Below are 72,089 nucleotides of genomic sequence, written 5' to 3' on the forward strand. Positions count from 1 at the left end.
TGTCAGAGGAAGTGCTTCTTCTTCTGCTGCTGTCACATCATAAACAGGAAGCATGTCAGAGCGCACCATTACGGCTCCTCTCCTCCTCCTCCTCCTCCTCCTCCTCTTCCTCAGTACCGTACTGTTCCCTCTGTATCCTCCTGCACTGGGCTGTCAGGTTTGTGCTGAGTGAGGAGTTTTGACGCGTTGGTGCTTTCTTATAGAAGTCATTATGAGCAGTTCAGACACACCCGGCTCCGAGAGACAGAAGGAGGCTCAACTTCAACAGAACACAGCTGTAATTGGAAAAATAAGAATGGAAATAAGTCACATAAATGTCAATATGGAGATGCAGTTTAACAGTAAGAGAGCTGTGTCCGTGAAGTGAGATTTAAAAAGGGCTTGAACCCGAGTTATTCCATGTATTTGAACAAAATGCGTCTCAGTACAGATGCATTGTATAAGCAGCTCTTGAGGTCAAAATAAGTTTACTGTGTGCTGGCTGCATCTTTTCTTCGCTCTGGTGTCTAAGAGCTGTGAAAAGCGCTTATAAAATCATCGTGGTGAGTAATTAGGACGCTCTGAATGCTTAAGATAAGTGAGGAATAACATTGGACCTCTGCAAATGGTTTAAAATGCACTAGTTATCTTATCACGTAGCTTATCACGTTTTTAAGACAGCACCGATAAACTATAGACTCCTGAAGATAGATTATGTTTTATTATGTTCTTCTGGGGCTTGTTACGAAATAACCGTTAACCTTTGACCCCTTGTATGAAAAAAATAAAAACGTACTGATTCAGATTCCACAACTATCACATTTCTATTGCACTTTATCATGTAATAAAGGTACACTATGTAACTTGCCACCTGCTTGTCTCCATGGAGATGAGGCGATTAGCAATAAAATAACTGCAATTCAATAGATGCAAGATAAGTTTAATGCCATACTGTGGATAATATCTGGCAAATGTTACTGGTTAAGTTTGATCTCAATCTATCTATCCTGTTTATTATTTTTGTGAATGAATTAATTTAAGGTATAATTTCAATGATTCATAAACTGTCAGGAAATACCCCATCACTCAAACACGTTTAACAGTAAATCTTGTGTAACATCCCTTTAAGACATGACCCCTGATGTTCACATTATAGTTTAGTGATTCTAGTGTCCTGGGAATTATTGGAAAGTCAAATGATAATGAAATGTCCATGTAGCTTATGTCCAGATGGCACCAAGCCAAAGAGCCACGGCCCTGGATCCATTCCCTTCTAACCTCTGGGTCTGGATCTATACCGGTCTAAAATGGGGTCTAATCAAAACACGGTCGATCGCTGCTTAATTACCAACGAGCGCCATGACAATAACAACCTTCAGTCTCACGGTGAAGAAATTAAACCAGGCATAAAATGGTGTACCCAAGAGAGTTTTCCATGAGCAAAGACAAGAGAGGTAAGACCAGGATTAAACCAGGACTAAACCAGTACTGAACCAGGGCTACATCAAGACTAAAATACAGCTGAACCAGGACTAGGTCTGTACCCAAGGACAATGGCAGTAACAAGCACTAAACAAGAAGTGAACCAATTTAGACAAAGTCAGGAACGCCATAAAAAAGCATGATTTAACTGAGTCTAAACTGGAATTAAACAAAGATTAAAAAAGCGAAGCAAAGTAGGACTAAATCAGAACTGAACCAAGATTAACTAAACTAGGACTAAACAAGGACAAAATCAGAACTTTAGGATTTAACATGGACTAAACAAGAACTAAACTAAGACTAAAACAGCACTGGGTTGAGACTATACCAAAACAGATCTGAATTCTGACTCAAAAACAGCCGGAGAGGGATATGAGTTCAGTTACAGGTCGGGTTATAGTGAATTCCAAAAAAGCCAAAAGAAAAATGTACCAATAAACAAGAAACAGCTGTTGCTAACATGCTAGCTTTGTTTTGCTAAGCATTTTGGCTCAACATATAAGTTGTCATCACTGGAAATGTGGTGGTTTATCACCAGCTTGTGTTTTTGAGTATGTGTTCTCTCCTGTTTAGTAATCTTGTCATGCTGTGTAGCTCCTCCTTAGCTAACGGGAGCCAAGACAACCAGACCAATTTAGAAAGCCACTTTGGACAAAGCTGTGGGGTGCGAGGGGGGAGATGGTTAGGGTGTGGAGATGTTCTGAAGCAGACACCATTCCCATACAAGTGCATACAAGAAGTGGCCTCAAACATCTCTCTTCTGCATTCTCAAACCAGAGTGGATAAGTGGATAAACTAATAAAACTATTTGTGCCTGCCCAAATCAGTGGCAAACTGAGGGAAGTTTCTCCACTCTGAGACGCCTCAAAGCTGCTGAAGAGCAGCACGTCTCAGAAAAGACTTACTCTGTCGCTGACGCACATGCACACATCGTTGAACAACTGAATTTACAAGACATGATTCAGACTTGTCCTATAGATATTTAGAGGTTCAACATAACATAACCTTTTTTTTTTTTTTTTACTCCATGTGAACTCAAAGCGCGTTGGTTTCTGTTTTATTTGCATAGTTTTGATGCAGCAGCTGTTTGTGGTTAATGGACATGAAATGGTTAATAACACGGAGACATTTTGCTCTGGGGACTGGGGACTGTTTTGTTAATCCGGTAAATTTCCTGTTTTAGAGCTCGTAATGACTTTAGTTGAAAAAAGCTTGTAGAGCTACCAACTAGAATGGCACATTAACAAACCACTGGTCACTTCTGCTGTTTCATAAAATCAAAAGGAAGTATTAGCTTGGCAGTCGTGTGTTAGTATTATTATTTGGCATCTCTTTCATACATGTTACACACTGTGTCTGAAATATCAACTCAAAATGCAGGTTTTACTTATTGTGTTTTGGCATCATTGTTGAGCATCTTCACCTCCGCACCCCCTAACCAAAATATGATCTCATGGCTTTGACTTCAGACTCCTAAAACAGTCAACGTTCACTTAAGATAGTGGGAATGCTTTTGACCACACCAGTCCACTGCAAAGTGAACCAGTGGAAACAGGGCCTCTGAGAACTACTACTGCTGAACTTAACAATGCAATAAGATTTACAGAGAAAAACACAGTTGACACAACCTCACTCAAACTTTATTGCTCCACAAGAGAAATTACTTATCAGAAATGTTACATAGTTCATCTTTTATTTCTCGACTTTAACAGAATTGCCAAAATGTCATAATTCATACCAGAAATTACAACAGCACAAGCCTGATTTTGTTAATGTAGCTCCAACAGCCATCTTTAAAGCCCCTCTCCTCACGCTGCGTGAAACTCTAAACCTCTAATTCCCCCCAAAAATGTGATTGTCATATAACTTTCCCATTTCCGCTGAATCTTTAGCACTTCCATCCTGATTCTCCCGCTCTGTCGAAAGCACAGGGATTTCCCGAAAACTAGCCCCTCTCGAGCTCCACTTTTGTTCATTTCACACCAATTATCCCGGCTCCCGCTCTCTGCGCTAACTCCGGGAGAGACGTTTGCGCTAATTGGTTTCAAATGGAAATCAAAAATAATCTCATGGACCCTTGGATGGAAAAAGACAGTGTTGCGCTGCCATTGGGACATGAAAATGGAGGTTTGAAAATGTTTAGGTTGTAAGTGATGGAGCATTATACAATGTATATATACAGTGGTTTTTGGTTGAGTTTGTAAAGAGTTTTAAAGTTAGGAGAAATGGTCCGATATTAAAATAGAAGCATCAAAAACACAGAATCATGAGTAAATCAATTAATAATGTGTGTTGCTATGGATACAAGCAGATATTCCACTAGGCCAGTGGTGTCAAACTCATTTTCACCGAGGGCCACATCAGCAAAATGGCTGCCATCAAGGGCCAGGTGTAACTGCAGTGTAAATGTCACTAAATGTAAACGAATGTCGACGTAGACTGTACTGACTCCACCTCATAACACAAAAAACATACAGGTTTTTCTCCTCAAAGCACAAACTTGTATTCACCTTTCTTCTATCCAACTTCCTTCCATGTCAACAGTTTTTCTCTTTGTGAACATTTTGTGATGATTATATGCAAATATTTCTCAGTTCCACTTGCTGGAAAAATCTCATTTATTTATTGCCAGTGCACACATTAAAGCAGTATAGACTTAAAATGACAGTCATGCCTTTTAATTTATCTTCTCGCGGGCCACATGAAATGACATGGCGGGCCGCATTTTGCCCCCGGGCCTTGAGTTTGACACACGTGCACTAGGCAAAGCTACAGGTCAGATCTGTGGAGAGTCATCCCTGCTCAAAGTAAGAATACAAAGTATTTTTTACCAATTAACACAAAATCAATACACCGCAGCTTTAATGCCATACTGTGGGACATTCCAGGCAAAGCAGTAATATAAATGCAACCCACTAGCAACCCAAATGAGGGGATTCATGTGAGGCTCATTCTGCTTTCTGGTTGGATAATTGTCTTGAACCAAAACACCAAACTATAACAAACAACTTGCCGATCATGTCCAATTTTTTTGTAACTAAGAGTAAATCAGCATTAGCATTGTTATCAGTTAAAGCTTTATTTTTTATATTTGTTATGAACATATTTGCGTCATATCTGGGAATAGGACGTGTGTATGACAGTAGCACGCTAGCTAGCTCACTGTTCCTCAAAGCCAACAGCCACTTTTAGTAAAGTCGGAAAACAAAGTAAACAACCTAATAAAATAAAAATTACCCAAATATTTTTATACGTTTGTGCTTGTGGTGTTGTTTTAATATTTATTATACCTCTAAATTAGCATTAGAGTTAGCATTGAGACACAAACATGTCTCTTTCTAAACACAGAAGTGTCCTCTGGTGAAGTACTTATTTTATTTGTGTAGTATTTACCATGTTGTCAGTGACATCCACCCGCAGCTCCCTGTCCACTGCCTGATCTTTAAATATTTATTCATTTTAGTGACTCGGCAAAAACCTCATAGAGATCAAATTGGACAGGAAGCAGTGATGCCGGCAGCTGCTGTGCACAGAGTCAATTTGAAATAAAAATTCAGAGATCAATGAGACAGCATGTAGTTGTCTCATTGATCTCAGTAAATATCTCTGGCTGTTTTCTTGCTGTAGCCTTGTGTCACTTTGACATCTCAGCTGCTCCAGTTGTGTATTTTTTGTCGATAATATAGTTTTTGGGTGACATTAAAAACAGTCACTTGCTCTGTACTGTCCAGCTCATCATTAGTCAGATTATCAGCTCTTGTCTCTCTTCTTTAAACAGACCATAGACCGTTTAAAGAAGTGAGTGTGACGTCACCCATAGCGTTCGGCTCTAGTCAAATGAAGCTCACCAAGGCTAGCTGTTATAGGGGCCAAGTTCCATATTTGGAATTTCCACCGCAAGTATCACAGCAACCAAAGAGCCAATCCAGAGCGAGGCTGCTGTTCACACCTGCATCACGAGTTTAGCAGGAAGCAGGCCCTTAGCAACACTTTCAGTCAAACCTGTTGCTAATGCTAACGTGAGCGACCTTGGGAAAAGAAGGCGCCTGATTTACAATAACGACATACCAGGTGTATTAATACGAACATTTTAAGACCAAAATGACAAGCCTGACAGCAGCAGTTACAGAGAGAGAGAGGAGAGAGTTTTTCAATGTAAACTGAACTGAAAGTCAATGGAGCCGGAAGTGCGCCCATGGAACACGACGGCTAGCAGGTTAACTATGTTCATTTATATGTACACAGGCTATGGATCAGACACAAAATCTGCTGAGTTTAAAATAAATTGCATAAATATACACATTTAAAACAAATCATCTGTAATAGTGGCTCTATTTTGACTTTAATTTCCTGTTTTTGACTCTAGGAAGCTCCAGCTGGTTTCGGATTCAGGCACAGAAGGAGCAAAGATGACTGTGAAATTAAAATATAAAATTCTTTTGGACGGAATAATGCTCTGAGAAGGTGTGGAGTCTCTCTCGGCTGAATCAGCACGAGTCACTGTGGCACCGAGCTGTATGCTAATGCTATGCTAATGCTATGCTAATAAACACTAGAGCTAGCAGCTGCAGTTTGTGGTGCTGCTTTGGGAAGTTGTGGAGAAAGATTGCTTACTCTTCTAAACAAGATTTGATTGAAATATGACCTGAGACTGAATTGCAAATATTACAATTATCTAGGGAGATTCCTTTTTTTTAGAGTTTAATCCAAACCCTCCTTACTCAGAAAGATCAGGAGTCTAACCCACAACATGTGTAGACCTACTGGATCGGTACAGTAGGGTGGATGGTGAGAGGCAATCATGTTGTGTTCAAGGACTTTTTGTACATTTGTGAGTCACAGTGAGTGGGGAGGACTGTGGATGGTCTGTATGGAGGTGTGCAGATTTTTAGATACAAAGCTGGAGACCTTTTTATGTTTGTAACTAAGAAGAAAAAAAAAGGGATTTTTCAAGACATGACTGAAGTAGCACAATGTTTTCAAACAGGGGTATTGAGCAAAATCAGCTTTTTAGAGCTCTCACTGTGTTATAACATTGTTCCCTCACCAAAAACATGCCTGAAGAGGTTTGATCAATAATCCATTCATGTTTGATTAAACTAGTGATCTCTCCTACATTACTCAAACCCTCCTTACAGTTAGTAGTACAATCCTATCCAAAACTCAGCCCAGAAGCCATCACATCATCAATGCGGCAATTTTCCATACATATACAAAAACATGATACAAAACAACACACTACAACTTCACAAACCTGATGTGATGTGCAGTCGTTTCATTAGCGGGAGGGATGCTGATCAGTGATGAGAAGAATACTTTGAAAATGTATTTAGTTACAGAATACTGAATACCTGCAATAAAATGTAAGATGGACTAATCAGAGTATTGTTTGGTGACCTATACGTTATGTATTACCAGCTAATGCCCCATTGAGGTGTAAAAGAATGAACGAAACTTTTTGGTGAGGAGCCTGCCACCTTTGACTGAACACAGTGGCATTAAACTTATAGCTAAAATAATACATTAAAAACATTGACCAGAGAAGTGTAATACCATTTTACACTTTTTCTGATCTATGTCATGTTGTTTCCTCATCACAAACCTGGAGTTGTGTTTTGTTTCATTCACACATGTTTAACACAAACCCTGCATATTTTGGCTGAGTTCTTCTCTCAAACAGAAAACACTATTCCACCTTGTGACATCATGGTGGTAATACAGGAAGTGCTCCAATGTGTTTTCAAACTCCATACACCTTCAACTAAAATCAGTTGGATTATTTCCGCCCTGGAATTGTCAAGCTCTACTGAACAAAAGATAACTCGGAAAAGGTTAACTTGAAAATACCGCTTTATGACATCACAAGGTGGAACATTTTTGCATTTTAAGCTTTGGAGATGTAGACAGAATAATAATGCAGGATTACTTAAACATGTGCGAATTAAACAAAACAACTCCAGGCATGTTTTTGAGGAGGTAACAGCATTATAACATGGCTTAAATCTCACAAGTGTCGATTTTGTGTAATATAGGACCTTTAAACACCACCACAATAAACTATTACATTGTAAAAACTCATTTGCCGTCTAGCCATTACAGATATTTAAAAGTAGTTCTCCTCCCAGTTACCATAAATAACATTACGCTTTGACTAAACACCTCTACGGGAGATTTCATTCCCTTTCTCCCATGTTTCTGAGCGTGACTGAGGCTCCACAGACTCTGCATTATCTGAAATGAAGCAGACGCCTTCTTAATCCGAGCTTTAAACGCCGTGAACATATGGAAAAATGTCATGATTGAAGCATTGTGCGAACCATGAAAGCCCGAGAAGCAAATGTTAAAGAATGGTTGGAGGAGAGGGAGATCAGACGAGCCGGACTAATTTCATATCACACCTAAAGACCTGGCATTTAATTAAAGGGCCTTGAAAAATGGCCGCCCGCCTCGCCTGACAACAGTTTCTCTTCTGGAAGCAAATTAAAGTGTAATGGTTTAGTGCAGGCTACAGTTCCAGTGCAGGGAGGAGAGGAGGAGGGGCCAGACGTCAACCAACCTCCGACCGAGAATGCTAAATGTAGCTGGAATTAGGTATTAGCTAACAAAACTGGCAATTTATATAAAAATATGGTAAATGGTCACGCTTTTATAGAGCTTTTTTCCACCTTCAAGGCACTCAGAGCGATTTACATCAAGGACCCACTCACACACACATTCATACACCAATGTACGCAGACACTAAGGGTGAGTGTTAAGTGTTTTGCCCAAGTACACAAAGACAGGATTTATCTTTGGGAGCAGGAATTGCACTGCCAACCTGTCAGTCAGTGGATATAACCACTCGAACAAAGCCGCTTATGTTGAAAATGGGATTTGAACAGCCAACCTCAGTGGACAAACACTTTACCAACTGAGCCACTGTCGCCACAAAATATATCTACTTCATGTCCATGTAGTCTCAGTGTAGATAGACTGATAGCAGCAGCACAGCAGTCTCATTTAGTTGATAAGAGCTGGCTTTACAAATTATAAAGTGTTTTAATCCTCCGCTCCCAGGAAGTGCACTTGTGACAAAGTGGGCCTTTGTCCCGCTAATATCAGCTTCATGTTATTTATATTCACACATTTGTTCATTTCCAATCATTTTTCAATATGCAACTAAACACTAAACTTAACTATCCTGGGTTTGTTTAGTTTAGCTTTTTAGTTAGTCTATCTTTAAGTTAAACACCACACATACATCTGTTACTTAGCTTAAAGAGATTTGATTTGGTTAAATGTATTCACTTCAGTTACAGCACATATGCATCTTTTCTTACCTGAATCTCCAAATGTTCCAGACAAAGAGGGGGCGTGGCCTCTGTCGGCCATTTTAAAGCCTTGGGTGTGGTCGTGGGCCGGACCATGTGGAGGGGAGAACTGGGAGAACTTTTTCTTTTTGTTTGTTTGTTCCAATGTCTTTATGTATTTTGTTTCAATGTTAAAGTTTTTATAGTTTATTTTTAAACACTTTTGAGCTAAAGGGACTTAGGCCCTGAAAAGTGTGCACTTCATGATTAGATCCCCCTAAAACTTATACCTACAGCGCCTGCAAAGTAGATGGTATATTCCTGAGGGAGGAGCTTCCTGTTTAGGAGAGTATTATTTAGTTGTTTGGCAGATTTAAGTTACTCATGTCCTGTTTTCTTAAATTATTTTGGTGTCCAACCGAAGTCATCTTTTGAATACATTTCTGTCTGATAAAAGACATGTCTGATCCTACTTTGACGACATCGAGCCAGCTTCCCCGCAGCGCTGTTAGCATGCTAATAGTTGTTAACTTTACGATCACACAGAAACTTATCTCTAAAAGTTGTGAAAAGTGCTTGTAAACTCATTGTGGTAAATAATCAGAATGCTAGGAACTTTTCTTTAAAAATAATTAGTTCTCTTTTGCATGTTTTAAAGACAATAAAAGTCAGGTGCGATGTCTTTAAGTGATGCTACAAAATCTAAAATCTTACAATGATATAATCTTTAAATTTAACAATATACAGAGTTTGAGATATTGCTTGTTTGGGAATTTTTATTTCTTTGCATGTTATGATGTGATCGTTATAGAAGACAAAAAACAAACCAGGACTATACCAGACGTACACCAAAGTGAAACAGGACTATACCAAGTCTACATCAGAAATAAACTGTCTAAACTATGTTCAAACCAGGACCAGACCAGACCATTTTTGTAAATTATGAAAGCACTTAAGGCTTGGCAGGGCATATCTTGAGAAAAAAAAAAAAACATTAAATAAAATAAACTATGACTTTTACAATGCCATCTTTGAGTCACTAAAGATAATTTTGGGTTATGTTGAACAAAAAACTGATAGGTCTAGTTTAGTACTGAATTGGTCCAGTGTTAAACCATATTATAAGAAACTACTTCACAGACTGCCGCCGTATCTCACCTGCTTGTTAATCATTGATACGGGAACATTTAATACAAGGTCACATGATTGTTTAAGTCTAAGCACTGGCCGCACTAGGACTGACGGGAAAAAGGGCTTTTAGCTGTTCACAAAAATTTGGTATATTTCAAGGACAAGCAAAATTGTCAGGTGCCACAGGTGCAATTTAATAATCTGCACATTTATTCTCACACCTGCACCTGTTTTTAATGTTTTAAATTGACTTATGTACTTTTTTTGTTTCCATTTTTATATATATTAAACAGGGAACTCATGAAAAGTGAGTCTGAGTGCTCTCATTGAGCTCTCTCTGTATAAATACACATAAATCTATTTGTAGTTTTAGTTTAGCCCAGGTTTACGCCAGGTTTACTCTTGTTTTTGTTCAAACGTGAGCAGGAATAACGTCAATTCCCCTGTGTCATGTGATACTGATGAAGACAATGGAGCCAAGCACAATACACAGTGACAATTTGACTTAAATACTAATGAAACGCTTTTTTAATTAAACAGTTCTATGCACAAACACAAATCCCGCCTACCTTTCCCCCACCACCTTCTCCCATTGGTCAGTTTCTGTCACATTCATGCAGTACACATATATTGTATAAGCAGCTCTTGAGGTCAAAATATGTCCGCTGTTTACTGTCTGCATCTAACTATAAAGCACTTTATCGTCCATGTGTCAGGAAGTGTATGTTAGCATGTTAGTTGTGAGCATCACTGTGACACAAGGGAAGTGAGAAGTAAGTTTGGAATACTGCAAACAGTTAAACAAACTTAACTAGCTGCTTGTGATGTTTTTAAGACCATCAACATCAGGTCCATTACCAAACACGGACTAAAAATCCAACCACGGACCTTCTCGATATGAGGTGAGACTTCCAACCACTGCGCCGTTGTATCACAGTTGTGCGCTGATATACTTAAACCTATTTTGTAAACACTGCTCTTCTCTGGCTCCATTCACTGTTTATTTTTTCTTTCCATTGACCTTCTGTGTCTCTCCTGAGTCTATAAATAAAAACCCCCGTTGACGTTGATTTGATAAAACTCAAATTAACATTGTGAGAAGGTGGCGTTGGTTCCAGCGCGCTCCTCATGTATTACGTCTTGTATTAAAATTAAACCTAGTGAAAATGACAGCTCAGATTCACATAAACATTACTCTAGTGTTTGGCACCTAATTATTTCCAGTCCTCTGTATCAGAATGTTCCACATTACTGCGCTGTAACCGTGACGACTAAATAAGCCTGTCATTTCTATCAAATCCATGTGTTTTATATTACAAGCTCCACTGGGTTTGGGCTACACGCTGATTTCAATAGACACTTTTCACTTGATAATGTGTTTGTGAACATTTTAACAACAAAAAGAATTGTTGCATATTGTTAAGCCCTATAAAATGTTTTCGTAGACAGTTTTTAAGCCAGGTGCCCTTCCAGGTACAACTAGCAATACAGCAGCAGACATTTAGATCGAAGTGTCTTGCTCAGGGACATAAACGCAGCATATCTAGGCGACAGTAGCTTCGTTTTGTGAGTTTTTGTCCACTTTTGCAAAGGTTGGCGGTTCGAATCCCGCTCTCGACAAAGATCCGCTGGCCCACAGGTTGCCGGTGCGATTCCAGCTTCCACAGATGACTACGGCCGTTGTGTCATTGGGCAAGACACTTCACCCACGTCAGCCCCAGCATCTGTGTACGCTGGTGTGCGAATGGATAAGTGGTGCCTTGAAGGTGTTAAAGTGCTATACATAAATGCGACGACTGACTACTTACCGAGTCTAAAATGTTAATATGTCTTGTTCCCCTGCCACCGTCTGAATTCACGAGGCCGTTAAAGGTGCACTATGCAACTTTTCTGATGGAGAGCCTTGCATCCAGAGCACACACTTCTTCAATACTTTACAAATATGTGAGTCCGGGTCGCCGTTGAATCTCTCCGAGTTCAGGTGGACGTGACCCTGTATAAAAAACACACAGAGATATCAGCCCGGACTTTTATTGAGATGAAATTGGTCTGCCGAGAATGTGCCACAGTGTGACATTACGCTCGTCTATCTCCATGGAAACAAGCAGGTGACACCATGAGGCCCAAACGCTGAAGGTTAGATCTGTACAGTTGTTTTTAGGGGTATTTTGTGCAATTAAAACATGTGTAATAGAATGCAGTTTAATATCACACTGTGGATCATTGCTATGACGACCAGGAGTCTCCAACAGAAAGGTTACGCAGTGGACCTTTACTCAGTTACATGTCACTTTTTACAGAAATTGTTTACTTTTATTTCTTCTACTTGAGAAATGTTTTTTTTTGACTTAACAGCACTTTCTCAAGTAAATGTTGCAGTTCCCACAACTGATAAAAGCTTTACGTCAACAATATGAAATGATTTTAACATTCAGATATGATTTACTTTCTCATTTTCGTGTCTGTCCTTTGAAAATACCAGATTTTGTGCATTATTTAATATTTGTTCCTTCCAATTATAGTACCTCTAAATTATAAATCAGATGTTACTGTATCGTCCTGTTTGCAGTGAGGTAGAATAAATCTCTCTCCCTCAGTCTCAGTATATTCTGTGCTTTTGTTGTGCCTGTTGTAAGCTGTAAATATTGATGTGAAAAACAGTTAATGCATGAACGCCTTATAACCGCTTCTACATCCACAAGTTGAGCGAGCGGCGGGAAGCTCAGCTGGAGGTCTGATCCTGAATCTGTGATAAAACTGAAACTGTTTTTGTGAATAAAACGTAAACAAACCCAGCGTGGTGTTATCATTTGAAGGAATATGGTCAAAGGAAAGTGTTTGGACACCTTAGCGTTGGTATTTTAAGTTATATCACTTTAAATTATGCATATATAAGAGACAAGCTAAATTATGTGAGCTATGCTATTTGTAAATGCCAGCGGAGAGTACAAGAAGTCCTGCTGTTAGCACACTGAGGAGTTAAGCTAAGTTTGAATCGGGCTAAAACAGTAGCTGATATAGTGAAGTAGCTTAAAGACCTTTTTTCTACGAATATATTGTATAAGCAGGTCTGAGAGAATCAGGAAGTACATGTTAGCATGCCATAGCACCAAAACCCCACTGTGTTCTCTGAGAGTTGTGAAAACAGCTTACTCTTCACAGTGAATAATTTGTGTATTATTATATTTAAAACATTTCAATACTAACTCACTTTGTTTTTTCACAGTTTTAAAACAATACAAACTAGGTAAAGTAACATGTCTGGTCTGCATTTTTGGAGAACCACCTGATGACATCATACGGTAGGGTCCAGTGTTTTCAGCTCACAAGAACGAGACAGACCAAATGCAAATATTACCTAAACCCGCGTGAATGAAACGGAACACAACTTCAGGTATGAAACATGCAGCTTAACGCTTCATCACGTGACCTTTCAGCCAAAATATTTCTATCTTCTTTTTTGTTTGTTGTTTATTGTTACGAAAATGTAGGAAAACCTCTACTGCGAGTGGGCTTAGATTACTTTGGTTGTTTTGGACAGTAAAACAGTAAGTGACAGCAACCACAAGAGGGTGCTAGAGCTAACTGACCTCACTGAAACAGGGTGAGCAGTTTTGAAATGTTTATGTTTGAGGTATCCTGATCTGACCTTCCTCTTATTTTCATTTTTCATTTATCTTTATAAATGAAGTAGTTTTGGGTTAGACTCCCGATCTGTCCATGTCCTCCCTGTATTACTGTGGCAGAGTGGTTATCCTGTCTCCTCCACTGATCTGAAGATTGGCGGTTCGAATCCCGCTCTCGACATAAACATCATCCGTAGATCTGTCAGATTCAATGACTCACAAGTTGGCAGTGTGATTCCAGGTCCCACAGATGAATGCTGACGTTGCATCCTTGGGCAAGACACTTAACCCACCTCGCCCCCAGTGTCTGCGTACACCGGTGTATGAATGTGTGCGTGAATGTGTGAATGTTTCCTTGATATAAAGCTCTTTGACTGCCTTGAAGGTGGAAAAGCGCTATATAAAAACGTGAGTGTGCGACCATGACCATGTGACCTCCTTTCAATAAGGAGGTTGTGGGTTATATTGCCCTTAATGCATTAGAAAATGATGAAATTAGATGACCTGTGATCACAATTACACGGCGGTCTATCACTTCTCCTTACTTTAATGTCATTTCGGAACATGAGCCCGCCTCCCGCCTATGGACTTAACATGACAAAAGCTAATGAATTTAAATGAGTCAAATTGTAGCTTACGAGTGCTATCTCTTATCATTGTCCAGATTAGTCAATTCCCTTGAACCTGCGCCAAGGACACGCTCTCACAAATATGAACAGTGCGATGATAAGATTAGATTTCGACGCCGTGGCCATTTTTACTTTGTCATTTGTCGCCTATTGCTAAAAAAAATCAATTCTGAAGCAAAGATACTATCCCGAGGCCAACATACATTACGGCGGAGTTATTAAAATGAATACATCTATTAGCTTGCGTTTGGTCCCCGGAGAGGCAGATATATTCCTGTTCATTTTGCAGGTGTCAGATCAATCATGAGGCATCCCCACTCAAGGTGAAAGCCATCAAAATGTCATTGGCCCGGTTTTGTGGATGATTCAGCGCAGCAGGGCCAGACGAACGGAGACGGCGACAGAGAAGAGATACGGAGAAAATAAACAACTCACTAAAGCGGCAATGCGACCAGGAACAATGTATTTCCTCAAGTTCATTCCTCCTGTCAACTGTCGGCCAATTGCTGGGGTTCAGATGGCATCGCGACGGTCTATAGGCCAATCATATTTAATACAGATGAGGGCAGCTGAAGTGAATATTGTTAAAATGCAGATGTTTGTTGTAATGCGAGAAGGGCATGGGTCTAGTCACTGATACAAACGATCAGGATTGACATTTGTGCTTTTACCTTTTGGATATTTCATGGCAAAGTAAGATGTTATCAATCAGGGAATCTGGCTCTTGCGCCCCATCTGGGAGGACATCATTACATCCTACTCATACGTCACACTTCCAGATAAGGGGAAAAAGCCAGATATTCCTGGTCATGTGTGAACAGGCCATTTTCCTTTATTTTTGATCTGAGAATTTCCCGGATTTATGCGTGAATAAAGCCAGAAAACTGTCAATTGCTGGGGTTCAGATGGCATCACAACATTCTACAGGCCAATAATATTTAATACAGATGGAGGCAGCTGAAATAAATTTAGTTAAAATGCTGATTTTTATTCTAATGCAAGAAGTTCATGGGTCTAGTTACTAATAGAAATGGTCAGGTTCAACATTTGTGCTTTTACCTTTTGGATATTTCAAAGACTCATTGGTCCATCTGGGAGAATGACATAATCACCTTCTAACTGCAATAATTAATAACACAACGCAACACTTAGTAGTTAGTTTGCGTCTATAATGAGTCATAGAAGTTCATAATTCCACCTTCTACAGCTCGAATCTCATCGCAGTGCAGAAAACTAACCAAATATCTCCCACTACTACTAAGAACAAGTCTCCACAATAAATATTGAACCCCAAAAATGATTATTACCATCCATCTGTTATGTATTGAACGATAAGTTGATATAATATGTATCATGACACGTAGGGAAGGCTTATGTGTGAATAAAGCCAGAAAATTCCCAATGCTGCTGCTTAATTTCCGTGATTACGTTCCATTCTCATTCAGTTTAAATGATCCAGCCGTGCGTTGCTATGGAAAGGAGCATATAGAGCCAAATGCCAGGTTGAGTGTGAATAAAGCAGACTCAGCAATGTTCTGGGACTGCTGCAATTTGAGAATGCGGCTATTTTTAATGTATTTATTTATCTTTTTTTGATTGGAGCTATAGACATCATTATTGTATTTCTATCTCCTGGGGTCACCAAAGTATATCAGTAAAGTATTCATAACATTTTGTCTTTCCCGAATGAAATGTAAGTATTTACTGTTGAGATTAGAGGATTTTTACCACCCCTTATCTGTTTGGTCACTCTAAACAGATAAGATAAACCAGGAAACTTTGCTCTGAGCTTCAGAACGATCGGGCAGTTGAAAGGGAAAGATCTCGGACAGATCAGACTAGAATCTGGTTTTGAAAATGCGTGCTCCTGCCCTTTTGTGTCTCGTCTGGGCCTCTGTAGCTGTGGCGTTGCCGGTGAGCAGGCAAAGGCAGAAGCTGTTGCTGGTTTCGTTCGATGGGTTTCGGTGGGATTACGACCGCGATGTGGACACTCCAAACCTGGATCAGATGGTTAAAGACGGAGTGAAGGCTCAGTACGCGACGCCGCCATACCTCACCATCACCAGCCCCACGCACTTCACTCTGCTCACAGGTACAACTCTGCTCCATCACTGACTGGTTAGCACTCACGCATCACAGCCAGAGGGTTCCATGCTTGACTCCTGAGCCATTCTGTGTAGAGTTTGCATGTTCTCTCTGTCTCTGAGTGGATTTTATCCCATCTTCAACCCAAAACATGCACAATCCTCTAGCGTAGGTAGTCTTGACCAAGCCTAGCTCAAAATCTGGATATTTGTTCTCTGACATGTTGCCTGAAAATTTAAGCCCTGGACAACTAAATAAAAGGTAAAAGCTGCCAACTTGAAAATGACCACTGCATGACATCACAAGGTGGAACAGAGCGTTTTCAGGTTTGGGGATGTAGACAGCTCAATAATTCAGGATTATTCGAACGCGTGAATAAAATAAAACAACTCCAGGTATGTTTTTTTTTTCTTTTTTGTTTTTTATGAGAAAACAACATTCTAATAGCTCACAACAGTCAATTTTGCATAATATCAGATCTTTAATGAAAATATTCCATGTTTTTATATAATGCACTGATGAACTCAGTAAAACTAATTTCATTTCAGCAAAATATAATTCAAGTGAAATTCTGGATGAGCAATTTCAGCAAAATAAAAACACTGACCAAATTCTTCTGTTTTTGAAATCACCAGAGCTGACTCACGGAAATTAAACTGGCTTGAAATTAAATTCCTCTAATCTCCAGAGTTTGGGGTAAAACCTTTTCCAAAATCGTCACACTTTGACTTTTTCAAGTTAATCTAAATTTCACCATGTCTCAGTGGAACAAAAAGGACCAGTTCTGCTGCAAAGGCCAATATGTTCTTTATATAGTCAAATTAGACACAAGATATATATATATATATATATATATATATATATATATATATATATATATATATATATATATATATATATATATATATATATATATATATATATATATATATATATATATTTATATAGGTTCTGGTTTCTTGTTAAATGCAACATTTAGAGGACACTTTTCCACTCAAAAGATATAATTTGTTAAAAGATACTTTGTTACTTTAAATTGTTATCGCTATGGCAACAGTCCTAATTTCTCATTGATCTGAAACCTGTGGGTAGTTATAATCAGGAAAAGATCACAGATATGAGTTTTGTGTTTGCGTGATGACTTAAAGATGCACCACGTAACTTTTTTCTGGTGAAGGGTCTGTCATCTGTGTCTGTCTTCATGGATATGTTATCGATTTGTGTATTATGGTATAAAATGTTAGATCTGTGGAGAAACGACCCCACTCACAGTGAGAATGCATAATTTTCAACATTATTAGATGAGGCAGAGAGGAAAAGACATGTAGAAACGTGCTTACCTTAATGCAAAATGTTATGAACACTTGAAAATTTGATACTTTGAGGTGTCCATGGCCAAACTAATGAAAACAGGGAACATGCATGAATGAACTTTAAAGGGTAGTAACGGGAAAGGCTGAAGACCTGTGGGTTATGACAAACCATGGGTTTCTGTGTGAGTTATGGTTGTTTTAGTCTCAGTCTAGTCCAGGTTTAGTCCTGGTTTAGTCCTAATTTTGAAGTGTTTATGAACTTTCCCCTCTGTTCCTCAGGTCTGTATGTAGAGAACCATGGAGTGGTTCACAACATGTGGTTCAACACCACTACCACACAGAAGCTGCCGTACTATCAGACCCAGTTTAAGAATGACTGGTGGGACAACGGCTCACTGCCCATCTGGATCACTGCACAGAGACAGGTCTGTTGGCTGTATAACAGGATTTATTTTCAAATAAAAAAGCGTTTTGGGTGTGGAAACCATGGATCTCTTAAAATATCTGCATAGAGAATTGCAAACTTAAACCTGTGTGGAACTGAACTCATGGCCAGCCCATTGGTACTGTGAAAAAATCCCCTCCAGCCTTTAGTTTAAAAGTGTCTTTAAGTGTACCGAGCGGCCCCAGGTAAAACCCCCAAAGCAGTCTAGCCTTTTGAGTCCACTTAAGCCAAAAAAGACGGCAAAAAGCAGATATAAACAGAAAATAATCATTTCTCCTCAAAAGCAGATCTGATCTTGTGATAAACCACCGTACCTACCCCAATATCTGACTTCCCTGTGTGATGTTAGCTGGCAAAAAAAAAACAACAATTATTACACCTTATTTCAGCTATAAGAACATAATATATTTACTCAATTTATAAAAAAAAAAAAAAAAAAAATCCTTTTGTTAATCTTTTCCAGGGCCTCAAAGCCGGCTCCCTGCACTTCCCTGGCACCGCGTCCACGTACGATGGAGAGACCGCTTTAGTCCAAGAGGTGGAACCGATCATGTACAACTACAAGAACGAGACCGCCTGGCGCGAGAACACAGACAAGGTCATGAGCTGGTTCAGAGACAAAGATCTGGATTTTGTCTCTATGTATTTTGGAGAACCGGACGGAACAGGACATCGCTACGGCCCAAATTCACCTGAAGTTAAAGAAATGGTGAAGCAAGTCGATCGCACAGTTGGATACATTCGGCAAACGGCTAAAAATTACGGTTTAGAAGATCAGTTAAACATCATAATAACAGCTGATCATGGGATGACCACCGTGTACCGTAATGGACTTGTTGAAGAAATCACGCTCTCCAAAATTCCTGGGTTTTCCTTCAAAGATTTGTCGTTTCATTTGGTGGATTTTGGACCAAGTGGGATGCTCCTGCCCAAACCCGGGATGCTGGATAAGGTTTACAATGCCTTGAAAGGGGCACATCCACATCTGCACGTTTATAAGAAAGAAGAACTCCCTGAACGAATGCACTTCATTAAGAGCGAGCGAATTTTACCCATCATCCTCTGGGCTGACCCTGGATATGTCATCAATGGGGTGAGTGGAACAACCTTTCAGAGAAGTTTTCTTTGTTAAAATATTCAACAATATGATATCGGTGTACTACAGGCATGTGTCCATTGGTTCGCTCTGGAGTGGATTGGAATGGTACAAAACGTTTTCCACTGTCTTAAGTGAACCGTACCAACCTGCATAGTACCATCTTCCAGAGGGTTCCAGCCCAGTATATCTATCACTGTATGATATGCCAAAACAATAATATTGCGATTTTCTTAAAGGTTCTATATTGCACAAAATTGACTCTTGTGAGCATTCAGCCATGTTATAATGCTGTTATCTCCTCAAAAAAACATACCTGAAGTTGTGTTTTTTGGTTTCATTCAAACATGGCTGAGTAACAATGAGTTGAGTAACCCTTTATTATTAGGCTGTCTACATCTCCAAAGCCTAAAATGCTCTGTTCCACCTTGTGATGTCATGAACTGGTAATTTTCAACAGCTACATTTTAGTTTAGTTCAGTAGAGAGCTGAGATTGGATGTTTCCTGTTTATGGAAGCGCTACACTCGTGGCATGATCGAGAATATTATATTTCCGATATATAATGCATCTAACATTAGCCAAACCCAATGCATTTCTCAAGAAAACTTTAAAACACGCCACAGAAGTGAAATAAATCATAGGCTGTTTAAAGAAGTGGACTAGGGGAGTGTGACGACACCCATAGTGTTCAGCTACAGTCAAATGAAGCTTATCGAGGCTAGCAGTTATAGGGGCAAATTTGGAGCCAAGTTCCATATTAGAAATTCTGAAGGTAACGCCCCTTCCCGCCCGCACCACTGGTTTAGCAGGGAGTGGGCACTTAGCAACAATGTCAATCAAACCTGTTGCTAACACTAGCGGGAGATACCTCGGGGAAAGAAGGCACCTGATTTGTCTGTTATTAATGTGTCTTTTTCAGAATGCTGAGATTGGCTTTATGATTTAAAGATACAATTTAGATTTTATTTATTGAGAAAACATTAAGTTATGTTTGGCTTAGGTAACATAATCACATTTCCCGGTTGCAGTGAATTATTAATTGTTATGCTTAAAGTCCAAAGTTGTACTTGTATAACTTATATATATAGACTTATATAACTCTCTGCCCTTGTCTAGTTTAGGGCCTGTCCTTCACCTCTTTATACAGAACACAGACACAGGAATTGGCTCTGTGCCATAGACTGTATAAAGAAATGGACTAAGGGAGTGAGACGTCACCCATAGCATTCAGCTCCAGTCAAATGAAGCTCATGAAGGCCAGGAGTTACAGGGCCGAATTTGAAGCCGAGTCCCGACCACAGGCATCATAGCAACCAAAGAGCTAATCTGGAGCCAGGTTGTTCATCATGTATCATGCCCCTTCCCACTCGCCTGCAACGCTGGTCTAGCAGCACTTAGCAACACTGTCAATTTCTTGATTTAGAGATAAAACAGTAAAATAAAAACACAAGTATCATGTAGAGCGGGTTAATACGAATATTCTAAGACCAAAATGATGCCTGACAGCAGCAGTTACAGAGAGTCAGAATATTTTTATATAAAGTGAATAGGAGCTTGGGTCGATGGAGCCGGAAGCGTGCCCACGCTCACTTCCTATCTGGAACACGGCGGTTAGCAGGTTAGCTATGTCCATCTATATATACATATAGATACATATACATATATAGTGTATGCTCTGTGCATGACAGTAGTTGGCTATGTACCTTTGCAAACACAGAAGTGTTCTCCAGTGAAGTTTTCCCCGCGTTTGTAAAGCGTTAAACATGTCAGTGACATCCACCCACAGCTCCCTACCCACTGCCTGATGTGTCAGGATTTATTGATTTTAGTGCAACTCCGCAAAAACCTCATAGACATAACATTACACTAGAAATGGTTGAGATGACTGTCCCTCTGATTGGAACTAGTCGGCTACCTTTGTGCACAAAGCCAATAAAGCCTGTGAAGATTTAATGCCTGATACAAGAATCTCAATGACAATAATACAACATGAAAATGACCTCTTTAACGTCTCATTATCTAATCAAGCTTTAATCCAGTCAGAGAGATAATTATGTGAGGGCATAAAATGGGATAGTGTTTAGTACTATAAATGGAATCTTTACAACACATGGCACATTTGAGGAAGCATTATTTAAATTAGCTGGTGGAGATGTGGCCCACAAAGCCAAAAGTTGTTGTTTCTCTGTGGAGACATGACCCCACTCACACTAAAAAAAATAGGCCTGTCATGATAATTACTATATCAACTTTTCATTCAGTATATCAAAGCTAGAACAATATTTTTTGGGGTCAATATTTATAATGTGGACTTTTTCTTTGCACTACTGGGAAACTTTTGATTATTTTTTGGCAATACAATAAGATTAAAGTAAGTAAACTAAGAACTTAAGTGGTTCATTCTGCTATTTCTTTATAGCAGCTTGAGTTTTTTTTTAAACAATATTGTAGATTTAGAATAGTTTTGTGGTTTAAATCTGCTCTTGGGTCATTGTGTCAGTGATATAAATTAGTTTCAATGTTATCTTTTATCTTTTAAAACACTTGGAGTTGAGTAAATGTGCGATATATGAGTTCACAGGCAAAGCATTAACATCTACATGGAGACAACCAGATGACAAGCCTCCTATGATAAAAGTTACGTAATGGGCCTTTAACGTTGTATATAATTTTTAAACAAAAGACATTTATCCTCCAAGCTCACCTCCTTTTAGCTTTATTTCAGACTATGTTGGTTGGTTGGGGCCATTCCTGGTTGCTGTTATCCATCTGATAATAATCGTCTTGTTATTGTCCATTATCAAACCTGAGCATCGACCTGTGTGCAGATAAAGAGAGGTGGAATACACAGGTTTGCATGTGAGCCCATAACAGGGATTATGATAAACGATTGTGACATTTCAAAGGTGAGAGAAAGAGCAGTGTTTCCCCGGTGTTAGTTTGTCTGTACGGCGGCCATCTTTGGCGAATAACAGCATCACATTTCAAATTCACATTTCTTTCTTTCTGAACTGGATGGAGATACAGTATACATGCAGACTTCAGCCTCTACTTTGAAACCTTTAGACACGCTCTTTCACTCAGCCCTTTGTTTCATAACAGGTGACATTTAAAACACATCACTGTACTCTCTATGAAAAAGTAGTAGTAGACCATCGATATCTGTCAAAAGAGAACAACACCGTATAAAATATATTTATAAGGGTCTACAACGAATGACTCCCTGAATATCTCACTTGTTGAATTTTGATACAGGAACTTTTAATACAAGATCTCATCTCAGTCTAAAAACTGGCCGCACTAGAATTGAAATGGGAAAAAAAGCTTTTGGCAGTTTTGCTTCTCAAACATTTCAAGGACATGCAAAACCAGATACACTGGTGCCACTAATGCACTTTAATAATCTGATGATAAACATTTATAATCACACCTGCTCCTGTTTTTAATGTTTTAATGGACGCTCATGAAAAGGAGAGTCTGAGTGCTCTTATTGAGCTCTCCCTGTATAAATAAAGATAAATGGGAAAAAGGGAAGAAAAATAAATGAAAACAAAGGCAACTGTATCAAGTAAATGTGAAAAACTGAATTAGTTCATTTTAAACAATTTGCAGTGGTCCAAAGTTATTCCTCCCTTACCTTATGCATTTCAAGCACCCTAATTATTCAGAGTGGAGTTTTGCCATCACCTTAATGCTAACAACAACAACCAGCATGATAACCACACACTTCCTGATTCTTTGACAATAAAATGCTTTATAATATAATGCAGACACCATCACTTATTTTGATCTCAAGAGTTGCTTACACAATATATTTCTGCTGAGGCAAATATATTGAAAAAAAAAATAGGTAGACGGCCTTTAAACATATTTATCTCGCATTTAGTGCATTGTATTTTTATTGCCAAACACATATCTGGAAGAACAACAACAGGGTTATCTCTCCACAGACGTGACCTGTAACTTGCCTTGATGCTCTCACCTCTCTCTTTGTGGAGATATAGATACATTTAATATCATGCTGTGTGGAACATTTGAGGCAAAGCAATAACATCGTCATGGATACAAGCATGCGGCGAATCCTCCACCAGAGAAAAGTTACACAGTTCACCTTTAACCTTTAGCAAGATATCTGATGTTATAGGTTAGGTCGGGGCAGCGCTGTGATATCTTGCCTTTACTTTTAAGGGCCCTCCACGAACACCTTTTGTAAAACTGGATAAGAGCATTACATAACACAGACACATGAAGGTTCCTGTCCCACAAAATCTACATTAACTCGCTAAGATTGTCAAAAGTATCGTAAATCTGTTACTAATCAATATTAAAATTAGTATCAAAACTAGATACCACTGAGGGATTACACAGATATAAGTACTGGTATTTAATGTGGAAAAATCACATTAAATAAGAATCTTTTTAATTATCATTCTGGTACTGGATTTGGTATTGTGTATCAAGTCTATTCTTTAGTATCGAAATCAAGTTTGAAATTTTACTATTATGACAACACTAGACTGTTGTTATTTTGTACCAGTTGAGGTTAGGTTTCTGTCTTTAAAGAAGCACAAACAAAAATGCCTTTGTGACATTGTACAACTGGAAAAGTGGTCTATTCACTGGTCTTTGGCTCCCTCTGCTAGTGGGTTTGGGAGTTTGTTACGCTCCAAAATCAGACTCATTGTATTCAACTAGAAGGATGTCCCCCTATATTTCAATTCTAAGATGGTAGTAGTAGTAGTGGTAGTACTGATGGCAGTAATAGTAATAGTTGCTGCAGTGGTAGTAACAGTAATAGTAGTAGCAGGGAAAAAAGAGTAGTACTACCATTAATAACAGCGGCAACTTTCGATTAAATCTTGGACTTTTCTGTTGCAAAAGTAAATTTGTTTGTTTTAGCTTTTTGTACATTTGTGAAATCTCCTTTTAGATTTTCCTCTTGAAATTCCAACTTTAGTCTCCATCTGAACAGCCTTCCTCTGGGTATTAGAACAGTGCACTCTTTGAATATTTTAAAGTCTTTGCTGCAAAATATTTTTTTATGTTTTAACACAGGCTGAGCGGGACAGTCATATTCTTTTAATGTGCTTTTGGCATGTTTACTTTGTTCAGCACTTTGGGCAGTTATGGTTGTTTAAAATGTGCTTTATAAATAAACATTATGGTGCTATTAGAAGCAGAAAAAGAGTAGTAAAAGTACTACAGTAGTCACAGTAGTAACTGTACTCGTACTTGCTCCCTCCCTGTGTGTCCTCAGTACTTCCCGGTGCAGTTCAACATAGGGGAGCACGGCTATGATAACGCAGAGATGGACATGAAGGTCTTCTTCAGAGCTGTGGGACCAGCCTTCGCCCAGAACCTGCAGGTGGGGCCCTTTGAAACAGTCAACATCTACCCACTCATGTGCCACATCCTGGGGATACAGCCCGAGAAGAACGATGGAAATCTGGAGGTCACCAGACACATGCTGAGGAGTGAGAGACGAGGGAAAGGTGAGGAGCAGATCCAGCTCTGGTTTGACCTGATTTGGACTTGGTTCAAACAGCATTTAAGACAAGACAAATCCAAAAGTAACCTTATTTTAAAATTTCCAACTTAATTCAAAATCACCACTAAGATATTGTATTTTGGGAAAATAATTCAGGTGTCTAGGGCTTAAAGAAATAAATGTACATAAAATATTATTAGCCCTTTTTAGAAGTGATATTTTAGAAATGTGTTTTATCTGTCTCATCAAAAGATACAAAGTCCTGTGGCGCCATCAGGTGGTTCAACACTGAAATTGCTTAGTATTTCAGCTACTATGACTGAGTGTAGTGGCTTGTCAAAGCCTGATGTCAGAAGCTAAGCAGAGCTGGGCCTGGTCATTTGGATAGGAGACCACTCAAAATACCAGGTCCCCAGGTCCTTAGGCAAAACACTTCACATTGTCTAGAATGAATGTGGCGTGTGAGTAAGAGTTGGTGGTTGAAGGGGCTGATGGCGCAGATGGCTGCCTCACTTCTGTCAATCTGTCCCAGGGCAGATGGCACTCCTATAGGAGCTTGGAGCTCCTGAAATGACTGAAATTGTAAAGATTCATTCACCCTTTTCCTCATTGTCTCCTCATTGTGTTACAGCGGTAAACATCTTACCAAATGTGTTCCTGGGTTTGGCAGCTGTGGCTGGGTTTCTAGTCATAGTTTTTATGGTGTTCACAACGAACCTCATTCTGAAGAGGAAAAAGAAGAGGTATGTTTTACACTGCACAAACAGATCAACTGACCACATTTACAATTTAAACTTTCAATAGTAATCTGGTTTTGAATAGTTTTGACTTAGCTTATTTCCACTCTGTCTAAGACTATGGAGCTCAACAGTCCTGCCCGCTGCTCGGGTTTAGGTTCATTTTTCCAATATCATGGCTGTTAAAGTTTCAGGTTTCCTTTATTTTGTCTCCTCATGGAGAAATTTGGCTCGGATCAGGGATCAGCAGCATTCAATTTGTTGTTGCAGGGCAGCATCATAAAAGTCACATCATATAATTAGAAAATATATTTCTGAAACGTCAATGTTAAATTTCATTTTCTTTTTTTTTTTTTTTACTAATGTTAATGGTGTCAGAGGTATCAGTTACCACATAGCTGGTTAGTGTTGGTCTTTCCTTTAGACTCTAAAAAACTGAGATTCATCAAAGAAATAAATGTTAATTATTCAAGCACCTCAAATGAAGTTTAATATCCTGAATTAAAGTCATGTATCTAGGTCTTTCTTTTTTTTTTCCATCAAATCTTGACCAAATGACCTCTGTGTGTTTCAGATCACAAAACAATGGACAGAGAAAAGAAACAGAGGAAAAAGAGGATACCAAACAAACTTCATTTTGAATCTCTGTGTTCATCCCTTGCTTACCTGAAACTATGCCTTCTGTCTAACTGTGGAATAATGTATTTAAAATAAAATTTTACTAAACAAATAACTGCCATGGATGTGTGGTTACTAAGCAAAGGCTTTAGTTTCAGTTATATAAAACAGACAGTTGATATAATTTAGACTCTAAACAATATCACATCTACAGGCGGGTTAAATAAGCGCTAGGTATTGGATCATGTATCTGTTACATCACCCGACATCCCCCCTGTCGCTGTTAATTGGATATAAAGATGTGCTGGCTGGTGTTGGCCTAGAATGTCTCATAATGTTTGTCATATAGAGTGATTCCATAGTTTGAGGATTAATAACACTACACCGTTTGTTTAATGATGTAATTTTCAGTCTTTACAGTGGTATCAGTCACTATTGAAGGTAGTGGCAGGTAACATCGATGTAACAGCATCAGCAATAAGAAAATTACAGACAAATAATATTGTTTAGAAGATTTCCATGTGTATAAACTTTGCAGAACAACATACTCAAACAAGGTTAAAGCTGGAGTACCTGATTTTCAATACGCAGAAGGCGGTATTTAAACAACATTTACACTGCTCGTTAGCTCTCATTAACACTTTACCACATTGTTAATGTTCACATGCATTCATTTTTGGGCATGTGCACAGTTTTAGAACAGATTTTTTTAGACGCTGCTTTTGGCAGTTACTTCTGGCTGAAGAGAAATAAAAGTATGTTATTAGCCGCAGACAGGGTGCAGCTGTTTGTCACAAAGTGTGGCTTTTACAATATGGAGTTAATATGATTGACTGAGATTCAGGAGCAGGACCATGCCTCAACCTCCACCTGCTCCTCTCCAGCCTGTGACGTCACCATCTACAGGGGAATAGGGGTTATGAATCGGCCGGACTAACCGATGGCTGTATTGTATACCATTGTCCAAAAAAAAAGGTTTTAAGGTAGAATTTATCTTCCATGTAAATGTGTCTCTGCATTGGACATTGGTCTGTCTGTACTGAAAATACTACTCAAATGCTCCATCTGGGAATCAAACATGGAAGCTGTTACTGTTAAGAATACTGCACATACAGCCATCATGTCACTTTCAGATAGAAATATTTTCACAGTTTTGAATTGTGTAAAAATTCATATAGATTAACAATTAAAAGCCACGAGATTAGAGTCAAGTTTGTCATAAACACCAGCTGTCCTTCAAGAACTGAGCAGATAAGATAAACCAGGGAAACTCTGCTCCAAGCTTCAGATCAGACAGTCAAAGAGGAACGATTTCAGAAAGAACTTGGACTAGAATCTGGTTTTGAAAATGCGTGCTCCTGCCCTTTTGTGTCTCGTCTGGGCCTCTGTAGCTGTGGCGTTGCCGGTGAGCAGGCAGAGGCAGAAGCTGTTGCTGGTTTCGTTCGATGGGTTTCGGTGGGATTACGACTGTGATGTGGACACTCCAAACCTAGATCAGATGGTTAAAGACGGAGTGAAGGCTCAGTACGTGACGCCTCCGTACCTCACCATCACCAGCCCCACGCACTTCACTCTGCTCACAGGTACAACTACACAAGCCGCCTACAATCTGCTGCATCAGGGACAAAAGCAGATAGGCAGAATGTGGACGGCAGTGGCTCAGTGGCTAGATCATTCATCTGATACACATTTTGTTACATTTAATAGCATTTTAGCTTTATTGATATACTGACTGTATTTTGTTGTACTTATTTTGAAAAGTGTGTTGTTGCCACTTGAACATTTTTAGAGGATTAGATGATAAAAGGGGCCTCTTTGTTTTTGTGGGCCAAAGACGATGACTTCAGTCTTTGAGTTTTTGCCAGTAAGACATAGATCTGAGTGTCATCTGCCTAGTTGTGGTAGGACACATTATTGCTTGTATTAACTGGCCTAAAGGCAGCATGTAGAAATTGAACAAAAGGGGTCCCAGGATTGACCACTGGGGCACCCCACAGGTCAGCCATGTGGTCTGACAGGAGTTAGTACATGTCACACTCCAACCATGACAGAAGTTGAAATTGTCTCAGGGTGTGTTACATACTGCATACTTGTCCTGGTTTAGGATCTGTTTAGTTCTGACTTCCTGTTTCAGTCCCATTCTAGTCCGGATTTAGTTCTGGGTTTGGTAGTCTTCGTGAACATTTCCTCTGTCCCTCAGGTCTGTACGTGGAGAACCACGGAGTGATTCACAACATGTGGTTCAACACCACTACCTCAAAGATGCTGCCGTACTATCAGACCCAGTTCAAGAACGAATGGTGGGACAACGGCTCCCTGCCCATCTGGATCACTGCACAGAGACAGGTCTGTTCAAAACAATGCCATACTGTGGAACATTCGAGACAAAGCCAATTATATTTTCATGAAGTCAAGCAGTTGGCAGATCCTCCACATGAAAAGTTGCAGTGCATTTTATTGAAGAAATTAGTGAGAGGGATGACCGAGGGTAAAATACAAACATAAGGTAGGACAGGCCCTGCTACCACCTCCAGTGTTTGAGTACAAAAGCTTTACTTTGCGTTGCATACTATGCCACTATGTTGTTGTGTTATACATCAATATAAAACTGCAGAGAGTATAGAAAGAAACAGATAAGCTTCTTTTCAGATAAGGTTCAAATCATTTGCTTAGGTTGGAATTACTGCTGTGTTCCCCATTGAACCAGCACAGGGCACCAGATACCATTCGGTACTGATTTATATTGATTGATTGGTTCATACATAAACATTAAATGAACTTTTATGAAAAACAAACCTAACCTGGCAAAAGCAGTTTAATATAACGGTGCAAATAAGGTTAGCTTTGTAATATCAATCTATAATGACACATATAGAAATTGTTTAGGAAGAGGAGGGACTCTCAGCAGAGCTTTAGCCAATCACTGCAGCCTATATTTTTACCATTGCTTCCTTGATAGCAAATAAACTGCTTCACACCAAAAGCAAAAGGCTCAAACAAATCAGCAGGAGACATACCTCACACCTCTTGACAATCTACTTTGCAGCTCAAGTTTAATACCAACCTTGTTATCATTCTAGATGCATTTTAACATTTCTGTTTTTTAATCTTTTCCAGGGCCTCAAAGCCGGCTCCCTGCACTTCCCTGGCACCGCGTCCACGTACGATGGAGAGACCGCTTTAGTCCAAGAGGTGGAACCGATCATGTACAACTACAAGAACGAGACCGCCTGGCGCGAGAACACGGACAAGGTCATGAGCTGGTTCAGAGACAAAGATCTGGATTTTGTCTCTATGTATTTTGGAGAACCAGACAAAACTGGACACCGCTACGGCCCAAATTCGCCTGAAGTTAAAGAAATGGTGAAGCAAGTCGATCGCACGGTTGGATACATTCGGCAAACGACTAAACATTATGGTTTAGAAGATCAGTTAAACATCATAATAACAGCTGATCATGGGATGACCACCGTGTACCGTAATGGACTTGTTGAAGAAATCACGCTCTCCAAAATTCCTGGGTTTTCCTTCAAAGATTTGTCATTTTATTTGTTGGATTATGGACCAAGTGGGATGCTCCTGCCCAAACCCGGGATGCTGGATAAGGTTTACAACGCCTTGAAAGGGGCACATCCACATCTGCACGTTTATAAGAAAGAAGAACTCCCTGAACACATGCACTTCACTAAGAGCGAGCGCATTTTACCCATCATCCTTTGGGCTGACTCCGGATATGTCATCAATGGGGTGAGTGGAACAACCTTTCTGACATCTTGAAAGACAAACCCATTGCTTAAAAAGGGGGTATTATGCAAAATCTGTTTTTTTTTTTTAGCTTTCTACCATGTTATAATGTTTTTCCCTCCTCAAAAACATGCCTGAAGAGGTCTGAGATGTCATCCATGCATGTTTGAGTATTTTTAGCAATCTCTTTTAGCCCTATTCAAACCCTCTTTGGTTATCTGTAAGGTTCGGGGCAATACTCAGCCCACAAGTCTACGTCATTCATGCTCCCACACGGCAATTCTCCAAAAATATACAAAAATATGATACAAAGCAACGTAACAAAGCTGATGTGATGTGCAGTAGCTTCATTACTGGGATGCACGCTGATTGTGATGGGATAGGGCTCTGAAGGGGGGGGGGCTTAATGCAGAGAACAAAGCGAGAGGGTCATAGCGTCAAAAACGAAAGGTAAAACAATAAAAGGTGACATGGTTATCTAAATATATTATGTGTTAGCAGTTAATACCCCATATAAATAAATGATTCTATTAGTCTCACAGTATTTGTGAAACTCACAACAGAATTCAAATTGTCCCGCTCCTGGTTGTGTGATTGGTCTCGGGCCAACGGTGGTCACAGATTGGGCCAATCACAGAGCAGCATTGTGATTGGGACGGGGCCAAAAGTGAAGCTACCAAACGAACCAAAACAAATATGCTGATGTCAACAAATGTACTTCTGCCAATTTGATCCTAAATATAGATATATACAATATTTATTGTGTGAAAAAACATGCATGGGAAGTGCTTTGTGTATTTGTGGAGGGAAAGATGTGCTTTTCAACTGGATTTAACAAAAGTTTAATTTGTCAGCTTGTTCCGCTGTTGTCACGCTTTGACCAATCAGACTGAAATATTCATCTGGATGTCCCGCCTTTTCCTGATCCCTTTCAGTGAAAGCTGTTACAGACTGATAAATGTGTATTAGTCAGTTCAGAGTGTTGCACATATCAGTCTGACGTTAGCCAGGTTAGCTTAATGGTGCAGCCACTGCTGGTCCCCAAGGTTAATCCCATACTGTGAAGCTTTTCTGATTTTCTTCCCTCCAAAAAGAGTCATAGGGCACAGTTAGATCATTTAAAGGATACTTCTAAATAGCTTTTGGGTGACTCTTTGGCAGTGTCGATTGCTTTTGTACAGTGTATTTTGCTCCTCCAAATTAAACTCCTTTCATCTTTTGTTTCTGTTTTTACACTCATACTTGGCCAGTGTTATCCAGCTGATAATATTTGTCTTGTTATTGTCCATTATCAAACCTGAGCATCGACCTGTGTGCAGATAAACAGAGGTGGAATACACAGGTTTGCATGTGAGGCTGTTACAGGGATTATGATAAACGATTGTGACATTTCAAAGGTGAGAGAAAGAGCAATGTTTCCCTAGTGTTAGTTTGTCTGTATGGCGGCCATCTTGGACAAATAACAGCATCACATTTCAAAACAAAGGCAACTGTATCAGGTATCACAGCCAAAGGTAAACTTCACAGTGGTATTGTGTGCTGGGATGTCACATGAACACATTTTTGTTGCGAAGTTAAATTAGCAGGTTATACATCCGAGTTGTTTTAGGTCTTTCCTCTTGTAAATACAATACAGTGGATTCATGAATTCTAATTCCCGCCCCCATCTGAATCAGCAGGATCTGTTCTAGTGAATGAAGCATTAGTCATAGTAGTCATATTAGTCGTAGGATACATTGATACCAATACCAATATCGATATTGGTGCCAATACTGAAACTGCTAAGGATTGTGTAACGATTTCAGATCTTCCGATACTCCAATCAGCCATATTGAGGACAGAAACAATTTTTACCAATTTTAAATGAATGAATGAATGAATGAATATGAACAAGCCATGCACCATTTTAAATGTCAGATCCTGCAGAAAGTTCATATATTATCAGCCTATTTTTAACTTTTTAAGGAAGTCATGTGGTAACAAGTGCTATCAGGCACTGGTAGATACTCAAAGCTCAAATATTGATACATCACTATCAGAGCAAAAAAGTAGTTGTAGTCACCTCCTGTCTGTGTCCTCAGTACTTCCTTGTCTCCATCTGCAGTACTTCCCGGTGCAGTTCAACAAAGGGGAGCACGGCTTTGATAACACAGAGATGGATATGAAGGCCTTCTTCAGAGCTGTGGGACCAGCCTTCGCTGAGAACCTGCAGGTGGGGCCCTTTGAAACAGTCAACATCTACCCACTCATGTGCCACATCCTGGGGATACAGCCCGAGAAGAACGATGGAGCTCTGGAGGTCACCAGACACATGCTGAGGAGTGAGAGAGGAGGGAAAGGTGAGGGGAGAGGTGCTTCAGTCTGGTTTGATTGATTATGTATAATCAATCAAATCTATTAACAATGAAGAAAGTACTGTAATCTGATAAAACACACAGTTTCAATGGCTCAGCAGCTATCATCTTGACAACTTGATAAATGATCATTCCCCCTCCAACAAGTGCATGTGTTGACATTTGTGACATTGTCTTATGTCTCTGCTAAAGCTTTTTTTTTTTTTTTTTTTTTTTTTGAGCAATAAAAACATTTGTAATTGAATAAATGCAAGGCAGTTTAATGCCATACTGATTTAATGGCAGACCCCTAGTGGCAGACAGTGCCTTTATTAACAAAAAATATGCACTGGTCTTTAAGTAAAATATGATAAAGAGCATTTTGAAATATGGGTTTAAAGCATGTAACACAGGAATTGGCAACTTTTAGAACTACTATTTTAGAATGTTTTAAATATATTTCTCATCAAACTAATTCATATGGTGCCATCATTAGATTCTTCACTGAAATTACTAAAAGTGAAATAATCTGCTCTTGAAACATAATTGGAGTTCATTAATTCACAGCTTTTCCCCTGCTTGTGTCACAGGGATAAATGTCTTACCAAACGTGTTTACGGGTTTGGCGGCTGTAGCTGGTTTTCTGGTGGTGGTTTTTGTGGTGTTCACGACCTGCATGGTTCTGAAGAGGAAAAAGAAGAGGTAAAAATATGCACTAAGTTGAGTCTCACCACTGTGTGTAAGTTAACAAGTGACAAAGGTTTTATATTGATTATATGAAATCATTTTACCCTTTGTGTTTCTAGCACCATCCCTTCAGATATGATTTATTTTGAGGTTTATCCCTTGAAAATACCAGATGTGTTGTCCTTCTCTTACTCTTACAGTTACACTTACTTGAATAATTTCTTGGACCACTACTTTGTACTTCTTCTTGAGTACCATAATGTTATTTGAAATCAAAATACTCTACCGTACAGTTTAATATTAACATTGAATTTAAGTAATTTTAACTATACTCTCTTAAATTGTATCGTTGAACAAAGAGGTTGTTTCACGTTTTAAATCGATCTTGACTAAATGACATTCTGTGTGTTTCAGATCACAAAGAATTGAAGGGAAAAAAGAAGAGGAAGGGGACGTCAGACAAACTGCATTTTGAATCTCTGTGTTCATCCCTCGCTCACCTGAAGCTATGCCTCCAGTCTAACTACGCAATAATGTTAATGTTATGTATTTAAATAAACCTTAAAGATGGGGTCTTATGCAAAATCTACTTATTGGAGCTTTCTATGGTATATTTAGTGTTCCCTCATCAAAAACATGCCTAAAGTGTTTTTATATGTCATCCATGCATGTCTGAGTAATCTAGTGATCTCTCCCGGGCATTATGCAAACCCTCCTTAGAGTTAGCAGTGCAATCTCGTACAACCCTCAGCCCACAAGCCTGTACTTCACCCATGCTCCCACGCGGCAATTTTCCATAACTATACAAAATGCAAAACACCCTACAACTTCACAAGCCTGATGCGATGTGCAGTAGCTTCATTAGTGGGTTGCAGCTCATAGTGATATGATAACGCTCTAAAGGGGGAGTGACTTAACGCAGAGAGCAAGGGGAGGTAACACGGTTATCTAAATATGTTATGGGTTATAACTGATATGTATAATAACCCCTAATTAATAAAACTATGGGTGTGGTTACTAAAGTGTGGGCTTTACAGATCCATGGATGTTTACATATTTGTATAAGAAATATACTTTTTCTTTCTTTGCCGCTAAATAAGCTATATGCATGCTTTCATGAAAATTGGAAAACATAAAATGAGCAACCTATTAAAATGCAAAATAATAAAAATAAAGACTAGCCAATTATTTTTATATGTAGAATATTTCAGTTTGCCAAAATTTTTGAGACACAAACATCTCTCTGAACAAATAAGTGTCCTTCAGCAAAGTATTAATTATATTTGTGTAGTGTTTAACAAAGGGCTGGGCGATTTTGCCTCAAAATAAAATGTTTTGGGGTTTTTTCCTTTAGTAACAATGAGTGGACTTTAACTCAAATCAAGACAGCTATAAGCTAACAATAGCTCGTAGCTCCATGGGCTAAACTTACAACATGCGCCATTGAGCATGGCCCATTGACTTCAGTGGGCGGCCATGTTTAGAACCTGGGGCTTGGAATTAGCCCGGTTGGAGGATTTATGTTTATGAGCACTGTCTTATGTGTGTTGAAGATAGAGGATAAGAGAAAAAAGTGAATAAACTCTGCTTCAAAACTCAAGGCGAATCCACGCGCTCCTTCAGTAAGGACTATGACAGACAGAAGTTCTGAAGCCTCATCTCCTGTTGTCCTCGCTCCTCTTCACTGTTATTTAAACTCACAGAGGAATGTAACACTAAGAGATATTTCATGCTGCTGGATTTATTTTCTCCACTTTGTTGCTCTATTCAGTTGTGCAGGTGTGAGCGTGGGCCATAGAACACTCTGAACGTGGGGGTTGGGGATTGAATTTTCTTCCAAATTACAAATTATTTTGAATTTAAAATTAAATTAATCAATTTAACTGATTTTTTTGCCCAGCACTAGCACATTTTAATGAAGCAGTTTCTAAAGTAGTTGAAATTTTAAATATTTAATGTAGTAACATAGTAATAAGCTTTTTAAATAGGGAAGTACACGCAATTAATCAGAGTATAACTGAGATTCAGTCAATTCTAATGGTCAGTGATCAACTTGGGTCTTTTTAATGAAGAGGTCCACAGCCAATCCTCTGTCAGTAAAAAAATGTGGTCTGGAGCAGAGTTCAGGCTGCACCATCCATAACTCATTCACATCACAATACACTGTCACAGACAAAGATGGTGGATTCAAACCGTCAACCTTCCTGCTATGAGGCTCTACACCAGTCTGCACTATTTCCTCATCATTGAATCCAATTCATATAGTAGCATTTTATCACTAAGGACAACTCTGTAATATGAGTGAAGTGTCTTGCCCATGGACAATAAACTTCTGTAATAAAATCAGTGTACATGAAATACTATGCCCTTATGCTTTACATTTCCTGACCTACTTTGAGGCCTCTTGTCCAAACAGCTCATTATGCAACTTCCAGACCAGTTACATAAACACAGACCTACTTATTGTTACCAAATCTACTACTACATTTACAACTAGCCTACAGCACAGACATTTGAGAAAAACAAAAATCATAATGGGGTTTTTATGTTTTTGATTGAAAACTACACAGTATAATTAAGGGCACAAGTCTTTCATTGAGAAAAATAAAACGTGTATGGTGGCCTTGAATGGACAATTGTGCAATTTTCTCAGTTACCCGCCTCTCTCTGGGCTTTTGTCAAGTTAAATAAGAAACACATGTACTTCCTGTCTGAACTTTCAAAATAAAAGCTGGTTTAACACCGTAAATTAAGACAAAAAAATCAAACATTGGGAATATAGTGTTCAGATAAAAGATATTGCCCCGAAGGTTTTTAAATTTTAAGTATTAGGGAAACACACATAGGCTACTCCTTGAGGTGGAACATAGACTGAATATCTAAATGACACAGCTAATGCACTTGCCGCTACGCTCCAAATAGGAAGCGTGCATGGATGCACTTCATGCTCCATCGACTCCAATTAAATTTCTATTGAAAAACTGTGGCCCCTCTGTCCGTAACTGCTGCTGTCAGGCTCATAATTTTAGTCTTAAATGTTCATATTAACCCGGTCTACATGATCATTGTGTTCATATTTCACTATTGTGTCTGTAAATCAAAATTTGAACATTAATAACAGACAAATCCTTCTTTCCCTGAGGCCGCTACCGCTCACATTAGCAACAGGTTTGATTGACAGCATTGCTAAGCACCCACTCCCTGCTAAACCAGCGATGCAGGCAGGAAGGAGCATTATCTTCAACAGCTTCGCTCCAAATTGGCTCTTTGGTTGCTATAATACTCATGGTCGTAATTCCAAATATGGAACTTGGCTCTAAATTCATCCCTATAATTGCTAGCCTTGATGAGCTTCATTTGACTGGAGTTGAACACTATGGGTGATGTCACACTCCCTTGTCTACTTCTTCATACAGTCTAAAAAGTTGGAAAGGCTGCAATTTTTAAATCTAATTACAATTGCAGTGCTTCTCAGAAAAAAAAAAACAACAAAAAAACAAAAACACAATTTGATATATTTCCTAAATCGTGCATCCCTAATCTTTGGAGAACAATCTATCCGCAGTGCTGAGTTAAACCTGTCAGGTAAATACAGGTACAGAGTACCAAGCTGAAGAATTTAACATGTGCATTTATTGTATTTTATTTTGTTTATTTTATTTTATCTATTTTTTGCATTTGTTTGCTTGTTTCTTCATTCAATATTTTACCAGGTAGTCCAGTTGAGAACACATTCTTGTTTACAATGACAGCCTGAAAACCAAGAACCAGCACAAAAACAACATAAGAATACACTCAAACACTCTAAACACTGTAATTCTACAGTAAAACATTTGGTATGGTATGGTATGCTTTTATTTGAAACAGGGACAGTGCACGACATTACATTGACCTTAAAAACAGGAAAGATGTCTGGTGCCAGGTTATAGCATAAATACTAATTTCCACCTGTAGTCCCTGGACAGGCTGATGTTTAATAAAAATATTTGTGGCAGAGAGATAAAAGTGTTGTAAACTTCAAGATGGATTCTAGATGGTGAATATTTACAAAAGTGTTTTTTAATTTTAATTTTTTTTTTTTTTTTTTTTTTACATTTTGATTTAATAATGCTGCTCCCTTTGTTATAAAAAAAGAAAATCTGTACACTTTTAAGAGTGCAGATATGATTACAATGGAAATTATTTTTTAATCATCCTGTGCATGCTTTAAAAGTGTAATTTAAAGATAGATAGATAAATTAAGAAATAAAAAGATATACATATTATTATTATTATTATTATTATTATTGACTAGTTGACTCTTATATGGTTAATGTAATTTAAATAGTTGGCCTACATGTAAGTGTTTTTGTTTGTTGTTTTTTTTGCAAATCTTATAAAGTACAGACTTATATTGCACGCTACAAATCGATATAAATTTGTATCGTTATTTTAATACATCCATACATCGTAAAAATCAAAACATACCTTACCTACTAAACTTACTTACCTAACTTTTAATGTGAAACCCCGCGGTCCCACATCCGGTCTCCCCTCCCCTCCGGTCCTTTCTCCACCTCTCCGGCTCTTCCTCCTCCTCCTGCCCGCGCTCCCCCTCACTCTGCTCGGCCTCCTCTCCGCTCCGTCCCCGCTGAGCACACGGAGCCAAAGCGCGGCCATGGAGGAGCTGAGCGCGGTGGGAGAGCAGGTTTTTGACGCCGAGTGCATCCTTAACAAACGACTCCGAAAAGTACGCAGATTTAACACACAATTGCGGAGATTTTTAGCGCTTTTTCCTGACTAATCGCGCTTTTGTGTGTGTTTTCAGGGGAAGTTGGAGTTCCTGGTGAAGTGGCGAGGATGGTCGGCCAAGTGAGTACAGAACAATGAAAACAACAACAACGTGACGCTTGTTGCTTTTGCCTTTGCGAAATTTGGACTTAATTTGACCTATGAACTCAGCTACGTCTTAAAATATAAACTTAACTATGTATTTGTGCGTAGTTTTTGACAGATATTGCGTAATTTTACCAATTAGACGCACCTTTTGTTCATTTCAAACCTTATCTTTCAAGTTAGCTAGCACAGTTACAGTTACTGCACGTAGGCGACGCAGCTTACGTCTTTTTAACGTTTTTGCTTTGTTTTTTTTTACGTTTTTTAAATTATTATATAGTTTACAATTTAATTTTTACTGAAGGCAAAAATAGGTTATTATCATTGTGTGTCAGATCTACTAGCTAATTGAATTAAATAAATGAATTTATCTTTATTTTTAATTTATTTTATGTTTACACTGGGAGAGCCCATTGAGAGTACTCAGACTCTTGTTTTCATAGGTGCCCTGTTTAAAATAGGCCTAAAGAAGAAAAAAACAAAAAACAAAACAGCAAATAGCTACGTAGGTCAATTTAAAACATTGAAAATAGGAGCAGGTGTCATTATAAATGTTTATCACCATATTATTAAAGTGCATTTGTGGCACCAGTGTGTCTAGTTTGGCATGTCCTTGAAATATATTCCAATTATAGTAATCAAAAGCTTTTTTTTCCCATTTCAGTTTTAGTGTGGCCAGTTTTTAGATATTTTTAGACAATCATGAGTTCTTCTACGTCCATTAAAAGGTCCCGTGTTAAATTTCAACAAATAAGTGAGATATTCATGCAGTCTTTAGTAGTAATCCTTTATAAACACGTTTTATATAGTGTTGTTCTCTTCTGACAGGTAGAAATTGACAACCTAGTTTTTCATAGAGTGTACAGTGACTATTTTAATATAGTGTACAGTGACGTTTTTAATATATCACGTTACTCTACAAATTTAAGTTGTAGTTGCCTTATAAAAACCTTGTACATGTCTGAATGAAATGTTTAATGTAAAGAATCCAGTCTTTATACTTGTTTTGGCTACATAAACAGTAGTCTGCTGCATATGCTGTTGCTGGAGCTAGTTTGTCACCATATGTCACGCTTGGAAGTAAATTGGATTAGCAACATCTGCTTATATGGTAATTACAATTGACATTAACTTGGCATACACATAAACCATGGTCCCTGTCCCTAAACAAGTGAATAGCACCTTTTTGTATTTGGCTATTTGTTCTTTATAAAGTTGTAGTATTTGGAGCTGTCAGGAAAATGTGTGGTACAAGTCATTGCAGTTTTTGTACTTATCCGCGCTACAGATAGGACTCGTGATGTTTGGGTTTGGATTGTTGAAAACTTGTTGGCTATCTTTTAGTGATTCTATAATACATAAATATAAGTACGCCAATCTGAACTATTAAAAAGTACCAAATTATTTAAGTGTCTTGGTGCCAGTTTTTTCAACTTGAAGGCACAAAAATCTTACGGATTTTCTTATAGTTTTTAGATTTCTTTATGATTTGAGATACATTTGGCCATATTATGTTGACAAAAACTGACAAAACCAACAAAATACTACTCTTTTTTAAATACGGTTTCTGTCCAGTTTCTGTTCTGTTGAGTTTGAGTTGTTTTGACCCTTTGAGGCTGCTGTAGTTTGGGACCATATGTCGTTCTTGGAGGTAAATTGGATTAGCGACATCTGCTTATGGTAATTGCTATTCACATTATTAGCCCTTGTATTCTCTATAAGCAGGTGCTCTGGTCATATGAAAAGTACTTTAAAAAAAGGGACGTTTTAAAGAAGGTTGAGTAAAGTCAGAAGTTTTTTTTTTTTTTTTTTTAAGAAAGCCTCATATCTTGGTTTGATATCTACAGAATCCTACTTTTTAAACATATCACAAATCTAAATCACAATATTTTTTTTACAAGATGTTGTTGCTTTGCCAGGAAAGTTCCACAGTATCGCATTAAACATGTCTCTCCTGTATTTTTACTTAGTTTTTTCATTAAGTAGTTATTTTGCTCAAAATTACTATTGAAAACACACATCCTTACTGTGATTAGGGTCACCTCTCCTCAGATCTGACCTGTAACTTTGAAGCGCCACCTGCTTCTCTGATATGGTTTAATGGCATAGTGTGGAACATTTCAGGGAAAGCAATAACATATTCGTAGAGACAGGCGAGTGGAGAGATTCAGAATCAGATGAAAGTTACTGTTTTATGTAATCAATTTCTTAATGTATTCTCAATATTCAAAGGGCCCATAGTACACTATTTCCAGATCTATCTTATAATGTTTTTGTGGTGGTAACAGCATTATAACAGGACTAAAAGCTCACATGAATCTATTTTGTGTAATATAGGACCTTTTAAAGCTACAGCCAACATTTTAACAAAAAAACTCTGTGTTTACTGCACTGAAAAACTTCCATGTGTCCTTCCTTACTGTGAGTGGGTTTGCTTTGATCTTCCATAGTCTGGCATATAACACATCTCTATGGAGAATGTTCCAACTATGGTTTTAATGTTTAGTTTCCATGGACTCATGCAGGTGACGTGCCACCTCTAGATAATTACATAGTGTGGCTTTAAAACATCCATTTGACAGTATGTTGCAGATAATATATTGCCAACCTCCAACTGAAATTAAGGCTGATTAAAGGTTGTATATTACGCAAAATTGAAGATTGTGAGATTTGAGCCGTGTTATAATGCTGTTACCTCCTTAAACACATACTGGAGTTAGGTTTTGTTTCATTCACACATGTCTGAGTCACACTTTATTATTAGTTTGTCTACATCTCCCAAAATGCCCGAGCCCAAAATGATCTGTTCCACCTTGTGATGTCATGAAGAGGCAGTTGTCAAGTTAATACCTTCTTTTACCTTTAGTTCAGTACAAATTGGCAATTCCAGGGCTGAAATCATCCAAATGATTCTCGTGACGGTTTATGGAGTTTGACATCACAAAGTGTAACAGTGTTTTCTGTTTGAGAGAAGAACACTGTCTGAATATGCAGGATTTATGTGTTAAACATGTTTGAATGAAAAAAAAAAACACAACTCCAGGTATGTTTGTGATGAGGAAACAACATTATAACATGGGTCAGAAAACGGTGTAATATGGGCCCTTTAAAACTCAAGTCATTTTAGCCCATAGAGTTCCCCTTTTCCAGATTGTCTCGCGCTTGTGCCTAACATCTGCCTCTTTCCGAGCTCAGCATTGTGGCTGTGTAATCCTGCTTGAATGCTTCAGCCCGTGGTGCTGCCTGGACTCTCTTTGTGTGAATGGGGTGGGGGAGGAGGGGGGTCTCATTCAGGGGTCATTTTATCCACACGCTCTCCTCTCTCTCCACCCAAAACCGGAGCTGTGCCCTGTCCACGCCTCCAGTTTGCAGCCGCCTCTTTGTTTTGGTAATGAGTTTGATTAAGAGTGAAAGGAGCCATGGTCACTGTTCGGGAAAGAAAAACACTTGAAAAACAAAACGGGCGAGGTTCAATCTGTTCCTACAACATGGAGATTGTGGATAAAGTTAAAGAGGCAAAAATCAATAGGTTATTTTTTATTTTTTTTATTTTTTTTTTAGCTTTCTACCATGTTATAACGTCATTTCCTTATCAAAAACATGCCTGAAGACGTTTTAGATGTCGTCCATGCACGTTTGAGTATTTTAGCGATGTCTCCTGGGCCCATTCAAACCCTTCTTACGGTTAGCGGTTAGCATACGTCACCCATGCTCCCACACAACAGTTGTCCATAAATATACAAAAACATGATACAAAACTGTTCACAACAACTTGACAAACCTGATGCGATGTGCAGTAGTTTCATTAGCGAGATTCACACTGATTGTGTTGCGATGGCGCTCTGAAGGGGGGGTGAATTAGCGCAGAGAGCAATGGGAGAAACGTCAAAAACAAAAGTGAAGCTTATAAAACATGTTAATAGCAATACATGTAGCACTTTCAAAACAATAAAAGGTAACATGGTGATCTAAATATGTTATGTGTTAGCATTTTCATCTTCACAGAGACAAGCAGTTGACAGACCAAAAAAGTTACATAATGCACCTTTAATATTGGAAATTATTATAGTAACCAATATTACTACACCACAAAAACACTGGAGTCAAATCAGGAGACTTGGGGGAGTCTAAAGTTTTGGCTGTGTTTAAAACTATGCGGAGAATGTTGTTTCGAGTCGTTTTGGTGAAATACGACGTCGTAGAAAGTTCTGAACTCGAGCCAGGAGAGAGAGGGAGGGCATCTGAGGCAAAAGGACAAGGAACAGCAGGGGATGGAGACAGGGCACATTGAGTCGTATTTCTAGACTTGTACTCTCCTGTTTAAGTGTGGAACAGTGAAGTGAAGTTTAAATGAGGTGAAGAACTGTCACTGTTTCAAAGTTGAGGTGGAGTTTAGTGGTTGTTGTTTTACTACAATGTGAAATTAGAAAAGATTCAAACAAACAAACAAACTAGGCTACTCCTCTCCTCTTCTCCTTCTTTTCTTAGTCATTTGTAACATTAGTTTTCTGTCTCTGTCTTCTGTCCTTTTCTCTCTTTGTCTTCTCTCCCTTTCTCCCCTCTTTCATATTTGATGTACAACAGTTGATTTTGTCTCCTCTTTTCTCCCTCTTTCTGTCTCCTTTTTCATTTTAGTCATTTGTAACAGTAGTATTCTGTCTCTCCCTCCTCTCTTCTCACTTTCTCTCCTTCTCCCTTTCATATTTGACGTGTAACAGTTGTTTTTGCCCCCTCCCTCTCCTCTCTCTTCACCATCACCTCCTCTCTTTTTCATATTAATCATTTGTTACAGTAGTTTTCTGTCCCTCCCCCTTCCTTCTCTCTCTCTTTCTTTCATATTTGACAGTTGTGACCATTGTTTTTTGTCTCTACCTCTCCTTTCCCCCCACTCTTCTCCTTCCCATCTCTTTTCTCTTTCTCTCCATCTCTCCTCTTTTGCATATTAGTCATTTGTAACAGTACTTTTCTGTTGGTCCCGCTCCTCTTTCTCTCTCTTTCATATTAGTCAGTTGTAACAGTTGTTTTTCCGTCTCTGCCTCCCCTCCTCTCGTCTTCTTTCCCTCTCTCCTTTCTTTCTTCATATTTGACTGCGCTGACACCTGTTTTTGTCTCCTTTCTCTCTCTTTGTCTCTCTGTCAGTTGTAACAGTTGTTGTCTGTTTCTGCCTCCTCTCTCTCCCCTTTTCCTCTCTCCTCCCCTTTTCTTTTTCTCCTTCTCTCTCTCCCTCCTCTTTCTCTCCTCCTCTTTTTCATATCTGTCAGTTGTAACAGTAGTTTTAACTCTGTGCCTTCCCTCCTTTCTCCTCTCCTCCCTCTCTCCTCTCTTTCATATCTGTCAGTTGTAACAGTAGTTTTCTGTCTCTGTTTCAGACACAACAGCTGGGAGCCTCAGGAAAACATTCTGGACCCTCGACTCCTGGCGGCGTTCAACAAGAAGTGAGTCTCATCTGTCACAACAAAATATTCACACTGAAACGGGGCCTCGACAGATGAACTAAAATTATATATTTTTTAATTTGCTTTAAGGGGTTTTTAGGGCTGCAAGATTAATCAAAACCAAATCGGAATTTTATTGGACACAGTTCCCAAATCACAAAATCTCCAGTCTGCATAAAAACTGCTAAGCGTGTAATTTAGATCTGTACAAACGTGCTCTAAAATGTGATTATTGTATTAGTTTGTCCGTTCATATTTCAGTGTTTTTGGCAGTTCTTCTCGATATTTAAAATGTGAACTTTTAGCAGAATCCTATTATCTTAAAAATGTATTTATTCAACTAAAAGTGAAATAACAATTGGGTGACGTTTATATAAATCTAAAATGGTTCAAACTAATCAAAATTTTAAGGAAAATTATAATGCAGCACCAATGAAGCATTTTCATTTCTGATACCAATATTGATACTTTGGCTTTAAAGAGGAGATATTTTGCGAAATGTATGTTTTTTAAGCTGTCTAGCATGTTATAATGTTATTCCCTCATCAAAAACATGCCTGAAGAGGTTTTAGATGTCACCCATCCATGCATGTTTGAGTATTTTTGAGATCTCCCCTGGGCCCTATTCAAACCCCCCGTACTGTTAGCTATAAGATTCTGTGCAAGGCTCCGTTTACAAGCTGACGTCACCCATGCTCCCACAAGACATTCTCCATAAATATACAAAAACGTGATACAAAACTACACAGCAACTTGGCAAACCTGATGTAATGTGCAGTAGATTCATTAGTGGGATGCACGCTGATCGTGTTGTGATAGCGTTCTGAAGGGGGAGTGACTTAACGCCAAGAGCAAAGGGAGGGGAGTCAAAAACAATTGTAAAACTTATAAAAAATGTCAATACACTTTTTTTTATCTTGCCAAATATAGCATTTTCAAAACTATAAAAAGCAACATGGTGATCTTCATGTTATGTGTAAGCAGTTAATACCCCAAAGAAGTAAACTATTTTAACAAAATAAAACTATTTTTTTGTGTGTGTGTTTCCAGAGAGCAAGAAAGAGAGATGATGATGAGAAATCGAGGGAAGAGACCCAGAGGACGACCGCGGAAAATACTTGTACGTTTATTCCAAATTTCAGCTCTTATTTTACAGTTGAAGTACCGCAAATTTAAGTGTTTTAATTATATCTAAAACCATCAAGAGCTGCTGAAGATGCTGTGCAGAAGTGGTAGACAAAATTAAGTACGCTCAAAATGACTTGAAACTAATATTACTCAAGCAGAAGTAGAAAGTAGTGGTTCAAGAAATGACTTGACATTATCTGGGAAAACTACTCAAGAGTGACTGTCAAGAGTAATTTTTTGTCCTTCAAATTTTAAATCAGATTTTACAGTACGAAAGTTAAATAAAGCACAAAATCTGGCATTTTCAAAGGATAAATACAAACATGAGAAAATCTAAATCATACCTGAAAGAGCATTATAAGAAACACAAATGTTCAAATCATTTCATATTGTCAACATAAAGCTTTTGTCACTTGTAGACTTAATCACAGAGGGAAGAGTAACCAAAACTTTTACTCAAGTTAGAGTACTGTTATGTCAATAAAAAATATTACTCAAGTAGAAGTAAAAGTGTTGTTAAAACTACTCTGAAAAGTATAATTTCCTTAAAAAGTTACTCAAGTAATTGTAACTGACTACTACCTTTGACCCTAAGTAACACCAGAAGAAGCACCCAGATCTTGCTGTGCTCTGTAGTTTCATTTCTATGACTTCCTTTTTTTTTGATTCAAAAACAGGTGTTCAGACATATATCGTGAACCGCAATGAACCCAATGATCTCTGTATTATTAAGAGCAAACCACAAAGAAAAAAAAACACAGTAACTGACAAGACATCTGCAGAATAGGACTATGGCTGATTTTTTGCAGTTTTCAAAGGCTGAATTGTGCTAAATAAATTCTTGAAATATATAGATTTTTAAATTGAAATAGGTCATATTCATATAGTTCATGACATTTCAGATGGAGGGCATGGGCCTATATAACTCTATGGAACATTCACTGTTTTAGAGAGAAATGTCCAAATGTATGATCCACAAATGTTGAAACTTCTCATTATTAGTTTGGGTTTTGGCTCCACAGACTTGCCCCATTAATCTTATGCCTTAAAAGTCCTTTCATCTGACAAAAATCATGTCTTTAGGGTTCAACAATGGCGCCACATCCTAAATCCAGTGTGGAAAAAATAGTTTCACTTTTGTTAATACCGACAGAGAAGACCTTGACCTTTGCGCCAGTTTTTGTTTCATGTGGATAAGCTCAGTGATTACAGAGATATTAACCATAAACCAGGTCAACAAAACTGCGATCTGACAGTTAAACGGAAAATTCCACCACAGAATTCCAACTTATCACTTATTTCTAATTTCAGGAGAACCTTCCAGAACCTCCGAAGTCCAGTAGCTCGTCCGGCTCTGGCTCTGGCTCGTCCTCCTCCTCTGATTCCTCCTCCTCATGCTCCTCCTCTTCTTCATCTGAAGACGAAGATGACCAGGAGTCAAACCAGCAACCTCCCATCAGAACCTTACACCCCGTGCCCCAAAAGAAAGCTCAAATTGTCATGGCCAAACCCGACCCACCTAGAAAACGCGGGCGAAAACCAATGCCGCCCGAGCTTAAGGAGTACCACAACAAAGCAAAGAGACCACTCAAAGAATTGGAAGTCCCGGGTGCTATCAAAAAACCTGTCCACCCCGCTAGCTTCACGTTTATGGGTTTTCATCGCAACATCAGCAGTTTAAACAGGACCCCGGTTGGTCAAGGCGTGGCTAAATCCGTGCAAGCGCAGAGCAACCTAGCGGCTAACAAGGCTAACCAAAACAAAAGCGATGCTAAGCTAACGGGGGCAAGCGCTAGCAGTTTGGATTTGAAAACACCAGCAGCAAGCAAGTCAAAAGGAGTAGCGGCGCTGAATTTGAACACAACTAAGCATCAAGGGACCACACAGCATACGTTAAGTCCGCCAAATGTTGCTAAGAAACCGCAAACCAGCATCGCGAGCATGCAAAGGACACCCAGCGCAAAATCCGTAACAGCTTTGCCATCCAAAAATGGTCTGTCAGGAGGTCAAGGTTCAAACCAGAAAAATCCGTTGAATCTTCAAAATGCTAAAACAAAAGATTTACACGTGAATGGAGTTATGCAGACGTCAGGGCTCAAAAGTCCGACCCCGCCAGTTCGGAAAACTCAAGATTATATGTCACCCAAAAGTCCCGGTGCACCGTTGCAAAATCGACAAGATAAAACTAGCATAAAAGAGCTTGCAGAGATCAAGAATTCAAGAAACGCCGTTCACAAAGCTGCCAGTGAGGTTTCAAAAGACGGGAAGAAGGTGAATGAGCTGAGTGCAGGTGAGGAGGGGAGCACTTCGGAGTCGGACACGGATTTTGGAAGTCAGATTATGACGAATAACGACTGGAAGCCGCCCAGAAGTTTGATCGAACACGTTTTTGTCACCGATGTTACTGCTAATCTGGTTACGGTGACGGTGAAGGAGTCGCCGACCAGCGTGGGGTTTTTCAGCATCCGAAACTACTGAGATTTTGGACATTTAACACTGCAACAAATAAGAGAAATACATAAGTTGAAACAGTTTGAAATCAGAATAATTATCTTTTATTTAATTTGATTTAGTTTTATTTAATTGGTTTTGACTTTATTTGTAAATCAAGATTTTACATTATAAAAAAAATAGTTTAAAGGTCCTTTTTGCAACTTTTCTGGTGAGGGATCTGCCACCTGCTTGTCTCCATGGAGATGCTATTGCGTTGTCTGAAATGTTCCACAGTATGGCATTAAACTTATGTATTAAGCATTTATTGAATTTCAGATGTTCTTTATTGCTACAAAAACATGCATTCTTCCTCTACATCAACTGTTTGTCTCCGTAAAGATGGACAGAATTAATGTCACCTGTGGAACAACATCTCCATGGAGACCAACAGGTGGCCTACCCTCCGCCAGAAATGTTACATAGTGCTTCTTTAAACATTGGTGCAGCCCTACAAACTAAATAGATCTTAGTCAAAACTACTCTAACGAGATGAGTGTTCTGAATTTAAGTCATAACTCTTGTTGGTATTTTTGCAGTGTAACAAACTGTTGGATCCATTGATGGGGAAAAAACAACTTTGCGCTTCTTTTTAGTAAAACCGTTCTTAGTGAACTTTATTTATTTGTTTTTGTTTTTTTTAATGAATATGAGTTTAAATGTGGTCATAAGGACGCTCAGAGGCTGGTTATTTCACAATGGAAATTATAATGGACTGAAAGAGACCGAAAAAGACTGTATTTAGAAGGAAAACGCTCAAGTGAAGATGGACAAAACATTCACCAGATAAAACGCTGCTGTTGTACAAGTTTGCCGTATATACTGTAGATTTTAGACAGTTTCACACTATTCCAGGGGTTGGCAGTTCCATTTCCACCTTAAACTTTGCTTGCTGTGTTTGGGCGAGCCACGTAAGTCATTAAAATGTTGTGATTTACGGTAAATGTTGAGATTATTTGGTTAATCCATCATCATGATCAAACCAGTAGCAATTTACATATAAAAATTACGCAACTTTAAGTGGGTTAATTGACTAAAAAAGCCCTGGAAAACCCTGGAAATATCCTGGAAAGTGATTTTAAGCAAAGTGTGGGATTGCAGTGCCAAAAATAAGTACTTTCAATTGAAAATGTACTCAGAAAAAGTAAAACCTTAATTTGAAACTCACTAGTTTTGTTATAGAACTATATAATTAAGCAAATCTATATATTTTTTTACTGGCAACCCTCTACCAAACTGACTTTAATCTAAATAGGTTGCATCATGTACTTAGAATTATATATGCCGGTGTCCTCCATCCTCCTCCAAACCCTAAACAAAATAGTATTCTGAAAGTATCATTTTTCTGCAAACACGAGATGGCGGCGTTTTATTTTGGTGTGTGCTTGTACTTAACATATTTACTAACCTTAAGAGAAACTAGTGAGCTGTTTTTAGTTGCTCCTGTCATGTCTTTGTTGAATTGTGAATCATATCAAACTGTAGGTTAGTTTTATAGCAACTTTTATTTTGTAATACTCAAAAGTTTAGCTACCTCTTTTGTATTCTACCTTTCTATGTCTACTCTTATTTTGAAGGGACATAAACTGTTTCCTTTCAGGGTATATGTCATGATAATCTATACAAGTTTTATACTAAAATCTGCTGTATTTGTGATCATGTTAAAACTATTTGGACAAGGTACTAAGTAAGGAGCTAAACTAAAAGCCGTTTTAAAATTTTTTATAATATTTCTGTCGCATATTTGGTCGTTTGCTGTCACTGCCAGTGTCTTATTTACATTGAAGGAGTGAGATTCTGGTGTGGTTCATATCTAAAGACTGAATATTTTTGTAACCATGTTCTACTCAAGTATGTGCAGATAGACGGAGCATATTTTTCAATAAATGTGTTTAATTCATGATCTACGATGTTATGTTTTTTTTTTTTTTTTGCCATTTCATTTGGAAGCAATTTGTATGAAACTTTATCTTAATGGTAAATGGTCCTATTTTCATACAGTGCTTTTCACATTCACACCAGTGTACACAGACACTGGGGGTGACCTGGGTTAAGTGTCTTGCCCAAGGACACAACGACAACATTCATTTGTGGGAGCTGGAGTCGCACCGCCAACCTGTGGGTCAATGGATCTGACCACTAAACCTATGATGATTTTAGGTCAAGAGCGGGAGTGGACAGACACCACTAACTGAGCTACTGTCGCCCAGATGTATTTTATAGCAGGTCTATTTTGAAGTGGAACTGCGGAGTTTGATAAAGTTATAAATTGTGATAGAAAATTATAATTAAATATTAGGGGATAATGATAATATATAAAACTACTGATATAATCTATGTATGGAAATATAGAGCATTGTTCAATTTTAAAAAGGTAATTTCAATTCATTTTTCCCTTAGACTTATTCTAAATATTTCAAAGTTTGCTGCATGGGGCCAAATCATCCATCCATCCATTTTCTTCCTCTTCCGAAATGAGACTCCCAGATTTCCCCACCCCAGACACTTTGTCAGACTCCTCCGGGACCCCAAGGTGTTCCCAGTCCATGATGCCCAAGCCACCTCAGCTGTCTCCTCTCAATGTGAAGGAGCAGCAGCTCTACTCCGAGCTCCTCCCATGCGACTAAGCTCTAATCTCTAAGAGGCCAAATCAGCTCTATAGTAACTAAGATTTTAAGACTTAAAATTTGACTTGCAATCTGTTTCTGAAATGTTATATACCGCTAAGTTATACAAACACAGCTGGTTAGCCCCCACCATATCTTTAAAATAAAATAATAAAATGTATAATATAATAAAAATATCAACAGAATTACTTTTTCATGTAATACTTAAATGTGTATTTTTTATTAGATACTGTAATCCCAAACCCTTTTCAATCACGTCCTTGTTGTGCATGTGCAGCTCCACGGCCACTAGATGGAGCTGTAGCACTAAGACAATGACAGTGTCTCTTCTAGTCTAAATGACACACATCACATGACCCCAGAGTTTAGTTTAGTTGAGTACATTTTGCTTTTACTTGAGCACAAATTGCCAGTACTCTTTCCACTCTTTTATTATATTAAGATGGCGCCACGTACGGTCGCCCCGGTGATTTGGTGCTGTACCTGCGGCAGGTGAAGAAACGCAAGCTGCCGGTCCAGATGATGGTGCAGTTTTACACAGTCATCATTGAGTCCATCTTCACCTCCTCCATCACTGTGTGGTTCACTGGGGCCACTGCCAGGGACAGACAGAGACTGCAGTGCATTGTGCGCTCTGCTGAGAAGGTGATTGGCTGCAGCCTTCCATCTCTACAGGACCTGTACGTCTCCAGGACTCGGGGGCGAGCAGGCTGTATAGCAGCTGACACTTCTCACTCTGGACATGGACTATATGAGCCACTTCCCTCTGGCAGGAGGCTACAGTCCATTGGGACCAGAACCTCTCATCATAAGAACAGTTTCTTCCCCTCTGCCGTTTGTCTCATGAACACTTTATAATATTTGCACAAAACTGTACACTTTATAACACCGGGCACTTTAATAAGTCATGTTTGCACTGTTGTTCTGATGCTGCTGTTGTATATATTTTTTCTACCTTTAAGTATTTTATTTGATTTTTAAGCATATCTCTTTTTAACTTCGTGCATGCCCTTATTTGTATTTGTATTTATTCAGTGTGTTTATGTTGCACTTTATCACCAAAATAAGTTCCTAGTTTGTGAACTGTGTTCACAAACGATGGCAATAAAAGGATTCTGATTCTGATTCCTCATTATATAAACATGTCCTCATTGGAAAATTTTCCATCTTTGTTTGAGGTGCCTGAGGACCCTTCTCCAGATCTTAAGGTAAGTTCGACATCAGGAGTTCCTACCTGGAGGATGCTGATGACTCACAATGAACACCACTGTGCCACAATGATTATTACTGAAATTAGCCTTATAAAATCAGTACATTTCCAGTTCAAAATGCCAAGTCAAAGTCCTGTTTGTGCTTGTGTCTGCAATATCATTATAATCCATGACATCCGTGGATCGTTAAGTTATAATTTGCACATTTTAAATCGCAATATTCATTTAAAACTGCTTAATAAAAGAAACAAGTCAGCTCAACGTTATCACAACAAAGAATCAGCACCTTAGATAAATAGCTGCAGATCACGTTAGAAAGCAGCATATTTATTTTTTATTTTTTCATTCGTATCAAAATGACTCTGCTGCACTGCTTAATCTTGCATGAATCTTGGAGAAGTAAGTACAAAGGAGTGGACATATGCAGGTGGTGGTGAGAAACGAGGCTGATCGGGAATATGGCATCTTGAAAATAAGCGATTAAAGTTTGGTCAAATGTGCACGAATCACTCCAAATATAACTTCAGGTGAGTAAATGTTGAGGGGAAACAACTATAACATGGTTAAAAGCTCTTAAAAGTCAATTTTGCAGAATAGGTCTGCTTTAAGTTTATCTCAAAGCAAAGCCTGATCAGATCGGGTCCATTAGATCCACTGTGTTGTTTCATTTGGCCGGAGGGACACATGAGGTTTGGAGATGTGGGTTTTGGCCGAACACCGCGCCATCGCTCAGGCCGGGTGCAGACCCAACTGACTGAGGGTGCGTTCAGGTTTCAAACGCGTGCAAATACAATACGCTTCCATTAAGTTGAATTGTTTTAGGCACCCGTTTCTGCCCCTTTAGACCCGGGTCTGCCACGGCTCTGGTCCCTCAGGTCAGATCCACAGGAAACAAAGACAGTTCAGACCTCGAACCAAGCCACAGAAGAAGGATTTTACTATGAAATATTCAATTGAGTAAAGTCAGAGAAAAAGCAGGAAGCTACAGTTTAAGCCACTGGCAAATCTATAATATATCTGTGGATCAAATTAAATAAGGCAACTGTTTTTTTACTGTCTTAAAAAATGGGAACATAGAACAGTTTGCAGTGATCCAAAGTTATTCTTGACTTACCTTATGCATTTTGAGCATCCTAATTACTCACCACGATGAATTTATAAGCACTTTTCACAAATCGCAGTGGCCAAACTATGATTCTAATAACATAACTAACATGCTAATATGCACTTCCTGATCATCGGACAATACATTTTTTTAATACTTCACTCTACTTATAATTAAGACAGTGCACAGCAGACTTATTTTAACCTCAAGAGCTGCTTATACAACACATCTGTACTGGGGCAAGACACTTTTTGCTCAAATACACGGTACAAGCCCTTTAACATCCATGGTCCATTATTTAAAAAACAAACAAAAAACATTATAAATCAATTTAAGGATATATTTTTCAATCTATTTTGAAGGTGCTATATTACCGTATTTTCCAGAGTATAAGTTGCACCAGCCAAAAAATGCATAATAATGAAGAAAAAAACATATTTCACATATAAATCGCATCTGAGTATAAGTCGCACCTCCGACCAAACTATGAAAAAATGCGTCTTATAGTCCACAAAATTGAGTCTTGAGGTTTTAGCCATGTCATAATGTTGTTACCTTCTCAAAAACATACCTGGAGTTGTGTTTTATTTCATTCACACATGTTTGAGTAACATTTTATTATTCGTCTGTCTACATCTCCAAACCTCAAAATGCTCTGTTCCACCTTGTGATGTCATGAAGTGGTAGTTTTCAAGTTTTCAGCAGCTACGTTTTACCTTTAGTTCAGTGCAGATTGGAAATTTCGGGGCTGAAGTTATCCAAATGATTCTAGTGAAGGCGTGTGGAGTTTAAAAACACGGTGGTGCACTTCCTGTATTACAACATGATGACATCACAAGGTGGAACAGAGTGTTTCCAGTTTGAGAGAAGAACTCAGCCTTAATATGTGTGTGTTAAACATGTGTGAATGAAACAAAACACAACTCCGGGTCTGTTTGTGATGAGGAAACAACATAAAATAGATCAGAAAATAGCGTAATATGAGCTCTTCAAATAGGGTTAAAATGTTCATATTTTGATTGTAAAAACTGAACGCATAAGTTAATAAAATTCCTCAAACGTGCAAATGAAATCAAATCAATATTATACAATGATCTTATCGGCTTTTGAATCCAAATCAGTTTAATTTGGCCCATGCTGTGAAGAGACTCGATGGGCCTGTTACTATTCCAATGGGGCGTTCACATTCATTCACACTGCATAAATCACACACAGAGCTCTACGTGCGGTTAAACCCGGCGCTTTGTTATTGTTCTAGTGAAAGTCTTTGCTGTCGACACCTCCTCTTTGCACTCAGCCCTCACAAACATGGCCGACACCGCGACACCACTTATCACCCGCACAAAGCCCCTTCCCCAGAGCGCCATAATTTACAGTGATCCAGTGAGAGGCGGGCGCGCGTCTCCCAAAATAACCCCGGAGGCGAAGGGACTGGCCGCGGGTGGGATTTGCGAACAGGGCAGCAGTGTGGCCGAGTAATGCAGACTCCAGACCCCCCTCCTGGACCCCCCCCCTCTGGACCCCCCGCTGAGGCGCAAAGCCAGGCCAAAACTTCACACCTCAGTCCCAATGCTACCAGCGAAATCCATCTTCGGGAGTGTTAAAGGCCTTGTACTACACAAAACTGTTTTTTAAGGTTTAAAGGAACTGGTATCCTGTGATCTACTACCGTATTTTCTGGCCTATAAGTCGCACTTTTTTTTCATACGTTGCCCAGGGTTGCGACTTATACTCAGATGCGATTTATATGTGAAATATGTGTTATTTTCTTCATTATTATGCATTTTTTGGCTGGTGCGACTTATACTCTGAAAAATATGGTATTTTAAAAAGGTTTTACTGTCACAACTGAATCTAGGTTGCAGCGGTGGACGATAACGAAGTAAAAGTAGCAAAGTACTGTACTTAAGTTTATCTGTACTTTACTTAAGTAGATTTTAAAACTGGTATTTTTTTTTTTTTTATCTTACTTCACTACATTTTTGACCAGGATTGAAAAGTAAAAGTATTTTTTTATTATAGTTCAAGACTCAGTTGTTTCTGTTGAACAAAATTGTGCACAAATCTTTATCAGAATCACAACATTTGAAGCTTTATAAGACTCAAAACCTGCATGGAATACTTTTACTTTATACTCTTTATGTACATTTTAAACAGGTACTTTAATACTTTTACTTAAGTAGTTTTTTCCATATGATACTTTTACTTGAGTTTTTTTTTTTTTTTTTTTTTTGCAACTGTATCTGTACTTTTACTTAAGTAACACAATTGAGTACTTCTTCCACCACTGCTGTATTGCTAGAGCCTTAACCTGCAGACACAGGACACATCCAATTTTTTTTTTCATTCTCAGTATATGGACGGGCTGTGTCTCACCTCATTCATTTATTCATTCATTTATGTATTTATTTCTTATGTATTTATTTATGCATTTATTTATTTTTATTTATTTATTTATTTATTTATTTTATTTATTTTTAATTTTATTTTATTTACATTTATTACATTTTACATTTTATTTACATTTATTTAATTTATTATTGACAATTATTTACTCCAAGCAACAGTGAGATCATTAATTTTCTTTCCCATTAATTATCAAATCATGCTTTATCTTATATGTACTCATTCAGAACGCTTCATGAAATCAAACATTCTGAATGATTACCCGTTATGTCACAATTATCATTGTCACATGCACATATTCTGACTCTCCAGAGTTCAAAACGGCTACTTCCACTTCATGACATCATCAGGTGATCCAGAAAATGCTCTTCCACACCAGACTATCCTGATTATTTGAGGTCTGTTTGTACTCAGCAACTGCTTATACTTTTAGCCTGATTTACACTGGTTTATTCTGCACAGATTCTCTTTCTGTTTAAAGTAAGTGGAGTTGGAATTCTTGCTGTTCCTTTTGTTGCCCGGACTTTAAGACATAATATTAATATGTCGAGTTTGTGGAGCCAATCCCAAACAAATAAAGAGAAAGTTCAACACTTGTGGATCATAGTTTGGATATTTCTGGATTTTTTGGATATTACAGTGAATCTTCTGTGCCAACCATCTGACATTATAACTTCATGAAACACTAGAGCGTGAACGCAACCGTTAAGATGTTGACGTTGGAGCAAGAATTTGAATACTTGTAACTTCTCTTTGGTCTTCTGATGGTGACAGAAAATCAAAGACCATCGGAGTGAAGCGTAATCTGTGTTTATTTGCTCTGCTCGTCACCGTAAGCTTGAGCCCCGCAGTCGATGTGAACAAGGCCGGATCCAGTTTCAAAGACCGCGATTGGAAACCTGAGCCGGGGCCGAGTAAACAGGAGCGGCCCTGTCACCAGCATCAATCACCCGGAGGACAGACGATTTAGACGTTTCTCACAGAACCGAGCTGCCATCTTGGATTTTTCTAAAAAGGAGGGCTTGGATCTTAGAAGGCACGGATGAGAAATAAGTCCGAAATATGTCCGCTATGTAGTGTCTGTCAATTTGGAGTGGACTAGGGCTAAAAGCAACTCCTGAATCGCTTTAGCTAAGTCGTGGCTACACAGATGAAACGATTGGAAGAGATAATGCAGACTCAAGATGGCAAAATGCACGTACAAACATAAAAACGCTGACTTGATCTTGGGATAAACCTCCGTATTTCCAGCGATGTTGCTTACATGTAGAGCTGACATGCTTCGCAAAACAAACCAGCGCATTAGCAACAGCTGTTCCCTTTTTATTGACGCACGGCACTCGCGTAAAGATCGCAAATCTGATATTTCCAGCGCGTATTTCATCTAATATGTGCCAAACCCATCGCATTACATAAAGAGACCTTAAAGCATGCCGTAGAGGCTGAGAAAAGTGGAATAAATGCAGAAAAAATGACGATAAACGGGAAGTAGCTTTGTGTTTACGCTAGCTTTGGCCTTGTCTCACAGCGGCACAAACTTGGAATTACTAAACGTCTTTTTGTGAATCGCTGAGATCGGCCTTACGAGTAAATGTATAATTCAAATACGATGTAGGTTTGATTTATGAAGTGAGCTGAAGTGTTTTATTGTCTGAGAATCAAATGTGTGGTTAGCATGCTAGTCGTTGTTAGCTTTACCATGACGACAAAACTCCTCTCTGGTCTCTGAAAGTTGTTAAATGCGCTTATAAACTCTTAGCGGTGAAGTGAAGAATAACTTTGGACCACTGCACTTATTTAAGACGGTAAAAATCAGGTTCAGTGTCTTGAAATGTGACAGATCATGTGACTATTCAAGGATATAACTGCTTACTCTAAATTAAAAGCTACTTCCAGACCATTTCCCTTTCTTGGACCACTGCTTTGTACTTTTACTTTATCATTAGAAGCATTATTCTTACTTGAGTACAATTTTTGTCTCGTGTCCCCTCCTCTGTCTCTCCCTGAGTTTGTCTTGTCTCTCTTGTCTCTGATCTGATCTCAGCTCTGGCCTCTGCAGCAGACAGCCCTTTAGTCTGGTCTGGTCTGGTCCGAGTCCGGTGTCAGCGCGGCTCCACAAACACTTTCCCTCCTCCTCTTCGTCAGCTCCGTCTGTCACCTGAGAAACATGAGACTGCAGCTGCTCCAGAGGAAGACGTCACAGAAAGAGCAGAAGATAGGGACATTTTTCAGCAAATGTGGATTAAATTATGGAAAAAAAAAAAAAAAAAAAAAATTTGTTAATAGTGAAACAAGGTTGAATTCTGTCATCTGGAGGAACGTTTTTAGCGAGGATCTGTTTTGCTGCTCATCATGTTGCATCTTCAGATCTTTGACCTTCTTGCTCTGAGGTGACAAGGTGTTCAAACAGCTCACATTCACACTGTGTGATGTGGCCTTCAGTCCAAACACTCTTGGCACTCAGGCTTCCTGGTGAATTGACCCAAAGTATAAGTATTTCTGCAAGTGTAAAATAAGTACCTTAATATTTATCCTAATATAATAATTGTTGGTCCTATTGATGCTCTAAGTCTGAATAAAGGCCTGGTTGGGGCGACAGTGGCTCAGTGGTTAGAGCACTAAAGAAGTGATTCCTGCTCGGACCACTCAGAGACTCACCTTGTCCAGTGTGAAACAGTGTGAGTGTTGGTGATGGTCTGGTGGTACAGGTTGTAAGGCTTTTCCTTCCATCAGTTTGTCCCAGGGCAGCGACTTCACTATGATGAACACCAGTCTGTGGACCTAAATAGCCCCTAAGAAGCAACTGCTGTTGTGATTTTGAGCTTTACAAAAATAAATTGAATTGAATTGTTTGTTTCATTGTGTGATATAGTAAGCAAAGTCTATCTGAGCTCTAGGGAACATGATAATAATGGCATTGAAGTTGTACAATGCTGAAATAGTACTTCCTCATTTTAGTTAGAAAGAAAAATCATATTTCTTACTTATGTTTGAGTGTTTGTGTAACCATGGCTGTGTGTTTAGTGCATCCACATGTGACAGCTCTGTTCCACAGGCCCAGCTCAGGTTAGCACACTTCTTTATCCTCTCTGTTATTGGCTGTGGTGTGCGGAGCGTCGGAGCCGCACTCAGACTTGTCGTATTCTGAGTGGATTTCACAGTCCATTAGGTCGGCTCCAGGTCTGCTGCCTCCCCAGGTCTGAACTCCCCCCTTCCCACCGGAGACACCCCTCTCTGGGATACACCCGGCCTGTCTCTGCCTCTGTCTGCGGAGGGCCATCCATCAAGTGAAGGGGCCTGGACACACAGAGGGAAAAGTGAGATTTGTGAGATAGGATTGTGCTCTACTCATAGTTATTATAGTATTTAACGTTCCACTAAATCAACTTTTGACATGTGTTACTGTGGCAGAGTGGTTATCCTGTCTCCTGCTCTCAGTGAGGAGGTTGTGGGTTAGACTCTTCTCAGTTTGCTCACTTAGAATAAATGTTGTGTTAAACCTGCATTATGTAACTTTTGGTAACTTTTCTGGGTTATAACGTGTGTATAATTTGCTTGTTTCCATGGGAATTTTTTTTTTCTTTGCCATTCAATGTTTCAAAGTATGGTGTTATACTATGTGTCTCCATAACGACAAGCAAGTGACCCCACCAGGCCAAGTTACAGGTCAGATCTGCGGAGAGGCAATCCCACCCACAGTAAGAATTCAAGGAGTTTTGTTAGCAATAAAAAAAAAAAACTAAAAAAAACAACCATGATATTTTGTGGAAGATTCTCCATAGAGACGAGCAGGCAGCAAAAAGGTTACAGTAGACTATGAATAAATATCTGCATTTTGAATTTTAATAAAAATCTTGCCTAGTTTCTTCAATTTTTTTTTTAAATTTTAGTTTATCATTTTACTTCCTGGTTGGACACGGGCAGCAGATGTGACACATACAGGTAATACCATCATTTTTAGATAGCAACCATATCGTAAACAAGGGCCAAAACATGTCTAAATTACACAATAGTTATGAGGAGACACATTATTTTGTTAAATTAAGTTTTAAACTGTCAAAAAAAACACCTTCTGCATAAATTGTCCTGCAGTTCAGATTTTTTTTCTGAGTTGATGAGGTATTTGTTTTACTTTTTGTTGAACTCAGCGCTACTTCCTGTATTTTTGCACTTTCCTCAACCTTTTTTCCACAAACTGCCTCTTAACTGATGTAAAACTATCATAAATATTTACCACAGGTACTACCCAATCACAGCAAGTCAGAATTCGAAAAAAAAAAAAACACCCAAAAAAACATGAAAACATAAAAGCTGTCCTATGCACTTTAAATGAACGAGACGTGGTATTTTGTAGGTTGTAAAGGTGAAAATAAAAGTGAAATTCAGTAGTAAAAGTGGGTCTGAGTCTGTCACTGATGAGTTCTTTGTCTCTGGTCACCGGGGCTTGTAGGAGGCAGGATCAGTAAAGCCACGATTTACAGACAGGCCGTCAGTTTAAAGTGCGTACGACAGATTAGACTAGTCATTTCTCTAAAACATAGTTAACGTCATTAGATTGAACTTCTTGGTTGGACACAGGCAGCAGAGATGTTAACAAGGGCCAAAACATGTTGAAATTGAACAATAGTTATGATTTGACAAATAAAAATATGCCAATACCGTTGTTTTGTTAAATGAAGGTTTAAACTGTCAGAAAAATGCCGTCCTTGTGTCTAAATTGTTCCTGTGGTTTAGATGGATTTGATGACACAGTTAGAGGTATTCTGTTTTCAAACTCACTGCTACTTCCTGTATTTTCCAACTTTCTTCACAAAGATGTCTGTGTAATCCCTCAGTCGTCCAGCTCTGATCCATGGCAAAAGGCAAAATTTAAATCTGTCAGTTGGATAAATCGTTTTAGGAGTGAAGACATTTCGCTGCTCATCCAAGCCGCTTTTTTTTTTTTTTTTCACAAACTCCCACTTGACTCATGTAAAATGATGTTGAACATTTATTACAGGTATTGTCACCAAACCGAGTCATACTTAGAGAAAAACATGCATCTGCACTTAAAGTCTCCACACACAAAAAATAATATGTAAACTCAACAGTTCAAATCATGTTCACACTTGCATTATAATGAGCATCCAGCTCCAGTCAAATGAAGCTCATCGTGGCGAAGGGGGTTAATTTGGAGCCAAATTTGGAGCCATGTTACATATTAGTAAATCCGCAAGTATCATAGCAACCAAAGAGCCAATCCGGGGTGAGGCTGTTGAAGGTAACGCCCCTTCCTGCCTGGTGTGGGAGCGGGCACTTAGCAACGTTATCAATCAAGCCTGTTGCTAACGCTAGCGGGAGTTACCTCGGGGAAAGAGGGCGCCTGATTTGTCTGTTATTAATGTTCATATCTTGACACAATAGTGAAATAAGAACACCAGGACCATATAGAGCGGGTTAATATGAACATTTTAAGACCAAAATGACAAGTGTGACAGCAGCAGTTACAGAGACAGGGGCGACGGCATTTCAATAGAAAGAGAATTGGAGCCAGGGTCGATGGAGCTAGAAGCGCGCACATGATCACTTCCTATTTGGCACGAACTCAGCAGTTTAGCTTTGTTTTAATTTATAAATACAGTCTATGAGTCAATGTTATTATTTTTGATTAATGGTTGTATCCTCATCACAAAGCAATAACATCTCCATGGCGACAAGCACGCAATTGAAAAGTTACATGGCACACCTTTAATCTTAAAAGAATTAACTTGATTTTGCATAATAAATAACTTTTAAATAAGTGTCCCTCGCTGTAGTGTTTGTTCTTTCCCTTAGACTCAGTTCACACAGGAGACAAAAGCAGAACCAGCCCGTTTCCACTCACACTTCTGTGGAAACGCCTCAGAGATTTTTTAAATAAATGTTGAGACTATTTTAAGACCGAGAGTGACCTGAGCAGATCATTTTCAGCCCTCGCTTTCATTAGAAAAATCCAGATGATGGATCCAGCAGATGTGCACGCAGGTTTTCCATGATTTATGGGACAAATTATCATCGTTTAAAATGTCATTCATTCAAATACGCTTTTCATAATCCACAAAACTGCTCCAGTGTTTCTCAAATGCTGGATTCTGTTGGGAGTATTCAGGGGTCCTTGGCTGGTTCAGACCTGGTTTAGTCCTGATTTGGTCCCTGTTGAGTCCTAGTAATGATGTTATTGGTTTGGCCAGGGTAAGACCTACTTTAGCCTTATAAACTCTGGTCTTTTTATTCAAAGGGGCACTATGTACCTTATATTACAGGGGATCAGTCACACACTTGTCACCAAGGAGATGTTTTTGTTTTGGTTGTTTCACAGTATGGCATTAGACTCATCTATCTTGCAAATACTCAGTTACTTTTATTTTTATTGCTCTTATATACTTTGAAAAACATGCATTCTAAGTGTGTACGGTGCCATCTCTCCACAGATCTGACCTGTAATTTGCTTGTCTCCATGAAAATGTTATAGTTTTGGTTGTTTCACAGTATGGCATTAGAATATCTTGCATATATTCAGTTACTTTTATTTGTATTGCTCTTATATACTTTGAAGAACATGCATTCTAACAGTGCATGGGGTTGCCTCTCCGCAGATCTGACCTGTAACTTGCTTGTTACCATGGCGATGCTATTGTTTTGGTTGCTTCACAGTGTGGCATTGAATTATCTTGCATATATTCAGTTGCTTGCGTTTATGTTGCTCCTTTGTACTTTGAAAAACATGCATTCTAACTGTGCATGTGGTTGACGCTCCACAGATCTGACCTGCAACTTGCTTGTCACCATGGAGACAACTGTTTCTGTTTTGGTTGTTTCACAGTATCGCATTAGACTTATCTGCCTTGTATATATAATTACATGAGTTTTTATTGTTCCTTTATACTTTGAAAAACTGACTGCACAGGGTCACCTCGCCCTAGATCTGACCTGTAAATGTAAGTTTAAAGCAGTATTGTGTAATATTCCAGGCAAAGCGATGACATATAGAACTGGAAAGTAGCAGAGCATTCCCCAGAAAAGTGACATAGATGACCTTTAACTTAAAATAATCAATATGAAGTGAAGTAGTCCTTTTTGAGTTCAAATGTGCAAAAAACTGAATTTAAAAATAATATTAGTATGAACCAGTTTTAGTCATATTTTTCACATGTATTTGAGCAAACTGTGTCCTGCCCCAGTACAGATATACTGTATAAGCAGCTCTTGAGGCCGTGTACTGGCAGCATCTAATTTGAAATCGCTTTATTGTCCGACAATTAGGAAGTGTGTGTGTGTTAGCATGCTAGTTATTGTTCGCATTATAGCCACAGTAAAACTCTGCCCTGGTACAGTGTCTTTAATAGAGTCACGGTTAATTAGCAGTAAAAGTGTCTGGATCCCCACTCCTCCGTCCTCTCCCTCCCTCTCTTTCTCACTTCTCTCCCTATCTCTCCCTTATGCCCCCTCTCTCACTCTCCCCCCTCTTCTTTTCCTCACCCTCTCCTTTATCTCCCCCCTTATCTCCCTTATCCCTCCCCTCTCCTGCTCTCCTGTCTCTGCCCCCTCGCTCTCCCTTCTTTCTCCTCTTCTCTTCCTCTCTCTCTCCTCTATCTACCCCCCTTACCTCCTTCACCCTCTCTTCACTATCTCTCACTTATACCCTCTTGTCACATTTCCTGTCTACCCCTACCCCTCCCTTCTCTTCCTCTCTCTCCTCTATCTCACCCCTTATCTCCTCCCCCTCTCTCTTCGTATCGCTACCTTATCCCCTCTCTCCCTGCCCTCTCCCTCCTCTCTCCTCTCCTCTTCTCTCCCTTCTCTCCCCCTCCTCCCTTCTCTCCTCTCTCCCTCCTCTCCCCTCCTCTCTCCCCTCATCTCTCCCTCCTCTTCTCTCCCTCCTCTCTCCTCTCCTCCTCTCTCTCCCTCCTCTTCTCTCCCTCCTCTCCTCTCTCCCTCCTCCCTCTTTCCCTCCCTCCTCTCTCTCCTCTCTCCCCTCCTCCCTCCTCTACTCTCTCCCTCATCTCTTCCTTCTCTCCCTCCTCTCCTCTCTCCCTCATCTCTCCCGCCTCTCCTCTCTCCCTACCTCCTCTCTCCCTCCTCTCCTCTCTCCCTCCTCCCTCCCTCCTCTCTCCCTCCTCTCTCTCCTCTCTCCCCGTCTCTCTCCCTCCTACCTCCCTCCTCTCTCCCGTCCTCCCTCCCCTCCTCTCCTCTCTCCCTCCTCTCCCTCTTCTCTCCCTCCTCTGTCCCTCCTCTCTCCCTCCTCACTCTCTCCTCTCTCTCCCTTCTCTCTCCCTCCTCACTCTCTCCTCTCTCCCTCCTCTTTCTCCCTCCTCTCTCTCCCTCTTCTCTCCCTCCTCTCTCCCTCTTCTCTCCCTCCTCTCTCCCTCCTCTCTCTCTCCTCTCTCTCCTCTCTCTCCCTCTCCTCTCTCCCTCCTCTCTCCCTCCTCTTTCTCCCTCCTCTCTCCCTCCTCTTTCTCCCTCCTCTCTCCCTCCTCTCTCCCTCCTCTCTCCCTCCTCCCTCCCTCCTCTCTCCCCATCTCTCTCCCTCCTCCCTCCTCTCCTCTCTCCCTCCTCTCCCTCTTCTCTCCCTCCTCTGTCCCTCCTCTCTCCCTCCTCACTCTCTCCTCTCTCCCTCCTCTTTCTCCCTCTCCCCTTCCTCTCTCCCTCCTCTTTCTCCCTCCTCTCCCTCCTCACTCTCTCCTCTCTCCCTCCTCTCTCCCTCCTCTCTCCCTCCTCTCTCCCTCCTCACTCCCTCTTCTCTCCCTCCTCTCTCCCTCCTCTCTCCCTCCTCTCTCCCTCCTCACTCTCTCCTCTCTCTCCTCTCTCTCCCTCTCCTCTCTCCCTCCTCTCTCCCTCCTCTCTCCCTCCTCTCCCTCCTCTCTCCCTCCTCTTTCTCCCTCCTCTCTCCCTCCTCTCTCCCTCCTCTCTCCCTCCTCCCTCCCTCCTCTCTCCCCGTCTCTCTCCCTCCTCCCTCCTCTCCTCTCTCCCTCCTCTCCCTCTTCTCTCCCTCCTCTCTCCCTCCTCACTCTCTCCTCTCTCCCTCCTCTTTCTCCCTCTCCCCTTCCTCTCTCCCTCCTCTTTCTCTCCCCTCTCCCTCCCCTCTCCTCTCTCTCCCTCCTCTCTCCTCTCCTCTCTCCCTCCTCTCTCCCTCCTCTCTCCCTCCTCTCTCCTCCTCTCTCCCTCCTCTCTCCCTCCTCTCTCCCCACTCAGGTCACACATAAATCGGTCTCTCTTTAACCTCAGCCTCCTGGATCTCACACAGAGGGAGTGTTGTAGAAGTCCGACCCGAGACTATAAACCCTGAGCAGAGCACGCTGGCCCCGTAAACCTAATGAGCCCAGTGGTAATGACGAACTGGCGCCTGGGACGGAGACAGGATAACCACTCTGCCACAGCAACACAGGGAGGACATGCAAACTCCGCTCGGATCAGATCAGGAGTCTAACCCGCAACCTCCTTAGTGAGAGGACGAGACGGGACAACCACTCTGCCACAGCTGAACTCGCTTATGTCCTCGTCCTGATTGGTATTCGCCACACGTTGCCAGATATGTCATTATTAAAGAAACATTGATTTGTTATCAGAGCGATTTAAATTTAATATTTCATTAAGTTTCGCCACGAGGTGAATCTGGAAACTGTTTCATAAATTCGAGTGTGTTTTGTCTCAGGTCAGATCTGTACCGTCGGAACAAACTTTGTCATCTGAATTAACTTGAGTCGAGCTGACTTCCTGTGGCAATTTTGCGTCCGAAAGATATTGAAATGATAACGAACTGGCACATAAAATAAAAGAACATTGACGTACAACTTTAAGCTAATTCTATTCATGCATATTTATCTCGCAAATAAACAGAATGATGATATTTTACTAAGAAGAATCCCCTCCCTGACTTCAGATGGGTGTGATTGACAGGTGGATTAGCCAATCAGGGAGGAGCGTGATCCGTCTGTATCAAACCAGCCCTGCTTATAGGTTAATTCCTCATTATTGTGCTCCTCTGTTGCTGGTTTGGCCTCTGAACCTTGGACACGTCTCGTCATTCACTCAGTAAAAGACTCCACTTGGCCCTGGGCCTGGTCTCTGTCGCTCCCACACATGTGATAATTGGACCGTCCTCTTCTCTTTCTCTCTCTTCCCTCTCTCCTCTCCTCCTCACCCCTCTCGTCTCCACTCTCTCGCTCTCTCTCTCTGTCATCTCGTCGGGCCTGCGTTTTCATTCCCGACTCTCTTTAATCCAAACCTGATCTCGGAAGTCCAGGAGTTTTGGAGATGTTTTGCCTTTTTGTATTATTTTATATTGTTTCAGAGTAATACAAGAAGGACACATTATGCATTTACTTTGTATTTGCAGCAAACTGTAAAACATCCTTTAGCTTTGAGTGTCAGTGAAAACACGGTTTGAATTTTCCCAGGATTGTTGCGTCATAGAAAGACATCCTGTTAAGTTTTTAAGTCCATAAATCCTTGCCAGACTCAGATTCATTGCGTGCTTACATTAACGCATTATCAGCTAGTTTATTAGTTTTCCACATGGTAATTCCCTCTGTTGCCACTAGATGGTGAGTATTACGCAGTATAGGGGGAGCACTAAAGCTGTGAAATAATGTGTCATTCTTTAAGTTGTTAAACATGAGATGCCAAAACAGTCTAATTTATCTGGCAACCTTGTTTGTTTTTTTTACCTCTAGACATGAAACACCACAGCAGAACCCGCACCCCCTCAGCCTCTCCGTCTCCTCCTCTTTAATTTCATCAGTGTCTAGGTCCAGGGGGGACATACTTTCACAAACAAATCCATTATGCTCCTTTTATGATGTTACAAGGTGCATGTGCATGGACAGTAAAGCTCAGTGGTGGAAGGTAACGAAGTACAAGTAATAAAGTACTGTACTTAAGTAGATTTTTTACTTAAGTCAGTTTTACAGTGACTTTTACTTTTACTACATTTGAGAGCAGGTATCTGTACTTTCTTCTCCACACATAAGAACAGGACTGAAAAGTAAAAAGTACTTTTCTTTTGATTTGAGGGATTATTTTTACCATGTTCGTGATAACATCCTGACTAAAGTTTTCAAGTCCAAGCTTTGGCTTTGAGCAAACAAAAATAAATATATAAAATTCATGAAAAAAAATTAAGAAATTGATTTGTGTTCTTACTGTTGACCAAAACATGTATCTTTTTTTTATTTATTTGTTTTTTATCAATATCATTTTTTATATAATAATAAAAAAATAACAACACTTATGTGAAATACTTTTTTTTACTTCTACTTTTATTGAAGTAGATTTTTTCATGTGATACTTTTACTTGTACTTGAGAAACGTTTTACCTCTGTATCTGTACTTCTACTTAAGTAACAAATTTGATATACTGTATACTTCATCCACCTATGGTAAAAATGAGATAATCCAATAATTCGATGTGATTTGTGGTGTGTTTTTACAGCATCAAAAACACCTGGTGACATGTGTCAGTTTATCAATGGATTTTTTTGAGTAATTTTTGTGTTTGGAAGATAAAGTTCAATGAATTTTAAAATAACTCTTAAATCTTTAACGTTTTCTCCTTCATATTTGTCTTTATCACATTAATTATTAGTCTTTTTTGCATACTTTTCCTCATTAAAACCTGCTCTGATTTAAACAATCAGAAAGAAATCCGCACATTCACATCACACGTCTCTACCTGCCGGAGTCTTACTGGCATGTCACTGATTTGTCTTCTTGACTTAAATCCAATAAAAAATGACTAAACCCCTTTGATATTTTTGAATCAAGAATTTAAACAGTGGAATAGGTTAATTATTTGGGCCCCAGTTCCAGTGAGTTATGTAAACAGGTTTAAAACAAAGAGCTGGAATTCACTGCAATTAACTCGTGAGCGTAGCATGCTAACGCTGTGGTCGCAGCTTTTGTTCTGCGCTTCAGACGGACGCCACGCTGCCCCCTCTGCCTGCACTCTGCCCCCACTGGTCAAAAGTTGCATGTGAGCGACATTGTTTGGGCTGGCACCATCAGGGGCCCCTAAAGTCTATGGATATTATAGTGGACGAAGAAGAGGATCATTGTTCACTGCAAAACTGACACAAAGTTAAAGGGCCTATATATTTTGGTTGTGTAGAGCTGTACAAACTTAACCTGGCTGGAGTTTTACACATTATCAATCTGGAACAGCTCTCAGGACCGGGACCTATCGGAAAAATCAAACTTGATTTATCTGACTTTGAGAAGGCAGTGTTTCTGTGTGAATAATATGAAATATCCAGCATCTCAACACAATCTTGGTGTGCCTCAAGGCTCAATACTGGGCCCATTGATGTTCAGAGTATACATTAACAACTTGTCCCAAATTTGCCCATCTAATGTAGCCTGTCAGATGTACACTGCTGATGCTGTTTTGTATGTTCACTTTAAAAACACAGCGCAGGACCTGTCAGGTGTCAGAGGTAACGAACTGGTTACAAAACTGACACCTACATCTAAATGTCTCAAAGTCAGTTAGAATGTTTTTCTCAAAAGACCCTGGCACAGATACAGACACAGATGTATGCATGCTTGGAATGAAACTGAAAGTCGTCCAAGAATTTAAGTATGTGGGAGTTAGACTGGACCTACAGCAAAGAACAGTGAATAAAAGCAAATATAATTCATCAGTTTTTGTCGTATAAGAAATAATCAGCAAACACTGCAATTATGTGTTTAAATTCAATTATTTTACCCCACCTAATTTATTGCACTACAAGTTGGACTCTAGCAATCAAAACTACTCTTAAATTAGCTGAAACTATTTCAGCACTCAAGGTATTAAACAAAAAGTGCACTAATTATCACTACTGCTAAATACTTGACAAATACATTTTTTTTATTGGGACAACACACTCAAATATGCAGGTTAAAAAAAATATAAACTTTGTCAGCATGGTTTTTTTTTTGGTTAGTTTGGGAACTTCACCTCTGGCCTCTGTCTGAACCATAATGCTGCTCTGTGATTGGTCCACTGGTGATCAGAGCCTATCGCACCTGTAGGGGAGGGAAAAGATGGATTCTTGTGAGTTTATAAACTTACAAATATCATTCACTAGCACATTATATCACAGTCCAATGAAAGACACATTTGTCAGAAAAAAAATAAAAAAAATCTAAATGCTTGGTCTCACTGCATGATGTCATTGGGTGGTAATCCTGGATAAACTGCTCTGTGTGTCTTCGTGGAGATAGATACCATTAACACCATACTGTGGAACATTCCAGGCAATGCAATGACATCTTCATGGAGACAAGCAGGTGGTATAAGCCCTCCACCAGAAAAGTTACATGGTGCATCTTTGGAACAAAAAAAAACCCCCAAAACTTTGATCTTGAATTAAAAAAAAAAATCTTTAAAATTCCAAACTACACACAACTTCCTGATTAACTCTCGTGCACTTAATGTGATCTGGTTGGACGTGGTACATTTTGGACATAGAGATATTGCACACAGACCTGTTTGATATAAAAACACTGTGTTCATTATCAGATTCCTGACCAAATATGTGACGTCTTTGAAGGTTTAAGGAGGGTCTTTTTCATCAGTTCATGTGGGACATAAAAGTCGGTATCATCTCGTTATGTTCGGCGCCAACAGAAACTTACCGCTCCTGTTTCTTCTGCGGCTACAGGATTCTCACACTGCAAAATAATAAAGCTTTCAATTAATTAAAGGTGCACTATGTAACTTTTCTGGAAAGGGATCAGCTTCCTGCTTGTCTCCATGGAGGTGGTATTGTTTTGCCTGAAATATATCACAGTTTGGAATTAAACTTATCCATTCAGCATTAAATTTTAGATGTTTTTGGGGTCATCTCTCCATAGATTTGAGCTGTAAGTTAGCCTGGTGAGCTGGTAACTTGTCTCTATGGAGAAAATGAGACAGGCAGGTGTGGGCGCTACACTAGAGAAGTTACTTTAAGATTAAGGTGGGGTCTGCTGGGTCAGGAGCAGTGGGATCCATCTCCATCTTGAGCTAGTCTTGGTCAGGACTACTTTAGCTGGAGGATTTGACCCAGTATCAAACCTGGAACCTTCTTGCTGTGAGGCATTAGTGCTCGCCGCTCTGCCGCCTTGTGTTAGAAACATGTGTCCTTATTTGTGCTGTATAATTCTCATGCGCAGATAAACTGTTCAGAGGAGCTGCGTAGTTTGTACTTTTGGCCCATAATGAGAGGGGCGTTTTCAACCATAATTCCACGATCAGGAATGAAAAATGCGTTTTGATATTTTTGGCCAACGCTAACGAGGAGCTAGCTTTGATCAGCGTGGTATCTAACGGCAACAGGGAAATTTAATCAAAGACTTTGGCCTCCATGAAGAGCCAGAGGAGTTTAGATCATTAAAGTAATGGATTGTAGGGAGAGGTGCATTGTGGGTAACAGACAGAGGTAAAATTAGAACCACAAAACGGCTGCATGTTTATTATTGGATTTATTATAATGTGATTAAAATACATTTAGAAATGAGGAAGTTAATCACATCAACTACAAGGTGATGCCATCCAAACTTAGACAAGTTTCCTTCCACAGACAATATGCTATTTTAAAGCTACACTATGTAAGTTTTACTCTGACCAGGTTTGCCTGTCCATAGATCTCACCTGTAACTTGCTCTGGTAGGATCTATGGCTTGTCTCCATGGAGAAAGGTAAGGTTAATTCCTTCACTGTACAAAAAACAGCCTCTTGAGGTTTGAAGCAGTTTAATAGAAAAAGTATAAAAAGTAACTATATTTAACAAAAGGTGTGGGCCTTTTCTCCTCCCTCCCCCTCTCATTCTTCCCTTTCTTCACCCAAAATCTCCCCACCCCACCCCCCATCTCACTCTTTTTTCTCCCCCTCAGCCCCCACTTGTCTCTCTCCTCCTCTCTTTGTCTTCCTCCTCTATATTTCTCTTCCCTCCTTTTTGCTCCCTCACCTCTCTCCTCCTCTCTCCCCATCTCTCTGCCTCGTCCATGTTTCCCCCTCTTTTCCCTCTCTGTCGGCCCCCTTTCTTTCTCCACCTTTCTCTCTCTTTCCCTCATCTCCTCTCCTCCTCCCCTCTCTCTCCTCCTCTTTTAGTCTCACCTCTCTATTCTCTTCCTCCCCCCACCTCTCTGCCCCTTTCTACCCCCATTCTTTCTCCTCCTTTCTTTTATCCCCCTCTCCTCCTCTCTCCCCACCTCTCTGCCTCCCCCATGTCTCCCTCTCTTTATCTCACTCTTTGCCCTCTCTTTCTGGCCCCTTTCTTTCTCCCCTTTTCTCTCTCTTTCCCTCATCTCCTCTCTCCTCCTCCCCCCTTTCTCCTCTCTCTCTCACTCCTCTTTGTCTCCTCCCTGTTGCTACCCCGCCTGTCTCCTCTCCCCCTCTCCTCCCCTCGCCCCATATTTCTGCCTCCCCCATGTCTCCCTCTCTTTGGCCTCGCTTTCTGCCCCCTTTCTTTCTGTTAACCTCGTTTCCTCTCTCTTCGTCCCCCCTTTCTCTCTCCTCTTTGTCTCCTCCCTCTTGCTCCCCTGCCTCTCTCCTCTGCGCCGTCCTCTCTCCCCCTTTCTTTTCTCCCTCTCTCCTCCTCTCTCCCCATCTCACTGCCTCCCCCATGTCTCCCCCTCTTTATATCTCCTGCTTTGCCTCCTCTTTCTGCCCCTTTCTTTCTCCCCTTTTCTCTTTCTCTCGTGTCCTCTCTCCTCTTCCCCCTCCCCTCTCTTTGTCTCCTCCCTCTTGCTTGCTCCCCTGCCTCCCCCTCTCCCCCTCTCTGCCCCATCCTCTCTCCCCCTTTCTCTTACCCCCCTCCTCTCTCCCCATCGCTCTACCTCCCCCATGTCTCCCCCTCTTTGCCCTCTCTGTCAGCCCCCTTTCTCTCTCTCCCTTTCCCTCATCTCCTCTCTCTCCTCCTCTCTTTGTCTCCTCCCTCTTGCTCCCTCCTCTCCCTTGCTCTGTCTCCCCTGTTACCCCCTCTTTCTCCCCCTCTCCTCCCCTCTCCTCCCCCTCTCTGTCTCCCCTGTTACCCCCTCTTTCTCCCCCTCTCTTTCCCTCTCCTCCCCCTCTCTCTGTCTCCCCTGTTACCCCCTCTTTCTCCCCCTCTTTCCCTCTTCTCCCCCTCTCTCTGTCTCCCCTGTTACCCCCTCTTTCTCCCCCTCTCTTTCCCTCTCCTCCCCCTCTCTCTGTCTCCCCTGTTACCCCCTCTTTCTCCCCCTCTCTTTCCCTCTCCTCCCCCTCTCTCTGTCTCCCCTGTTACCCCCTCTTTCTCCCCCTCACTTTCCCTCTCCTCCCCCTCTCTCTGTCTCCCCTGTTACCCCCTCTTTCTCCCCCTCTCCTTCCCTCTCCTCCCCCTCTCTCTGTCTCCCCTCTTACCCCCTCTTTCTCCCCCTCTCTTTCCCTCTCCTCCCCCTCTCTCTGTCTCCCCTGTTACCCCCTCTTTCTCCCCCTCTCTTTCCCTCCTCTCCCCCTCTCTCTGTCTCCCCTGTTACCCCCTCTTTCTCCCCCTCTCTTTCCCTCTCCTCCCCCTCTCTCTGGCCTCCTCTTGCGCAGACTTCAGGGCACCGATCGTGTTTGTGTGACTTCACTGCTGTCCCTCCGTAATGACTCCGCTGAGCCCCCACACGCTCTCGCCTCTAATCCCAGCGAGGCTCACCGTCCCTGGGCCCGAGAGCCGAGGATCCTGGGCGCTGAGCCTCTGGAGCAGGGATGGATCTGCTGCAGCTCTTCACACAAAATGCCAGAAATATTACAGAATGCAAAGAGTCAAATGTGTTTCAAGAGTGTGCAACATTGACTTTTTGGAGCTTCTCTCATCAGAAACATGCCTTAAATGGTTTTATGTGTCATCCATGCATGTTTGAGTAATCTAGCGTTCTCCTGGGCAAATTTACATAAACGTTCGATCGCAGTGTGACTCTGAAGTGCTGTGTATTTGCAAGTTTTCTCCCCGACAAAACCCACAATGTCGATGAAACGTTCTGCACCGACAAAGGCACCTACGAAGGTTTGAACTTTGAGAGAAATGTGAGAAAATGTTAACGCCTGTGTGAGAAAAGTGTATAAAGTGTGTGGTGAGGGGTTTTACAGCTGCAAAACATATCGAATAATTGTAAAAAAAAATAAAGCTGACGACTTTGCGGATTTCGCCTATTGCGGGTTATATTGCGGGTTATTTTTAGAACAACGCTAGATTAACGCTGATTATGTTGTGATAGCGCTCTGAACGGGGAGTGACTTAGCATGGAGAGCAAAGGCAGAGGGGACTCAAAACATGTCAATCGGCTCTTCTCAGTGAATTTAGGATTTAGCATTTTTAAAAGAATAAAAGGTAACTTGTGATTGTCGCTAGTGTTACCATAGCTTGATCTGTTAAAGTTTCCGTACCAGATTTTTTTCCCAGGTATTTGAGTAAAATTTGTCAGTACAAACTTCAGACATATGATATAAGCAGCTCTTGATGTCAAAATAAGTCCGCTGTGTACTGTCTGCATCTTATTAGAAAGTGTTTTATTGTCATAGAATCAGGAAGTATGTGTTAGCATGCTAGTTGTTGTTAGCATTACTGTTACGGCCAAACTCTTCTCTTATAAACTCATTGCGGTGCATAATTACGATGCTCTGAATGCATAAGGTAAGTGAGGAATAACTTTGGACAAATGCAAACCGTTTAAAATGAACTAGCTCTAGTTTTTTGTAGAGACGGGACCAAAGACCAGGTCCTGATCCAGAGACCAGACCGTGATCCGGGGTTAGTCCTGAGGTGCGTCCCGGTTAAGCTGCTCCAGGCGGGAAGAACTAAAAACAGCAGCTGACCACAGTAAAGACTTAACAACGTGACAAGACCCGGATTTAACCGACGCTGGTGATTAAAGGTAATGAATTCACTTTAAACGTATGAAGTCATAGTTTTCCATTTTATTATTTTGTGATGACATGAAGCAAAAAAAATGACTTTAGTTACTTAATACTACTCAGAAAATGAAGAAATAAAAAGAAATATTGATTCAGTTTTTTGCTTTTAATTATTTTATTTTGATCCAACGTAATAAATTTATTTGAAAAGTATAAAGTGTAATTTTTTGATTTAGGGTTCACCTCCTGGTTGTTGCCATGGAGATGTTATTACGTTTAAGAATGTTCC

General features: G+C 39.8%; 3 protein-coding genes across 3 annotated transcripts; all 3 read left to right on the forward strand.

Moving 5' to 3' along the window:
* The first annotated feature begins 15,932 nt into the window (after nt 1-15,932).
* LOC117375426 (ectonucleotide pyrophosphatase/phosphodiesterase family member 7-like) lies at nt 15,933-26,035 on the forward strand. Its single transcript, XM_033971721.2, has 6 exons — nt 15,933-16,228; nt 17,814-17,959; nt 18,443-19,072; nt 24,335-24,569; nt 25,197-25,308; nt 25,877-26,035. Exons 1-6 carry the CDS (start codon nt 15,994-15,996, stop codon nt 25,941-25,943), a joined length of 1,425 nt encoding a protein of 474 aa, XP_033827612.1. The 5' UTR covers nt 15,933-15,993; the 3' UTR covers nt 25,944-26,035.
* A 1,200-nt stretch (nt 26,036-27,235) lies between these two features.
* On the forward strand, nt 27,236-32,703 carry LOC117374738 (ectonucleotide pyrophosphatase/phosphodiesterase family member 7-like). Its single transcript, XM_033970926.2, has 5 exons — nt 27,236-27,503; nt 28,121-28,266; nt 29,038-29,667; nt 31,769-32,003; nt 32,588-32,703. Exons 1-5 carry the CDS (start codon nt 27,269-27,271, stop codon nt 32,701-32,703), a joined length of 1,362 nt encoding a protein of 453 aa, XP_033826817.1. The 5' UTR covers nt 27,236-27,268.
* A 4,579-nt stretch (nt 32,704-37,282) lies between these two features.
* Nucleotides 37,283-48,518, forward strand: cbx2 (chromobox homolog 2 (Drosophila Pc class)). Its single transcript, XM_033971030.2, has 5 exons — nt 37,283-37,413; nt 37,492-37,535; nt 42,929-42,994; nt 44,045-44,114; nt 45,434-48,518. Exons 1-5 carry the CDS (start codon nt 37,342-37,344, stop codon nt 46,598-46,600), a joined length of 1,419 nt encoding a protein of 472 aa, XP_033826921.1. The 5' UTR covers nt 37,283-37,341; the 3' UTR covers nt 46,601-48,518.
* Nucleotides 48,519-72,089: the final 23,571 nt, after the last annotated feature.

Source organism: Periophthalmus magnuspinnatus, chromosome 8 (genome assembly GCF_009829125.3).
Source record: "Periophthalmus magnuspinnatus isolate fPerMag1 chromosome 8, fPerMag1.2.pri, whole genome shotgun sequence".
Lineage (NCBI taxonomy): Eukaryota > Metazoa > Chordata > Actinopteri > Gobiiformes > Gobiidae > Periophthalmus > Periophthalmus magnuspinnatus.

What these genes read in the sequence shown, in the direction of transcription:
- LOC117375426 (XM_033971721.2), top strand. Translation starts at nt 15,994, where the DNA reads ATGCGTGCTCCTGCCCTTTTGTGTCTCGTCTGGGCCTCTGTAGCTGTG. An exon ending in GGATCACTGCACAGAGACAG is followed by an intron (nt 17,960 to 18,442) that starts GTCTGTTGGCTG and finishes AATCTTTTCCAG; the next exon opens with GGCCTCAAAGCCGGCTCCCT. An exon ending in GAGTGAGAGACGAGGGAAAG is followed by an intron (nt 24,570 to 25,196) that starts GTGAGGAGCAGA and finishes ATTGTGTTACAG; the next exon opens with CGGTAAACATCTTACCAAAT.
- LOC117374738 (XM_033970926.2), top strand. Translation starts at nt 27,269, where the DNA reads ATGCGTGCTCCTGCCCTTTTGTGTCTCGTCTGGGCCTCTGTAGCTGTG. An exon ending in GCACTTCACTCTGCTCACAG is followed by an intron (nt 27,504 to 28,120) that starts GTACAACTACAC and finishes TCTGTCCCTCAG; the next exon opens with GTCTGTACGTGGAGAACCAC. An exon ending in GGATCACTGCACAGAGACAG is followed by an intron (nt 28,267 to 29,037) that starts GTCTGTTCAAAA and finishes AATCTTTTCCAG; the next exon opens with GGCCTCAAAGCCGGCTCCCT.
- cbx2 (XM_033971030.2), top strand. Translation starts at nt 37,342, where the DNA reads ATGGAGGAGCTGAGCGCGGTGGGAGAGCAGGTTTTTGACGCCGAGTGC. An exon ending in TTAACAAACGACTCCGAAAA is followed by an intron (nt 37,414 to 37,491) that starts GTACGCAGATTT and finishes GTGTGTTTTCAG; the next exon opens with GGGAAGTTGGAGTTCCTGGT. An exon ending in CTGGCGGCGTTCAACAAGAA is followed by an intron (nt 42,995 to 44,044) that starts GTGAGTCTCATC and finishes GTGTGTTTCCAG; the next exon opens with AGAGCAAGAAAGAGAGATGA.